We start from the raw sequence: 72089 nt of genomic DNA, 5'->3' as shown, positions 1-72089 counted from the left end.
TTGGCTGCGTTATGTAGCTCTTTCTTCCAACATCTCCTTCTGATGGAGAAAGGAAACGTCTAAGACTCAAGAAGTAACTAAATATGACAAGGTTCAGAAAGCTTTCTGAAAGTTTCAAGATTTCCAAAGCCACTCCCTCAGGTTATATACGCAGTAATTGGTGATGAGAGGATACCTTGTTTCCCTCTGAACAAGCTGTTTGGAGAGAACCAGGGGTGGAGCATTCATTGAAGAGTCACCCATATTAAGATAAGCTTTTTCTATGATATAGGTGCTTTTGAGCCATACCTGTTCCTGCAAGCAACCTCTAAAATCATTCCTTTGTAAGTAATAGCAATAAACTTTCTAAGACACACGAAGCAAAACAAAAATAATTTATTGTGTTTGCCATGTAGGGTCAATAAACTTTTGTTAATATCTTCCCAGGAAAAGTAAAAAAATAAGTAAGGCTTCTCACCATACAATGACGATGCTACTTACCCAGGAACTGCTGTGTTGAATAACAAAACAGTCATACTCAGAACCAGTAGCTCTATTGACAACAGAGCATCGAGGGCCACATCTAAAGTCAACACCCCTTGCTATTTTTCCATGTGAACCCTTCGGTCGGCCCTCTGCAACACGTTTATAGTATTTATCATCCTAAATTGCTCCTCTTTTCTCTACTTACTAATTTAGATATTATTTATAAGAAATCAATGTTGTTACACTGAGCAATAGGATTATGTGTATGTATAATGATTTTTTTTTCATGCAGTCAAGCTCTAAAAAGGAAAATAAAAATCTTCAAAAGTTCAAACTGAAGCATAATCAGATCACTTAAAGTGTTTTCAATTGAAATCTGCTCTGAAAAGGCTCTTGTCTTAGTGGAAAATAGCCATCTTGTCTTGACCAATGTGACCCATATAGTTCCTGGACACCATGGTTTCTCATATTGATACATAGGCACTGAACTGGTTTTGGGGGTGCTCAGTGTGTTCATGTGCTGAGTTTTGTGCCCTGAAATCTAGAATTGGGTTGCAGTCCAGACAGGGGCATTGTCATGTACAATGATTAATGTTGTATAAACTTTGCTCCCCAATTATCTCTGATTGGTCAAAAAAAAAAAAAGCTGATGGCTTGTTAGCTGAGGCAGAAAACAAGGAAGCAGGTGTTCTAACAGGTGAATTCTGGGAAAGAGTGAGAGGCAGATTTACTCCAGCATCCTGCAAACAATGACCATACATGGAGAGGACCTAGAGCCTCTGTTCAGAGGAAGACCATAGGCTGCTCAGTTTCTAAGTGGGTCTCCTAGTAAGGTATACAGGGGCTGTCTCTGACATGAACTTCCTAGGGGGGTGCAGCTTGGTCAGGCCACAGAGGAAAATGATGCAGCCAGCCTTGATGAGACCTAACAGGCTATGGTCAGATAGAAGGGGAAGAGGTCCTCCTGTATCAGGGGACTGGGAAAGGGGCATAGGGGAGGAAAAGGAAGGGTGTGTGGGACTAGTAGGAAGGGGGGTGCTGCAGTGGGGATACAAAGTGAATAAATTGTAATTAATAAATAACTAAAATGTTAAAAAGAAAAAAGAAAGAAAAGTGGATCAGTGTTCTAGATATATATTAATAATCAAATATTTCAGATTAGCAAGAGGCAGTAGGTTATATACCAGTGAAAGATAAAATAATAGCATTAGAATATAAAACAGTATAATTTGTATAATTATGTTTAATAAAACTTAACTCATTAAATTTAAATATATAACAATTAATGGCTATCAGAAAACTTTAGTGATAGCCACAGTATATGTGAAATAGCACATATTTGAAAGTTTTAATTGTATTAAAGAGTGTTGTAAGGCCAATATGTGAATTTAATTATGGGCCTCCCAGCAACCTCTGAGATAAGCCGCAGTAGCTCATCATCCGTAAAGCTTCCAGAAGAGCCTGGAATCGGTGTAATTAAGAGCCAACCATTAAAGCAGGAAGGCGGAGGCACATACCTTTAATCCCAGGACTCAGGAGGCAGAGTAAGAAAATCTCTGAGTTCAAGGCCAGCCTGATCTACAGAGCGAGTTCTAGGACAGCCAGAGCAGCAAAATAAACCCTGTCTTGATAAAACAAAGAAACAAACTAAAACAATCAACAACAACAAAAAGAAAGAAAAGGAAACAACCATTATAGAGTGTAACTCAAACATGTGCAGTGAACTTATGCTGTTCTCAGGAAAGTGACAAAAATGATGGATCATCATGATGGAAGTGGAAAAAGCTGGCCCCACATGACAATTTTTTTTTATCATATATGGAAACTTAGAGCAACAATAACAATAGGGCAGCAAAAATAAAACAGCAGGTTTGGAAACGTTAAATAGGACTGCCTTGGAAACAGGTGAAGCAGAATGTAGGAAGGCCAAGAGAGAGTAACAGAGGAGGTAATTATAATTAAAATGCATTACATACAGTTATAGAAATGCCATAGTTTACCTTGGGCATATAATATGTTTTTTTTTTAATGAAACATCACCCCTGCAACTAAATGCAAATTTAACCAAATGCAGCAATTTAAGAATCAATGGGGAAGTAGCAGTAAAGAGATTTCTCAGTGGCTAGGGACAATGTCTGCTCTTTCAGAAGGCCCAGATTTAATTCCCTGCACCTTTATGACCTCTCACAACTGACTGTGGCCACAGTTCCAGGAGACCCAACAACCCTCTTTTGTCTTCTTGAGGTACCAGACACAAACAAGATGCAAGCATACATGCAAGCAAAATACCACATACAAAATAATAAAATAATTAAAATATATTTTAATAAAAAGACTTTACGGATTATAGGAACAGAAGAAAAGAAAGTGGATAAATAATTCAAGAATAAGAAGTATCCCGAAAAAAGTATTTGAAAAAAATGATGAGTCATAAAAAATGTTGTATTACAGTTTTTTTTGTGTGTGTGTGTTTATTAGATATAGATTGAGTTGAATTTTAGATAAGCAGCAAATAGAAAATATATATCACAAGTAAAGTGTGTGGGAGTTGACAAATTTAACCATTACAACAATGAAGTGATCATTAGCATATAGCATCTTTACCTTAAAAGTCTCTTGATTATTGGTCTGGAGAGACTGATTAACAGTTAAGGGTGTACTCACAACCATATGTCAGTGTAGTTCAAGGGCAATCTGACAGTTCAGTTCTCCTTCGGATGGCACCTCTGCCCAGGTGAGCACTCCCACCTACTACCCACGTACAACTAAAAATAAAATAAATCTTTAAAAAGCATTTGTTGATCAAGCTGGAATGTAAAACCCTTAATAATAAAGAAGCTTGCTTTGTATTCCTCAAAATCCCTTTACAACACATCCACTTTTTTTCATAGATCACTTTCTTTTTCTTTTAATTAAACTTTTATTTTTCTTTTAATTACAGTTTATTCACTTTGTATCCCAGCTGTAGCCCACTCCCTCACTTGCTCCCAATCCCACCCTCTTTCCCTTATTTCCTCCCATTCCCCTCTCCAAGTCCACTGAGAGAGGAGTTCCTACTCCCATTTCATCTGACTCTAGTATTTGGGTTCTTATCAGGACTGGCTGCATTGTCCTCTTCTGTGGCCTGGCAAGGCTACTCCCCACTTGGGTGCGGGGTGGTCAAAGAGCCCGACACTGAGTTCATGTCACAGATAGTCCCTGTTCCACTTATTTACTAGGGAACCCTCTTGGATACTGAGTGGCCATGGGCTACATCTGAGCAGGGGTTCTAGGTGATTTCCATGAATGGTCCTTGGTTGGAGTATTAGTCTCAGAAAAGCCCCCTGGGCCCAGATATTTTGGTTCTGTTGCTCTCCTTGTGGAGCTCCTGACCTCTCCATCTCCCACTATCTCTCCCTTCTTTCATAGTATTCCCTGCACTCTGTCCAAAGTTTGGTTAAAAGTCTCAGCATCTGCTTTGATACACTGCTGGGTAGAGTATTTCAGAGGTCCTCTGTGGTAGGCTCAGGTCTTGTTTCCTGTTTTCTCCTTCTTCCAATGTCCATCTTGTTTGTCTTTCTGAATGAGGGTTGATCATCTTACCAGGGCCCTCCTTCTTGCTTAGCTTCTTTAGGTGTACAGATTTTAGTATGTTTATCCTGTACTATAGGTTTAGGATCTACTTATAAGTGAGAATATACCATGTGTGTATTTCTGCTTCTGGGATACATCATTCAGGATGATTTTTTTCTAGATCCATTTGCCTGCAAATTTCATGATTTCCTTGTTTTTAATTGCTGAGTGGTATAGAGCTAAACAGAGAATTCTCTGTAGAAGTAGAATGGCAGAGAAACATTAAAAAATGCTCAGCGTCCTTAGTCATCAGAGAGATGTAAATAAAAACAACCCTGAGATTTCACCTTACACCAATCAGAATGGCTAAGTTCAAAAACTCAAGTGACGATACATGCTGGAGAGAATGTGGAGAAAGGAGAACCCTCCTCTGTTACTGGTGGGATTGTAAACTTGTACAGCCACTTTGGAAATCAATCTGGTGCTTTCTCAGACAATTAGGAATAGTGCTAACTCAAGTTCCAGCTATACCACTTGTAGTCATATATCAAAAACATGCTCAAGTACACAACAAGGACATTTGTTCAACTATGTTTGTAGCAGCTTTACTCATAAAAGCCCGAAGCTGGAGACAACCCAGATGTCCCTCAACTGAGGAATGCATACAGAAATTGTGGTTCATTTACACAATGGAATAGATCACTTTCTTTTTAAGACTTATTTCTTATTGATACAGTATTCTGCCTTCATGTGTGCCTGTGTATCAGAAGAGGACACCAGATCTTACTATAGATGGTTATGAGCCACCATGTGGGTTGATGGGAATTGAACTCAGGACCTATGGAAGAGCACCCAGTATTCTTAACCTCTGAGCCATCTCTCTAGCCCCCATAGATCACTTTTTGTGTGTAATTAAAGTCACAAGAGTGTCAGAGAATTACAAATATTGCTTTCAAGTCTTCTTTTTATTAGTAATTGTTTTAGTAATTCTCGCATCCTTTCATCATTGGCGGAAGCTGCACTGCCCTGTGCCTGTCACTCATTGCCCGGTGGTCCCTGTCAGTATGCCTAACACTCTCTTCGGGAGCCTGAAGCATAATGCATGCCCATGTCTATGCATTCTTAGCATGGAGGATGCAGTGCCATACAGAGTCTGTTTTTCAATTCTGCCATGTTTGAGTTCTCACAGATATTATAGTAGCACATAAACTGCATCGTTGTTGTATTTCTATTCTTATTCAACATCATGATTTCTTTGCTGTTTAAAAGGTTTTGTTAACATGCATACAAAGACAAATAATGTACTTTATACTAGAAAATCTGCCCATTTAGTAACATGTAAAAGACTCTGGTATAAATTACAAAGGGATAATTTTATAATTGATTACTAAATAATTACTTATGTTATTGTTTCTCATATATCTACTTTGACATAATATTAATTCTCACATGAATGTCAAAATTGAATGTATTTTTTTCTTTTTGTTTACTTGTAAATTTGCAATTTTTCTTTAACAGAAGGCTCTTATAAGTGTCAAAGCTACCTGACCTTATATCTGTCCGTCTAGTTACAGAAATAGTTCAGTGGTAGAACTAAAAATACAGTTTGGGGATATTATCAAGAGTTTTAAATCTCTTCTCAACTTCCAGTTATCACATTTGCCTTGAGAAGAACTATAACTGTTCAAGACAAAGCATGGCATGTACCATTCATAGCACAGATGCCAGCCTGCCTCTGATGTCCCTCTCCATAACACAAAACAGTAATGTTTTGTATTTGGTTCCTAGAAGTTACTGAAATGGCTATTTGTAGAACTGCTTTTGATTTCTTTTTCTGACAAGGACCAGAACAGCAGCAGTGTGTCCTTACCATCAGCATCACTGTCAGGCAGAGCAGAGTGCCAGCAGTGAGCAGTCTGCTCAGGCCTCTCTTGGCACCAGTTATTGCGGTGCTGACAGCTTCTTGGCTCACTGATCATGTTTAGCACTCCATACAGTCCAGACCCTGAGGGCTTAAATGGGTTGCATCTACATTTTGATCTGTTTTAGCATTAAGTAAAATTATGAATGCACAAAACCATTGAACAAAGGTTCTATAAATCTTGATATGAAAAAGTAATATATTGCTTAATGTAAAAATAGTGTCCCATTGGTAGCTGAAGAGATAACACCTCCATATATGTGCTTTCTCAGTAGATGAGCAACGGTGTAGAAGATGCTATAGGTGATTAAATGCAACTGCAGGACTTATCTCAGACAGGTCTATGCCCACATCAAATGTATGATTACCGGTATTTTTATAAATGAGAGGATTAAGTGGATGGCAAGCTTATCTGACTTTGAATCAATGTTTGAGACATACAATTCCATTTTCTCCCCAGCTTTGCTCTTTCTTAGGAAGCTCATAACAGAATAGGGTTTACAAAGCATTGACAGGTCAAGGGATACTGACCATGAATCAATTTACAAGGATTCACAATTGATGGAGTGAACTTGGATGCCAATTCTTTAAACTGTGTTTCTTTCCTGCCAGGAGTCTCAGGCTTTGTTGATGGAAAGTCAAATGTGAGGTTGTTTGTTGGACAATATTCCAAGCTCTTACACAACAGAATCAGCATCAACTCTTCAATCTTGAAGAAACTAGGACTCCTTAAAGTGAGGGGTATACACTTGGGTAACTTCTTGTTTGTTTGTTTCTGAGACTAATATTGTGCTTTTGTCTACATGCAACAGTCCTTGATACATATCCAACTGATTTCATTTCATAGCCTTCTGTTTACTTTTGGAATGTTGCTTTATTTTTTTTTAAAGATTATTCAAGCTTAATTTAAATTCTCATTCAGATGACTCTTTTATTTCTCTTCTCTCAGAAATGATCTCTTATTGGTATCCTTCCATGAAATCAGTGTTTCTTATGGCACCATATTTTAGAAATTTGAATTTCTTGGCTGGCAGATTTGTTTTCTCTTCTCACTTGCTTTCTTCATATTGTATCTGTGTTTGCTTTTCTGAGCACCTCACAAGTCACAGGTGAGAACCACTTCACATATTTCTGGTTATCTAATGATTTAAAGACATATATGTAAGTAATGCACTCTCATAGCTAGAATATGAATTATCTCACTTTCTAGCTGATATGCCTAGAGAATAAGCTAGGAAGGAAAAGAGTACATCTCAAAAAAACATTGCAAACACAGAAAAGCAAGTCATATAGTCTGCTCTCTGATTTCTGAATGATCTGCTGCCATATATTTGAAGTAGGTGTGAACCATAGACTAAAGCTTGGAGACACTTTTACAGGGAAATGTAGCCTCTTCCCCAAAGCCTATTCCCATCATTGGGCATTAGAAACACACTGAACTTGGAACCCTCAGCGGCCACACCTAGCATGATCCCAGAAGATTTTCTGGTCAGGCATCACACAGCTATCACACCCTCCTAAAAACAAGGGAGAACAACAGAAATAAGAAACAAAACACTCATCAACAAAGCCAAGATTAACTGTCAGCCTCTAGATATACAATCTTCACAAACCCAGATGCTTAAACTCCAGCATAATCAACAATCAACAGGGCAATGTGTTTCTATTAGGCTGAGCAAGCCTACCCCAGGAGTCCATGTGAAATGCAAAATAGTTGAAGCACAAGACAAGAACCTTACAAAATCCCCTGTGAATATGATACAAGTTCTTAAAGAGGAAATAAATAAATCCCTTCAAGAAATCTCTGAAAACACAAACAAACAGTGGAAGGAAATTGATGAAGCAGTTCAAAACTGAAAATAGGAAAAGAGTCAATAAAAGAAACGAAAACTGATGGAAACTGGAAATAAAAAGTTTAGGGACTTGAACAAGAACCTCCGAAACAAGCCTCACCAAGATAACAAAAGAGATGGAAAAGAGAATATGAAGCATTAAAGACACCATCAAACAAACGGTTACCTTGGACAACATCAATGGTCTTAATTTTCCAATTAAAAGGCACAGACTCATGTCTGGATGAAAAAAATAAGATGCAGTATGTTCCTTCTGCATTCAAGGAACATACTTAAACAACAAGAATAGAATCCACCTCAATGTAAAAGGATGGAAAAAAAATGTTCCATGGAAATGGACCTATTAAGGTGGCATAGCTAGTGTAATATCTGAAAAATTAGACTTCAGACCAAAACTAGTCAGAATAGATAGGAGAGGACGCTATATACTCATCAAAGAAAAAAAAAATACACCAAGAGGACATTGATATTCCTAACATCTATGCACCAAACAGAAAAGCATCAAAGTTCACAAAGCACTACAGCTTAAATCACATATTAACCCTCACACACTAATAGCGTGAGACTTCAATACCCAGCTCTCACCAACAGACAGGTCATCTAGACAAAACTAAACAACAACAACAACAAAATGCTGAAGTGTTTAAATCAAATGGTTTTAAAAGGTGTTTACAGAATGTTTTTACCAAAACACAAACTAAACATACCTTCTCAGCACCTCGTGGAAATTTCTCCAAAACTGACTACTTACACACAAAACTAGTCTCAAAATACAAGAAATTGGAATAACAACCCTGCATCTTACCTGACCACTACAGACTAAAACTGGCTATCAACAACTCAAAGTTTACAAACTTAGGGAAACTGAACAATTCATTAGCAAATGAAAAATGGGTTAAGACAAAAAAATTACTATAGAAATTAAAGACTCTCTAGAATTTAATTAAAATGAATAACAATACACTCAAACATATAGGGCGCAATGAGGGTGGTTCTAAAAGGTAGCACTAAGTGCCTACATAAAAAATTGGGGTGATTGCATACTAGTAACTTAACAGCGCTAGAACATAAAAAAAATCACAACCCAAAGGAGTAGGTGACAAGAAATAATCAAACTCAGTTCTCAATCCACCAAATTATAAACAAGCAAAATTACAATGAATCAATGTAACAAAGAATCAATGTAACAAAGAATTGGTTCTTTGAGAAAATCAATAATATTGACAAAACCACATCCAAATTAACTAAAAGGTAATGAAGGAAGTTGCAAATTAACAAAAAATACAGATAAAAAGGGGTCATAACAAAAGAATGTAAAGAAATCCAGAGAAACATAAGGGCATACTTCAAAAACTATATTCTACCAAATTAGAAAATCTAAGCGAAATGGATAATTTTTATCAGTACAAGCCTCTTATCAATGTTAAATCAAGACCACCAAACAATTTAAACAGAGTCATCGCCCTTAATAAAAATAAAAGCAGTAATTAAGTCTACCACCTAAAAACAAAACAAAACAAAAAAAAAACCAAACAAACAAAAAAAAGAAAACAAGGGCCAGATGGTTTTAGCTCAAAACTCTACCAGACTTTGAAAGAAGACTTAATGCTAATACTCCCCAAATTATTTAAGAAGATAAAATAAGGAACAATGACCGATGTTTTTAATGAGGCCATAGTCACCCTGATAACTAAGCCTCACAAAGACCCAACAGGGAGAATTACAGACTAACATCTTCTAGGAACTGTAAGGTTTCATCTAAAATCTCCTACACCTTCCAGACTGGCCAAGATCAATAAAACAAATGACAGCTCATGCTGGTTAGGATGTGTAGTAAAGGAAAACAATCTTTCATTACTTGAGGGACTGCGAAGTTGCACAGCTACTATGGAAATCATTGTAGCCATAATTCAGAAAGTTGGGAATTGGTCTACCTCACCATCCAGCTGAATCACTTTGGACATGTACCCAAAGAACATTTCATCCTAACAAAGAACACTTGCTCAGCTGTGTTTGCTGAAGCGTTATTCATAATAGCTAGACACTGGAAACAGCCTAGATGTTGCTTAACAGAAGCGTGGATAATGAAAATATGTTTCCGCAATGGAATATTACTCATCCATTAAAAATAAACTAAAATCATGATACTCACAGGAAAAATGTAAGAACTATATAAAACCATACTGAGTGTGTCAAAGTCCCTGCCTGCTGTAAGGCGTGTCTGCCATACCCTGACCTCCACCTAAAGGTGTGGTTTCTCTACCAGAGCTCCTTGACTATGTAACCAGCTTTCTTGGTTCTGTTTCCCCCTTTTCCACCTTTGCTGCCCCTTGCCCCCATTCCTGCCTTCTCTCTCCCTTTCCCCCCACCAACTCAGCTCACGCTCCGCTTCCCTCCCCCCCGCTGCTCCTAATAAACCTGCATTTATATAATATAGCTTAATCTCTCCATTCGCTCGTTCTATTTTATTTATTTAATCATCTGGTACCTATGACTTAGGGGAAGTTGAGTCCCACAAGCTGGACTTCCTGGGACCATGCTCTTTACCTCGTAGTTCTTTGCTAATCATCTTCAAAGGCCAAAAGAAGTTCACTACCCAGCCAAGCTAAGCAGGCAACATGGGAACCAACCACTTACCTCCTTTGACCTCCCTGTCAGCCTGAGGCAACTTTGGATTCAGTAAGTGCCCCGCCCCTCAGCTACTGCCAAGAGGTATCAGGTGCCTCTATAGGGATTCATGCCCTGCCCCACTCTCTCTCTTCTGTGAAGATGTCCCCAGAGAAGAGGAGTCCGACCAGAACAAAGCCAGGCTTCATTTCGAGGTCATCTCAGATTTCAAGGACATCTGTTTGTGGATTAACCTCACCAAAATTGCCAATCCCGGAATATTGAATTGGGACACCACTTCCATACTTTTGGGATTCTGGCAAATAATAGGAAAATGAGTGCTTCTGGGTATAAAATTAATCCCCTGATACCTCTTGGGTGTCTGCGGAGATTATCTAATCTCTCCAGGATTTGGGGGGAAGCATGTTTTCGCCCCTCCCCCTCCTCCAATTCCTGGGGCTGTCTCCATACATGACTCTAGGTTCCCCTTTTCCCATCCTGATTCTTCCCCACACCCATGCAAGATCTAGGCAGATGGAGACAGCAGCAGGATAGATGGTACATTGGTACATCACTGGAGATGCAGATTTAAATATCCCTTTGGGCAGAGTGCAGGGGATCTTATAAAAGAAGGGGGAGATAGAAATACCTGGAGGGGACAGGAGTTACACAAGGAGAGCAACAGTACCAAAAAAAAATCTGGCCACAGAGGTCTTTTCTGAGATTGATACTCCAACCAAGGACCATTCATAGAGATAACCTAGAACCCCTGCACAGATGTAGCCCATGGCAGCTCCATGTCCAAGGGGATACCCTAGTAAGGGGAACAGTGGCTGGCTCTTTGATCATCTCTCTCTGAGCAGGGAGCAGCCTTACTAGGCCATGGAAGAAGACAAAGCAGCCAGTCCTGATGAGACCTGATAGGCTAGGGTCAGAGGGAAGGGGAGGAGAACCTTCCCTATCAGTGAATTTGGGGAGGAGCAGCGTGGGAGGAGATGAGGGAGGGAGGGCAGGATTGGGAAGGGATGGAGGAGGGAGCTACAGCTGAGATACAAAGTGAATAAACTGTAATTAATAAAAAATAAATTAATTAAAATTATATAAAAATAAATAAATATCCATCTGTGGCACTTAAAACACTTAGCTCATCATTATGTTGGGTTTGGGTAAAGGGGGTAGGGCCATGGCTTTGTTGCTACCTGTTAAGCTTTTGCTATTCAGTCTGTAAAGATGCAGTGGGACCAGCAGAATTGCCAGTTTGTGAACTGTATCTAAGACTGAAAAATTTCCTTTGATACTAGCTCAGAAATATTTTTTCAGTCATGCTAAACAAACAAAGAAAAAACTAATCTTTACCTAGTCTCCTCTTTTATGTTTTCAAGGTTAAGCCTAGGATGGGTATCTATACAATAAAAGTTTGTTTTGCTCAGCTCTACTTAATAGATCATAGTCCTCAAAAACATCAGAAAATCTACAGAATATTACATTTAAATGCTTAATAAAAATGCTTAATGTGACAGAGCCCCCAGCTTCTAGTGGTGACCCCAAGGCCTCCAGGAAGATTTGGGTACAATAACATGACTCCACCTGGACACTGTGAGACTGGGCAGCAATGCTTCACCTTGCCTGCTGCTAAGGTCCTGCCTGAACTGTGGACAAATGTGACACCAGGAGAGCCTAAACAAATAAGGTTAGTCATTCTCCCAAATTCTTCTTCCATGGAATGGCCTCTCAGATTTGCTGTGCTCAGCACCTGAAGACTGATGCTGTCAGGCTGCCCTAGGATTTGTGCCCACAAGCACCACTAATATCAACAGGAGCCTAATGGGAAGACAGTCTGGATAATGGGTAAGCTTCTGTCATTATTAATCAGGCTTCACCTGCCTTCTCAAAAATGTACGGTTTATGTAAAGTCTGAGCTTCTGATGAAATATTTGAAGGTCTAAGATGGTGTTTTAAGGTTGGTAATAATAAAGTAATTTTAAGTATATAAAACTCTTCCCCCACTGTACTACTATTGTCTTAATACTGTTCAGAGCTTTGACATTAATCAGAATTTAAATTGTCTCCATGCTAATTTGTATCTTTCTGTAGGCTTCAGGAGATCTGCTTGCATCCACAGGTCATACTCCAGGTAAGTACTGCCAATCAACAGCCTGTTTCTGAGCCTATCTATTCCTGAAAGTGGGATTCCTCCCCTGGTTCAACTTTGGGGGCTCCCAACATTCTACCTTAGTACTTCTTGGGAAGCTGCAAGCCTCACAGCCAGAAGGGTGACAAATTAAGTGAAGTAAAGAATGAAAATCGAGTCAGTATCACCTTTGTAGGCACTGGTCAAAACTTTAGAGTTTGACCTCATGGCTTATTATTCTTACAAATTTAAGCACAGTAAAATTTTGGGGAAAGATTTTCATGTGACAATTATCTCAACTAAGCTTTAGGCACAGTGATATAGAAACTCCCTACCAAAGTAACAAAGCACCTGTGGCCTTTACAATAAGAATGAGTTCTACTGGCTGGTAAACAGTGCTCAGGGCAAGGGACTAAGGAATAAAGATTTGTAATAAGCATAAGCATAGATTCTATTTGGAAGGTACAAAATACATGGGACTTCTTTCATAAAAATGGGTTCTATTCATAGGGAGACAAAGGTCAGAATTAGGGCCTAAACAATGCTCAGGATTTGAGGGGGAGGGGAATCAGGAAGGCTGGCTCCATAGAATAGCAAAAACATCCACAGACTGTCATATCCACTCCAACATTGCAGGTGACTCAGTCATTCTCTCTCTCTGTCTTTTCGAAGGAAATAGTTTCCTGTGTCCAATAAGCCTGGCTCTTCCTACAATAAGCTATGCCTCCTACAAGTACCCTTAATCAAGAGACCCTCATTTCTCTCACTCATGGGCACTACCTAAAGCTATGTACCTCACTTTTTCACTTTGATCTGTGCCGTACACCATTGTTGCAAGTGCTTCCAAGACTGTCTCTGATATGAATGCAGTCTGTGTGTGCTCAGATCATTTCTTCTACAGGAGTCTAATTCTTTTAAATTTCCCATTCTCTCTCAATTGCTTTTATCTCCTTACTTAAGATTGAAATTGTACTTTTATAAAGGAGACTTTTGAGTTGAAGCTGTATGTTTCACTAACAGATATTAAATATACAAAATAGTAAGTTTTATACATTGCTATATAGAGATGTATTTAAACTATATTCAACCTCTGGCTTACCTTAAATTATGTAACTTATAATGGTGCCCTTCTCTTCCTCACTAAATCTCCCATTTACATTCACACTTTTTAGAAAAATTTGAATAGTATGTATAAAGAAAATATGCTTCTTTTTCTCTTAATTGGTCTTGTTTCTTTTAACTTCATCAACTCCACTACTAATTATCAAACTTCATCTTTCACATTTCATCTTTTTAAAGGTCCCTATACTTATTCCATGACTTCCTGTTGGGAACAGAGTAACCATAAAAATGGATGGTTATGAATGTCTATTGTAGGATGATTTTGATTCCTCTGGGTACACAGACGAGACTGGTGTATCTGGGTCATACAATAATTCTTCTTTAAGCTTTTTGAGGACCATCTACACTGACTTCAAAAATGGTCTGGCAAATTTACATACACACCAGTGATGCAAAAGGGTCGTTTTCCCCTTCATCCTCAGCAATATCTATTGTTCTTGGTTTATGATAGTTATTCCAGATAAATAAAATCTCAGTGTAGTTTTGATTTGCACATTACAGTGGTTCAAGATGCTAAGCACTTTTTATATATTCATTGGTTACTTGTGTTTCTTCATGAAAGGAGTTTCTGTCACATTAATTTACCCATATACTAATTGTGTTCTTCGTTCTTATTATTGTTAATATATTTTTATATGTTTAGGATATTAATATATTGGTGGATGAATTTATGGAAAATAATTTTCCCTATTTTGAAGATGATCCCTTCACTGTGGTGTCTGTTTTGCTGAGCAGAGGCTTTTAAATTTTATGTAATCTCATTTGCCAATTATTTTTAATTAAAAAGCAATTTAAATTTAAATGTAATTATATCATTCCTTCCCTTCCATTGTCTCTTCTCAGGCCCTGTCAAGTTTCTGCTCTCTAATTCTTCCCATGCCCTTACTTTCAATCTGATAGCCTCTTCTTCCATAATTATATTTCTAAATACATATATAGATTTATATCCATGTACAAATATAAAAATACAACTGCTGGGTCATTTTGTGGTTTGTGTGTGTATGGTTTCCAGGCTGACCACTTTGCATTAGACAAACATTTAGGAGGTTCATTCCTGTGAGAGGCTGACACTCTTCAGCAGTCATCAGATACTCTAAGTGACTTCTAAAACCCAAAACTATGGGAGTTTTGCCTTTGGCTTCAACTCATTTTTAAAGTAAACTCCTATTTCTGAAAACACCTCAGGCTTAGGATTTGGTCGACATCTAACCTGAATACTTTTGTCTTGTGATCAGGCTTCCATTGTATCAGAAAAATTCAATGAAAGCTGATAAGTGAGGGAAGCTAATAATACTCTTATCCAGCTATGACTCCTATGAACCACACCAATGATCAGCATGGTAATATATCTATAATTGTGGGATAAGAGCCACTCCCATGTTGGTGGTAACCAATCAATAGCTATCTAATTGGAGTAAGGGCCTCTAAACAGGAAGTAAAATATGACTAGTGCTAGAAATCTAGCCAGCTTCCTGGGACTAATGAGGTCAGATATCTTAAAAGAGGATCTACTACTGCCATTTTGCTAGACCTGCAGAACTTCCTACATTCTAAATCTTGTCTTTTTACCCACTGAGAAGTGTAGATGCCATCTGTTAACATTTAGGTAATTCAGCTTGCCTTGCCCTCATGGACCTAGCAATTGCTTACCTCAGGATCTGCTTCCACAACCAGGTGCTGCATGTGTGTGCAGCAGAATAGTAAAACTGCTGCCATCCCAGCTTTCTTTCTGCTTCTAGCGGTGGTCTCTCTTTTTCTTCCCCACTCCTTCTCTGCTCCCCCACTCCCAACCCCACCCCTCATGGATCCCTGCTGCCTCTACCTTTTCCCAGGTTCTCAATCCTTTCCCTTCCCCCAATAAACTCCCTTTATACCAGATCTCTTGCGCAGTGTAATTTCTCAGGGGTGCACCTTGGCATGGGCCTACCAAAGTACCCCCCCACAACATTATATTTTATAATACCATACCTTATCAAAGACATTTGTTTATAGCAAATGGAGATGATCACTAAAAATCCACAACTGTCCTCCATGCAGAGATCAACGGATCATGGGAGATCTGCTGCAATGGATACATTTACAGCCCTACATCTGTTGCTCAGGAAATACCATAAAAGAGAGGGCAGAGTCATTGTAAAAGCAAGATACCAGGAAATCTTCTGTGGAACAGTCTTTCTTGGAAATGGCTTCATAAACAAGATTTGAACAATGACAATATCAAAAAGACCTGTTAAGGCTGAAGGGGAAAGGGAATCCTATTTCTCAGTGTTTGCTATTATATCTTGGACTATTGGAAACTTATTCAAAAGCCATTGACTATTCATCATGAAGGGTTTTCTGGTTTTTCCTTAGTAGTTTCAAAGCTTACATTAAGCTCATTGAATCATTTAAGTTGAATTTCGCTCAGTATGAAAAACAGTACATATGCTTATGAGTTTTGTACAGTATAAGAAAGTGTGTGAGTTTCCTGATTTTTGTTTTGTTTTTGTTTGTTTGTTTATATTTTGGTTTGTTTGGATTTTTTGTTTGTTAGTTTACCTGATTGTTTGGTTTCTAAAGAGAGGGAGAAAGGAAGAACCTAAAGCTGGGTAGCTGTGGAAGTGAGGAGGATCTAGAAGGACTTGGAAGAGGGAGAAAGCATGAAAAGAATTCATATAATATATAAAAAATGTTCAATTAAAAAAAAGAAATAGGAATCTAGTTTATTTTAATTGTGAATATGCAGTTTTCCTAGAGCCACTAATTGATATTTATGGTCTTTTCTTAACCACATGGTTTTGATATCTTTGTCAAAAGTCATGTGACCATTGTAGTGTGGATTTTTCTGAAATTAGATATTGTGATAACTTAATTATTGCTTTGGTTGTCCACAACCGAATGAATGAATAAACTAAATGAATTAATGTTCATGAATTAAAAAAGGATGCTTTTCAATTGCCAAAGCCAGATTCATTTCTAATTGCTAGAACAATTCTGTATTCTAAAAAAATAAATTTTAGAGTACATTTTTAAAATTAATCAGCCTTCTAAAAACTAGGTCTATAAGCTGAAACAAGTACTACCAAGCTGTAGTTTATCTAGTTATGTTAATTACCTGGATCTTCGTAGGTCTTGGGGGTACTCTTCTCAAAATCACAAATTTTGTACCTTTACTGCATGGAGCGAGATTCTTTTTGAGTATAAAGCCACCAAAAAGGCAGTTTGTGCATGTACATTTGTACTAGCCCACACTTTTGTATATTTACTATTAAAATCAGCTAATTAGCATAAATGGAGAATTGAAGACTTGCTTGCTTATGTGTTAATGAGGACTAGAGATTTCAGTGGGGTTTTCTAGCTTAAGTCGAGGTTAACATGCCTTGTTGCCAAGTCTACTTGGGAATATGACCTGCCACAGTGCCATCACCTCACATCTGCTCGATGCTGACAATAACCCATTTTGGGGCTAAGCATCCTGACAAACAGCACTTTCTTGTGATTTATTTTTGGCATATCTTCAACTATTCATGAGTACTGCCAGAAAAAGTATCATTTGTTTCTACAGGAATTCTTATAATAGAAATCAATTATTTCTTTTTGGTATGGTTATCGTGTGTGGATATAAAGTAATGGAGATAGGAACTGTGCAAAAAAAATACTCATATATTAACTAAATGCTATTGTAAAATACTAACCATAAGTCCATAGTGTTCTGTTCAAATCATCAGACAATAAAAGCTCAGAAGAGTTACCTTAAAAAGACAAGGTTACAAAATATTATGCATGACTGTGTATTATATACAAAGTTATAATTACTATTATAAGCAAACAGTAATTGCTTCATTTCTCTTCATTTAATCTTGAATAACAAAAGAGATCCAGGTTCTATTTTGCTAATAATTACTAATGTGAACCTTAAATCTAGGCTCTTCTTTCCTAGATTAATTTTTTTGTTAGTTTTTTTCTTGACAGTTTCTCACATATATATGAAACATGTTACCCACCCACCCTTAATTCTCCTATTTCCCCTGTCTACCCCCACACTTCCAAAAAGTTCTCTAAATCTGGATATTTATACCCATAAATAAAATCTACTCTCACCCATAAACAGAGAAGTCTGGCAAAGAACAAGCAAAAACCTCAACTCTCTGAATTAACCAGTTCAGTTGTACTCCTTTTGTTAAGTCAGGAGTAAGAAACCTCTTTATAATACGTGAAGGCAAAGTAATTTACAGTTTACTGTATAAAATGTGAGTGTATAGATGTATGTTTTCTTTCTTTAAAAGTCTGTAATAATCCTTTTGGAAACTCAAGACAACTGAAGAATTCAGTCATATAGCATAAAGTTTCTTAAAAGTCGGATTGAATTATTTTTCTCAACAAATTATCCTCCATAATTACGTATATCTTTGGCTCAACTTTTGGAATTATGCACGGGAAACTGTTTCTCTTGTGTTTGTTATTTTATTATTTTTTATGCGTACCTGTCTGTGTAGATACACCCGCACATGCATTTGGGTGTCCGTGGGTGCCAGAAGAGGGAATCAGATTCCTTGCTACAGGAGTTACCAGTGGCTATGAGACACCAGAAACTGATGCTGGGATGCTACTCTTGCAAAGAGCCATGGCTCCTAGAAGCCTAACCCTGGTCTCCTACAAAAGCAGTAAGTGCCCTTGGCCTCTAAACCGTATCTATAGCTGTGAAATTTAAGTCTGTTGATATATTTTTCTATGTATGTGCATGTGTCTGTCTGTGTTAAATATACACATGAATGTGGTTATCTGTGGAAACTAGAAGGGGGTAGATCTCTTTGAGCTGGAGTTGGAAGTGGTTGTGGGCCACTATGCATGAGTACTGGGAATAGAACTATGTTCTTCTGCATGACATTCAATTGTTCTGAATATTGGAGCGATCTCTCCAGTTCCTATGCAAATATTTAAATTAAGATATTATCCTAAAATGTGACAAAATGTAAACGATATGCAAACCATTGTTAGACTGTATTCTTTAGGGGGAATAGTGGTAAGAAAAAGGAATCTTGACTTTTTCAGTCAGCTGTGCTGTATTTATTGAGACCATCTTTCATCTGCAGTTAGCTGAAGTCACATATGTGGAAAATGTAGACCTGAAATTCTAACTCTATACACAAATCCACACCCTAAATATACTACATAAGAATGGACACCTCTCTACACTCAGAGGAGTTCCTACTATAGCTACTCCAGGTACCAGTACTTGATGTAGTTGGTGGTTTTAGCAGCCCAGTATGACCTGCTTCAAATGGGCAGTACTGTGCTTCTGAAGGTAGAACAGAGAAGAGGTGAGCAATGGGGTTCAATTACTAAGAGGCTCCCCTACTTATAACAGGATTATAGTTCTTAAGATGGAAATGTTATACTATACAGAAGAGTAGGGTGGAGAGAGGGAGACTCAGGATTAGTATATGGAAGAAGCCAGTTGACAGTAAGACTGGGGAATCTTTTCCAGAATTACAAGTAAGGCACAGAGCACTCTGAAATAAAAACAAAACCAAAACCAAAACATGGCTCTTCAAATGAAGAAAAGATGTGTGCTGTGTAAATGACTCATTAAGGGTCAAGACTACGAATGCTCGAGGCATTTGTGCTTCTAACCTTCCCCCTCTCAATGGCCAGTATTAATCTTTGGAAACTTTTTTTTAATGTTCTGTTTGTATTTCTACCATTATGAATGAGCCCCTGGTCCAATTCTTTGTTTCAAAGAAACACATGGAAGTTTTTGAAAGTGTCCTCTGAATTCTAACACAACACCTATAATAAATCAGAAAAGTATTAAATATATCTAATCCACAGCAGTCCCTCACTCAGCTGCACAGCCATGTGACATATCAGGTGCTAATCCTCATGATAGCATGGCTGACTAGGACCCTTCAGGTATCCAGAATCCACAAAAAGTATCATGGGATTGTATTCCCATAGCTCAAGAAACATGAAAATTCAAATCTGGTAATACAGTTGTATCCTTCTAACACTGCAAAAATACAGTCAAACCATAGCAAACCAAAGACCATCTATATTGTGATTCTACCCCATAGCTATACTATGGATGGAAACAACTTTAAGAGTTAATAATGAAATGTCCAAAAAAGTATAGAAAGGTGTAAATTTTGAGTTGTGATGACTTTTGTTTTAAGGTAAAAAATTGAAGCAGGTCATGCTGGTGTAAATCCATAATCTCAACACCAGGAGGCAGAGACAGAAGAATGAGTTCAAGGCCAGCCTGGGCCAGCTATGATGATTCTGTCTCAAAACAAAAAGGAGAAAAAACTCAGTGGTAGATCTCTTGCCTAGTTTGTGTGATCCTTCATTCAGTTGCCAGTCCCACAAAAATGAACAAAAATTATAATAAAAAATAAACTAAAACAAAATAAAAATAAAACTATAGTTTTACATAAACTTAATGGTTTTTATGGGTTCCTTTATGCTTCTTTTTTTTGTTGTTGTTTTAGAATTTCATTCATGTGTTTAAAGCAGTTTGATCAAATTCTCTGCATTCCTTCCACTCCAAACCTTTCACTAGCCTCGCATTACTCATCCCAGCCAACTTCATGTGTGCATTCTACAAACACACCAAGTCCACATTTCACTATCTACACATGCATGGGTATAAAGATGACTTCAGCAGCATGTCTAATCCAACCACGTTCTGCATCCCTGAAGAAAACAGACTCCCTTACATCCCACCCTAACAGTCACAATCTGTGCTAGGATGTTGGCTAGTTTGACCTTGTGCAGATCTTGCATGTATAGTCACAGCTAAACATATATGTGCAATGGCCCTGCCATGTCCAGAAGCAATGTTTTACGGCTGTCATCTACAGCCCCTGTACTTGTAACTATTCTTTCCTGAGAAATATCTTATAGATATTCTAGAATTTAAATACTACTCAGTTCAGTATGCAGGAACAGCAGTATCTAACATACTACAGTCAATTTATAAGATGAAGGTAGTGGCACATACTGATTGTCCCAGAATTTTGAGGGCAGAGTAAGAGGTTCACCACAAATTCAAGGCCAACCAGGTCTACATAGTGAGTTCTAGGCCAGACCTGGCTGCACTCTATCTCAAACAAACAAATATTCTAATTACATATATTGATTGACATGATGGAACTATTCAATATGATGTGTGATAATGATGTTTATGGAAGATTACAGAAAGGGAAGGGCCTGTGAATATACACATTTACTGTGGGGAATTTTCTAAAACTTTTTAAAATATAAAATTGTGCTCCTGAAGTATATATAATTCCCATTCCAATGACAAATACTGGGTAGCTGAGATGGTTAGTGTTACTGTCAACTCGACGGGCCCTGTAGATTCTAACCACCTGGGAAATGGGCTCTCAGCACAGTTATGGAGGAATATCTTAATTGGGTATGAAGCCCTGCCTACTGTGATGGAAATAATTTCCTGGTCAGGGGATACTGGACTCTATAAAGTGGAAAAGGGAAGTGAACACCATTTTGCATTTATCCCTCTCTGCCTCCTGATTGTGGATGTGTTGTAATCAGCCGCTTTAAGGTCTTACTACCTTGGCTTTCCCTCCACAATGGACTATACTTTGAGCTGTGACTTAAACATTTTCTTCCTTAATTTTTTTTCTGCAACAATAAATTTAATACCCATTTCATACAAAATGTCTTATTGTTCAAGCCCGCCCCACGACATTATTATTCAGTTATAGAAATGCATGTTTTATTTCCTGGATTGTGGTGCTCACTTGCTTCTTTGCCCATTGCAATCACTTCTTTATGAGGGCACTCTGCATTGTAGACCTGGGGATTCTCATTTGCCAAGAGCAGCCAGGTAAGAACAATGCTCGTTTTCAGAGATAAGAACTTAAGATTTGTTTAGAGAATAAACCTTCCAGGTCTCCAGAGAGAGGTAAAGTAGACAGAAGTCACTGAGGGGTGGTAAACTAAGCATGCCAGAACCTGGACCTTGCTATAGATGAAGCCTTTATTATACTGTCTAATGTCTCACATACAAAATCAAAACAAACAAACAAAAAGTCAAACAAAAAATCCAAAACAATAACAAAGCCAAAACAATTTCTTTCACTTATAATTAAAATTATTCATACTGACACTACATTAAAAAGCATTCCCTCAATTATCTTTATGTGGGTACTCCAATCTATTGTCTGTGGATCCATGAGAGACAGTTTGTTTAGAGCATGGTTCTGACTTAAGAATTTAGGGTGTAAATAGGAATTTATCATTCTTAGAAAACATTCAATAGTACTGTCATGTATCTGAACTTTAACATATCAGAACAAAAACTTGGAAAAATAATTAAGATATTATATATTTCAGGGAATCATGCCAATATCAATGCTAATGCAAGACATGGACATTAGGCTTCCCTACATTCTCCTTTACCTGCAAGTGTACACCTATGGAGTAATATCTAACTAACCCAAATATAATAGATAGAGTCATTGACTACTCTTTCAAGATATCTTCCTGCTTTCTCAGTAGTTCTTAGTTGGCTTTGGCTAACACTGAGCACCAGTGCACACTAACAAATGATCATTGAAATTAATGACTTCATATTGTACTCGCTTCAGGACAGCTGTTCCAGAATCTTCTAATGTGAACTTATTATACTTCTTGCTGCTGAGGCTGACGTGGCCTGTGCCATTGCACCATCTGCTCAGCTCTCGCTCACCAGCATCTGCTGTTCTTGCCTTGGCACCATCTGCTGGCCATCTCCATCCCCATCTGCACTGCTCAGTGATACTGCTGAAATTACAACACATTTAACCTCCTCCTCATCAGAGGGATTCCTGTGTCCTGAGCCATTCCTCCTTTTAGATTCAGGAAAGACCTTTGTGGAATATCTGTAAGGTTTGCTTTAAGAATCCCTTTATTCTTATGAACACAGATTTCATAGTATTCATGGTTTATAAAAACTAGAGAGGACTCTCTATGATTGGCTTTAGTAAGATGCATCAAAAAACACTTTGTATTCAGACAATGTCTTGCCTTTCAAAATAGTTTTACATACAGAAAAAGTAGAACAAATGCATGTGAATTTCAGCAACATTATATATATAAACATGTCTGATGTTTGTATGTTTGTCATTTAATTATTGACCCCATATAATGTGAAAAATACTAAGCTTACAACACATTGTTAATCCAGATTTGGTGGTAAACAGGTAAAGGAATGATTGAAATCAAAGACTTACAATCATTTGTTAAAAGTCTGTATTTAAAGGTTTACCCTGCTACCCATTTTCTTTATTTACATATGTTAATGAATGCTTCTTTTACTGAAAAAGGGATCTGATATATTGCAGAAGTTAAAAGAAAAAAAAAGGCTTTAAGTTCAGCAAAATCAAAGATAGGACAATGAAAAATCAAGAAAAAAAACACCATCACCACCACCACCACCACAACAAAATGAGAATGAATTGTGTGACAGTCATTACACACAGGATCAGTATAATCAATTTCTACTTTCCATCTTTCTAGAAACCATGCCAAGACTCATCTCTTCCCTCACACCTTTTCTGTAGTCAGAATGAGGGGAAACTTCCAACAGCTTTTACTAGAAGTATTTGGAATGTTCAAAGGGAAAAAGAATCATGGTTTTCATATAGATCTAATCTACACTTTTATCACATGTTCATGTAAAAAAGAATGTAGATTTAATAGATTCACACTTTTATTGGAAGGATTGTTGAAAGTAGAGAAAAGAACCATTTTAGTAAAGAGTAAAGAGAAGAAAGCTGTTTGAGCTCAGTTATACCACAGCAGGGCACTAAAAGATGCGGTAAAGAATGTAAAGTGTAAGGTAGCCCCGAAGGAGAAAGATGCACACGGTATATACTCACTTATGATATTTAGCCATATAGTATCAGATACATCCATAGAATGCTTACTATATATAGTACTACTCATAGTAGCCAGAAATAGAATGAGCCTAGATGCCCATCATCAAAGAATATATATAAGCAGATATGAACATACATACCTATAGATGTACAGAAGAATGAATTTATATTCTTTATTGTTAAAATATGAATGTAACCTGAGATCATTATATTAAGTGAAATAAGCAAAAATGAAAGACAATAGTAGCATAGGTTTTCTATAATTTATGTGTCACAGAGTTGTAATAGATACATAAGCCACTTTAATTTATGAATGAAATAGGATGGAGGCTAGAAAAAGGAAGGACACTGAAAGGGGAGAGAGTAAATGTGAGAAAAGTGATTGTGAAGGTGTTATTGCGATTAAAACATATGATAAAGTAGAAAAAAAGTCTTCACTAACGAAACACAATGTATAATGAATACACACTAATAAAACAAAAATCAATAAGTAAATAAAATGTAGGGGTTGAAAAGATGGCTTACTATTAAGGGCACTTACTATTTTTCCAGAGGACCAGAGTACAATTCCCAGCACCCATATTGCTAGAAACTCACATACGGTAACTCACAGATGCAGATGAGTCCACCTTCAAGTGATACAAACTTTCTTATGGTATCTGCGGACATCCACAAACATATGCACTTTCGGACACATGAAACTACATATAAGTAAAAAATAAAAATAAGTCTTAAAAGAATTTCATGGGCAGGGGAGCAAGAGGGTAAGTTAGAGGAAGGGGTGCAGGGAGTAAAACTAGCAATAACGACATTTCAAAAAGTCATATGGAAAACGACTACTATAGCAACTTTCTTATATATGTATATGTATACACACACACACACACAGACACAAAGAATTGAAAATGGAGTTTACCCTGAACAGTATTGCCTCTTATAGACACTGCAGGATAATAAATGAAAGACCTAGGGCTAGAACAAGGTTAACTTAAGCACTCTCCTGGAAGCTTAACCTCTCCTGGTTAGCTTTTTCTAGTAGTAGAATGTTCTGTGCATCATTTTGGAGAAGTCATATTGAACAAACTCCTCATAACCTATCTTTTGCCCATACTTTAGAGCATCTCCCAACTCTCATCAGAGAAGCTGTTGTTTTGGTTTTTGCTTTGTTTTTGTTTTTGCTTTTTTGCAGTAAATGACGATTAACATGAAGAACCACAATCAGTCAAGGAGTAGGAAAGAAGAACGTGCAGAATGTTCAGCCCTAAACAGGACATCCATAGCATACTCCTTACCCCTCAAGTCTCAGGAATCATAAGAGGGGTAGAAAGAGAATAAGAGGCAGGAGTGGTCAGTGACTAGAAGGAAACTGTTTCCTGGAAGAAGGAAGATTCAAATATGAATTCACACCCGTGGAGACAGTATCCATGAGACCTGTGCAAGCCCAAGCGAGACAAAATCCCAGCATGAAGAAGGGAGGTGAACCTACAGTCACATCCTTAGTTTGGAAGCAACTAGTGATTTATTGCTGTTGGAACACAGAATCCGTTTTTCCTGAAGGCTTCATGCCCTAGTGGGTTGACTTTCTCCAATGAAGGCCACAATGAAGAATATGAACAGTATCATCTGTCTTTGATGATTTTAATTGAAAGACAGAGACAGAGAGAGAAAAAGAGTGTGAGAGAGGGAATATCTTGGAAGCAATGGTGGCTTGAATATAATCAAAACACATTAGACAAAATTCTCAAAAAACATAAGACAGAAATAAACCTAGAATATACCCATGCATTTTGAAATTGATTTAAACTTATTATGTATTATACTGACATGATTGGCTATTGAGTATAGTTGCCATCTACTGGATTTCCAGATATTTAAGTTCTAGAACATGCAATTTGACAAAGACACATGGATAGTAATAGAAGCAGGTGCAGTTTATTAAAAACATTCTTTAGGATAAATGTGAGCTAGAACTGGGAAGACAGTTGCATACTCAAAGGCAAAACAAAGGATGGGGCTTTCATAGACCACCTTGCACCAGTTTTCTCAATCACCTCTGTGTAATGTAGGAAGGCCTGGGGTGTCCAGGCTTTCTTTCTGCCAACTAGTCTCTTTCATATGCTAATTTTGTAGTTCTTCAGAGATTAACCTTCACCTCCAGAATCTTTTACATAACTAAGAAAAAAGGAGCAGAAACTTATCACGATTTCAAAATATTACTTTACTGATTAGTTTTATTTCCCTTAACCAAGCAGATAAGAGCACTTTCAACAGCTGTCTAATCTCTTTACCCAGGAGAATTGTTTTAACTGAGTTCATGCCACTTTTTGAAAACATTATTGACCCTGGGAGGAAAATTTAAATTGTGATGTTGATAATATTATGTTGAAAGCCTTGGTTAGGATCACAGCTCTAACGTAAGAGCTGTACCATGTTAGAGCAAATATTAATTATTTCCTGAAGGACAATGAGGTTGTAGTTATAGAATTTAAGGTTCTAATGTCCCATGCCCTCATTAGTTTCCTAGATGAATGACAATGATCTAAATCTGCTTGTGCTTTCCCTTTACTTTGACATTGAAGGAAATCAAAGTAGCAATATTCTCCAATAGTTTCTGTGAAGACATGATAAATAAATGTATGTGAAGCTCAAAAATCACACTGTGCCTTTATATTTCATTAGATAGTTATCAGTTAATGTTATTTTTAATTTCTGTATATCATATAATCAGGTAAGATGACTTTTTGTTATTAAAGACAATTCAATAAAGTGATTTTCCATACTAAAAATAATAAAGAAAGAAAGAAAGTAATTTTTTAGGATTCTTGTAACATCCTGGTATTATGGCACATATGCCCTTATGCAGTTTCTGAAGTACTTGGTCAAATCATGGCCAACTTTTATAGTCAGTACATAGGAGCATATGGCTATATACTTTATCATTTCAAACTCATTAAGCACATTACAAATTATCCTGTTCTTGGATTACTTGCTCAGGAATATATAGAAGACATACATTAAGTCTCTCTATGTATGTAACTGTTAAGAAGTAAATCTTTTTTTTTCCCCCGAAGTTGCTTACACCTTTATTTCAGTCTTCCAAATGCTGCAGATATTTAAAAAAAAAAAAAAACATTTTAAATGTTACATGATTTTATTTATGCACATGTGCATGTCTTGGTATATATATATATATATATATATATAAAATACCATTTGCATGCTGGGGACTGAGGAGACCAAAAGAGGACATGAGGTCTCTAGGATCTGAAGTTACGGTGGCCATTAAATATGTGCTCTGGGAACAGAACTTAGGCCATTTGGAAGAGCAGCAAGCACTATTAGTCACTGAGCCATCTCTCCAAACTCTTAAAAGGTGCTAAAAAACAAAACAAACAAAAAACAAAAACAGACACACTAAATCAGTTAGAAGAAAAAGTGGAGAACAGCCTAGAACTCATTGGCACAGGAGACAACTTCTAAATTGGACACCTACAGCACAGGCTCTAAGATCATCAATAAATGGGACCTCATGAAACTGAAAAGCTTCTGTAAAGCAAAAGACACTGTTGTCAGAATAAAATGACAGCCTACAGACTAAGACTGGTTAATATCCAGAATATATAAAGAACTAAAGAAGTTAAAAAGCAAAAAGATCAAGTATTCCAATTAAAATAATGGGGTACAGAGCTAAACAGAGAATTCTCTGTAGACGAATACAGAATGGCAGAGAAACAAAGAAATGTTCAACGTCTTTAGCTATCAGGGAGATGCAAATCAAAATGACCCTGAGATTTCACCTTACAGGCATCAGAATGGCTAAGATAAAAAAAAAAAACTCAAGTGAAAATACATGCTGGAGAGTATGTGGACAAAGGAGAACCCTCCTTCATTGCTGGAGAAAATGCAAACTTGTACAACCACTTTGGAAATCAATCTGGTGTTTTCTCAGACAATTAGTAATAGCACTTCCTAGAGATCCAGCTATACCATTCCTAGGCATATATCCAAAATATGCTCAAGTATACAACAAGGACATGTATTCAACCATGTTTGTAGCAGCTTTATTGGTAATATCCAGAACCAGGAAACAACCCAGATGTCCCTCACTGGAGGAATGGATGCAGAAATTGTGGTACATTTACACAATGCATAGTATTCAACAATTAACAAGAAGGAAATCATGAAATATGCAAGCAAATGGTGGGATCTAGAAAAGATCATCCTGAGTGAGGTATCCCAGAAGCAAAAAGACACACATGGTATATACTCACTTATAAGTGGATACAAGACCTATAGTATAGGATAAACATACTAAAATTGATACAACTAAAGAAGCTAAACAAGAAGGAGGACCCTGGGTAAGACGATCAATCCTCATTTAGAAAGATAAATGGGATGGACATTGAAAGAAGGAGAAAACAGGAAACAGGACTGGAGCCTACCACAGAGAGCCTCTGAAACGCTCTACCCTGTAGGGCATCAAAGCAGATGCTGAGACTCATAACCAAACTTTGGGCATAGTGCAGGGAATCTGATAAAAGAAGGGGGCGTTAGTAAGACCTGGAGAGGAAAGGAGCTCCACAAGAAGAGCAACAGAACCAAAATATCTGGACACAGGGGGCTTTTCTGAGACTGATACAAACCAAGGACCATTCATGGATATAACCTAGAACCCCTGCTCATATGTAGCCCATAGCATCTCAGTGTCCTAGTAAGGGGATCAGAGACTGTCTGTGACATGAACTCAGTGGCTGGCTCTTTGACCACCCCCCTGAGGGAGGAGCAGCCTTGCCAGGCACAGAGGAGGACATTGTAGCCAGTCCTGATAAAACCTGATAAGCTATGGTCAGATGGAAGGGGAGGTGGACCTCACCTATCAGTGGACTTAGACAGGAGCATGGGAGGTGATGAGGGGGGGAGAGTGAGATTTGGAGGGAATGAGGAAGGTGGCCACAGCTGGGATACAAAGCGAATAAAATGTAGTAAAAAAATGAAAATAAAAAATAATTAAATAATTTATCATAACAGATATGTTTGCAAACTACAATGCTCTTCAGTATTTAGGAAGACAATCAGGAAAATACAAAAAGCTCCCCATGGAAAGACAAAAGGCAGCACTCCAATCATTAATGAATCAAGTTGGATACAAAACAAAAAGATGATAAATATCTTTGACCTCTACTGACATTTGATGAAACACCACACTAAACTCTGAATCACTAACACCCAGAAACTGTTGAGTATGCTTATTGTTTTAAACTCTTAAGACTTTTGGTTTTTTTTTGTTTCAGGAATAGGCAGAAAACACAACTTTACAACTTAAATAGAAAGATGGGTGTACATTAAAATGATTATAAAAATTATAAATTATAAAATAATAGTCATGAATTCTATGCATTCTATTAGAATTAAATTATAAAAATGACTCACATTATTCTTTCTGTAGGAGATGTTTATATATGATACAGTGAAATTTTTACGTGGTTGAAACCAACTTCATCAGCTAGGAAGACTTTGGAACATAAGCAGAAATTTTCTGACTGGTAGTTGATTCCCAATAAACTCTCCTAAGGAAGAGTTCAACCAGGGAAAGAAGAAGACAAGAGACAAGGTTATCTCATCATGTGGAAACAGAGCATGAGAATGAGGCCATGGAGAGAACAACCTGAAAAAACAGAAAACAAAGCAAGCACACAGAACATGTTTTATTATCTTTTTAAGGATTATAATTTAATTACAACATTTTCCCCTTCCCTTTTCCTCCCTCCAAATACTCCCATATACCCTTTCATACTCTCAAATTCATGTTCCCTTTTTTTCACTAAATTCCTAACTATAACTTGTTCAGTCTGTATAATGCTATCTCTCTGCATACTTTTAGGGCTGACTATGTGGCACTGGAAAAGCCAATTGGTGTACTCTTTCCTAGGAAGGCCATTTTTCCCACTCCAAGACTTCCTCAGTTGTCCATACTTCTTTGGGTAGACCAGCAGCCTTGTGGACTCTTCTCTGTCAAGTTTGACATGCTCATCAGTGTCATCCTTACTCAGTTCATGTTTGGGATGACATGTTGCCAAGACCTTAGAGATGTGGCTTCTGGTATTACTAGGAGACAGAAATTTATACCGAATACTTTGATCCTCTGGCTCTCAGAATGTTTCCAGACACGCTTCCACAAATTCTCTGAACATTGGGTATGAAACTGAGCTCTACAAGTTCATACTTAGATTGGTTGGGTTCTCTTTAATGGTCTCTGTCTGTTTCAAAAAGAGTTTTCCTTGGTAAGGGGTGAGACTCCACTTATCCAGGAGTATAAGAACAAGTATTTATTGGTAATTCTTAAGGATTATGCTGGTGTAGTAAATTAGTGTTGTAGATTCTCTTCCAATAACCGTGACTTGACTATATCTGAGTAGTTAGCTAGGTTTTCAGTATCAGGCATCTAACTTGACTCAAGAGAAACATTTCCTATGCACATATGAGCATGAGAGCATCCCCAAAGAAGATGGTAACAGTGTTAAATCCTGCACTAGGAGTTTTTTCAGCTTGAATGTATGTAATTATTTTGAAAAAAAAGCATGCAACTTTCTTTTATTGTACTTAGCACATGGATGCTGGGTCTTATTTCATTGTGTATTATACATTTATGCTCACTAAATTTTTAGTAGCTGATTTCTAAGTGAATGACTCATTTCAAAGTTTCTTTTAAATGCATTCATTTTAATGAACAGGATGTGTTCACAAACACATTAGCCTTTATTTATCTCCCAAGGGTTTTTTGGGATAGCTCCAATTTAAAATACTCTATCATGTTGTTACATCATATGTTGTACCAATGTGTCTTGATTCTTTGTTTCAAGAGAAAAGTTACTGTAGATCATTTCCTACTATGCTAAAAAGCTTAAGCAGAAAGAGAACAATTTATGAAAATAGGAGGGAGATGAGCAGAAGCAGCCAACTGGCACCACGTTTGGGGCTTGCATGCAAATCAAGTTACTCTGTGCTTTCCAACACTTTCCAAATTCTTTTGAAACCATATTTAAAGCTGGATAGCAACTCTATATGAAGTCATCAGTGATACAAAAACAGACAGCACTGTGTTGGGTAGAGCAATGCCAGGGATTGACAGGACCAACAGATAAAACCAAAGCAATTAAGTTTCCACAAACAGTTGACTTAGTGTTGAATCAACACTCTTCTTTGTAAACAGCAGTGTAGCAGGAAATAAATGACAATCATACATTTCCAATACATAAACCAGGCTGGTTTAGTGAAGAAACAAAATTCTTTTCCAATTTTCTTCTTACAACATGGACAAATGAATGCCTTACTACTCTGTACTTTATTCTGGGAATCAAGCAAAGTTCCTTGTCTACAAAGGTTTAAACAATTTTTAGATAACTTTTGGTACTTTATCAACTTAATATCATTCCTCCAAATTCTTCTGGCTACAGGTTAGCAAGTTTTGAGGGGTACTTAGTTTTCATTTCTTGCAGCCTGTTTTTCAGGAGATCATCACAAATTCTTTATCAAAACCAGACAACTCTGTTTTACAAGCCTCAGTATTTCTAACTTTTATTTAACTCCCATGTGAGTACCAACAACAAAATAAGTCATTATTGCCTACTTTTTTATTTTTTTTCCTTACGGATACTCAAGTCACCTTTCTCTAAAAAAAAAAAAAAGAAAGAAAACAATGAAAAATGTCTTATTTAATGTTTTCTTAATCTACAATGAAAAAAATATATCAGAGAGCCATGGAGAAAAAAATTTTATACAATTTTATGCAAAAAATATGTATGGATAGATATATTTTATATATCAATAAGTATGAAAAATTATAGATATACAGAATAGGTATAGATGATAGATAGATGAAAAGAAGAGATAGATATTATCATATAACCATTATTCTACTGTGGACGTACATTTTCAACATGTCTCTGATTTTAATCATATACATTCAAAATTATGCATGGGCAAAAGAAGGTAAATAAGAGAAGCTCCTTAAAATTCACTTGAGAACACAGTTTTGTTTTATCCAAGAACCAGCTCAAACAACTCCTGACCCCTTACTTTGATGCTTCTGGAATAATAAGTGAAATTAAAAGCAACTACAAGATAAAAAAAAATTAGTCCTAGAGTGAGTTTTCTATTTTCATATATGCTTTCTGTCTATTGTCATGAATTGTTATTGTTCACTTAAAAAAATCTCTGTTTACATCTTACCCTCAAAACTCAAGAAACTTCTGGATATTTAGTTTTACTCTAACATTTATTACAAACCTACTTAATATTTCTAGAATTCTCAAGGCAGTTTATCTCCATATACCTCTGATTGTTTCTCAGAATCCTGTCTTCTTGTAGATGTATTTTTTTTTGTTTTTATGTTTATTTTTCTGTAATCACTGAGATCTCTATGAGAGTGGACAAGCTTTCTTTGCATTCTTAGAACCTTTCAACCTGCCTGGAATGTCATCTCATAAATGCACTGCAAGCACTATACAACAGGAACTAAAGAAAAAAATCCTCTGTAGATTTCACAGTCTGTGTGTTTGTTTATTATAAGCAGCTAAACATGCAGAAAATGATATATTTAATATTAAGATTTTAATAAAAGACTGGAGAAATGACTCAGTAGGTAATGTCCCTGCCATACACACCTTAGGGCCAGAGTTCAATCTGATGCTCAGCACTGAAATCAAAAGCTAAGACTGCTGCCACATTCTTTTAATATTTTTACTAGGCATATGGGGACAGGAAGACTCCTAGGATTTGCTGGCCAGGTAGTATAGACTAATCTTAGCAACAGAGATCAACTTAAAAAATGCTATGTTAATCCTAGCCTATCAGGTCTCATCAGGACTGTATGCATTGTCTTCCTCTGTGACCTGGTAAGCCTGTCCCTCAGAGATCATCTTAAAAAATGATGTACTGATCCTAGCCTATCAGGTCTCATCAGGACTATCTGCATTGTCTTCCTCTATGGTCTGGTAAGGCTGTCCTCCCTGAGGAGGAGGTGATAAAAAAGTCAGCTACCTATAAGTGAACTGGGGAAGGGTCATGGGAGTAGAAAAGGGAAGGAGGGTGGGATTGGGACAGGAAAAGGGAGGGGAGCTACAGCTGGGATACCAAGTGAATAAATTGTAATAAATAAAATTTTAAAATGAAAGAAAAAAAACAAAGGTATATAAAGAAAAAGAAGGAAAAAAATACTATCCAGCCAATGGAAATGTAACTTTTTAACAAACTGAGATGGTATATATTTCACCAGGAATCATTTTGTCTCTTAATGGGCTGAGCAATTGAGGAAGGCATTCTACACTGACCAATTGCCTGTGACCTCCACACACTTGTAAGTATAAGTACACACAGTGTGAACACAACTATATACACACATGAACATATGTATTCATACCACATAAAAACCACACGTCAATAAATGTTTATTTTGAGTTAGAGAATGATATAAAACTGACAATCTATTATCATCTTCTTTACCACTACTAAACCTTTCAGTAATCTTACTATTCCATTGTGATTCTATGGAGCCCTGAAGCTAAATTTCACAGGGTAATAATTTAACTCTGATAAAGTCTCTTGGTGATGTTGTCTAAGTCATCGTATGTTATAGAAATGTGCCCATGATTATGATTTGTAATCTGCAGACTATAGCTTTGTTCTGAACATGCTGTATTCATAAAGCACTTGTGCTGCTGTTCCTTGATCTGCTGAAGTCATTCCCCTTGTACTGACTGCCTCATTGAGCAGATCTTTGTGAAATCATTTAAAGCATTAGTACACAGTGCACAGAAAGACCTGGTTCTTATCAGCACACAGTTTTAAGAGCTTTGTGGACTTGGGTAAGTTATATGCCATATTTCAGTCCATTTAATTGTAAAGGAAATGTTTACGTAAAAATTCAGCAGCGTTGTTATAAAATAGATCACATACAAAGTCTCCAATGTTAGTTAGAAGTGAAGGTCCATCATTTCTACAATCTGAGCAGGATTTATGATAAATACATTCTGTACCAGATAATGTTACTTGTTGAGTTCATTCTTATAAACTGCTGGAGTAAATTCTGTTAGTCCCAATTTGTGCATCTTTATTTACATTTTAAATTTTACACATTTATATAGTTTATGTTGAGTGTATTCCCCTCAGACCGCCATTCCTTTCTCTTTCCCCCTTAATCTCTTTTGTCACAATAGGCAGTTTCATTTCTATTTGTATGTCATATATTTTGTATGTCATTTTGTGTACATATTTTATATCAAGGAATCACAAACAAGAGAAAATGTGTGACATTTTTTATAAGATTGTCCTAACTCACTTAATATGATTATCTCTAGTTGTTTCTGCTCTCATGTAAAAGACATGACAATGTTCATCTTTATGGCTGAACAGGATTTCATTATATGGTTTCTTTCTATATCTGTGTAGAGAAACATCACATTTTAACCATTCCTCCTCTGTTTGATTTTTTTGTTCTTGTTTTGTTGTTGTTGTTTTTATTTATTTATTTACTTGATTTTTTTGAGACTGGGTTTCACTATGTAGCCTTGGCTGTTTTGGACTCACTTTGTAGACCAGGCTGGTCTCAAACTCACAGCGATTTCCTTGAGTTCTGGGATTAAAGGCATGCATCGCCACACCTCAGCTCCTCTGTTATTTGTTAGAGAGCTAAATTGGTTCCATAATAGAGCTTTTGTGAATAATGTTGGGACGAACACTGATTTGCAGATCTCTATGAGATGTATTGACTTGAAGATCTTTGGGTAAATACCTAGGAGTGGTATTGTTGTTTCATATGGGAAACTTCTTGTTGGATTTTTGAGAACCCTCCACACTGATTTCCAGAGAGACTGGACTATTTTGCACTCTCTGTATCAGTGTAAAGCTTCTAACTATAGGCTACTGGAGTCTGGATACCTTTTATTTCATCTGAATCTGTTTGAAGCCGCAGTCAAAATACACAGCTAGCAGAAGAGAATTACACTCCAAGGGGTAGAAGTCCTCACATCTTCTACATCTACAATTTACCTTGGGCAATGAGAAGGTATTGTGCGGATGATAGAATAAACATTTTTACTTTACATAAGCAAAGCAACCTGCAAAAGAAATTGTGGACCTGGAGGAAGACAGCTATTTTTATCTGTTCAAATTCCTTTTTTCAGCTCTTCTAGTTTCCAGTCTTTGATCTTTCTTCAGGGCTTCAGTGTCTTCATGAGAGACCTGCTATTCTGAAAAAAAAATCACATGTGTCCCAGCTTTCCTCACCAGTGTTTCTTCTCTGCTGCTTTCTCCTTTCTCATCCTCCTTGTGATTGCTCTATCCTTCCTACTTACATTTCCCATTGTGTGTGCTATTCTTCTGTGCATTGCTTTAGGACAATCTTGCCTTCATTATATATTCCATACTCTCTGTACGTACATGCTTGTTGTTTTGTGAACACTGGTACATAACATAATGAAATAAATTTAATACAAAAATTAAAAATGGAAAAGTAAAAAAGAATTTATTTCAAAATTTATGACTACACATAATTAGTTAATATCAAAAAGTATGGATTTATGTCAAGCAAATGTAATCTGCAATAATTCATGCAGTATCCACTTTTAAATATACAGCATGTAAAATGTAGTTTTTGTTTAATATGTGAGATAGAGTTCTAATTCATTACATTTTATTAGGTATTCTAGTGAATTTTCCTTATTTGATTTCATTTCAGCCTTTGTCACAAATCAGATGATAATATGTTTAAATTTATTTTTGTATCCTATAATATTCCAATGATCATTTTTTTTTCTAAACTTATGAGAGCAATGCTCTTGATGGCTAACAGTGCAAGTTTCCAAGCTTTGGTATTCTTCTTCTTTTTTTTTTTTTTTTTTTTTTTTTTATCAAAGCTGGATCAGTCTCCAGAAGAAAAACACTGTCATGATTTATCTTTTCAGATAAACAGAAATTTACCAAAAACTCATGTACATGGAGACCCACAAACACACCATTTGCTATAATAAGTGAAAATAATACTAGACATCCAATTTTTAACCTTTTGCTAAACAAGTCATACAACTTAAAATGGAACACCTATACCGTATATTCCCCATGTAAAGCTTAAAGATTATTGACAAAGAGAGCAAAATAATTATAATATTCAGGGACATTGTCTATGTGAACATTGTTTTCTGGACAAACTATGAATATTGTAGATATGAGCTTATAGGGATTGAGACAGAATGGACAAGCTGAAGGTACTAGCAGCAAGTTAATGCCAGAAAAAATTCCATCATGGAGAAGGGAAGTGGGCATGAATCCACTCATTGCTGAGGAACTATTGGCACATGAAAGCTTCTGGAAGAGGGAGAGGCAGTTTTTTTTTTTTTTTAAGGTATGATCCCTTGTCGCTTGATCACACTTTAATGGATGATCCCATATTGACGAGTATATGACACCCACAAATTGTACATTATAGGGTTAAAATGCAAACAAAGAAATCAAATAAAAACTAAGACATAAAGTTGATTTTTTTTTTGAAAGGAAAAGGATGGGTTTGGAATGGAAAAGATGGAAATGATAGAATACATTGTATGAAATTCTCAAATAACTAATGAAATGAGAAAAGATAGTTTAAAAATAGGCTACAAACTAATAAAAACTGTGGCATATTTTGAAAAATTATTGAGAACATACAGATAAATCTCAGAACCCAATAAAAAAAGTGTATTAAAGTAATTATAACAGCAGATAAAATATTTAGTAAAGAGTACACAAAAGACGGTACCTGTGTCTGGTAAAACATAAAAATATACTCAATATTGTTACTGTTGGGACAAATATCAGTGTAATAAAAGTGTAATGAAAAAAAATATTATGTACAAACAAGAACAAATAGTGGGTGAGGACAAGAAGCATGGATTATTTTATAAAAGGCATGCATTTATTAAAAATTAACTACTCTGGAAAATCATTTGTTAATATCTAACAAAAGTATTTATATAACCCAATAGTTATGCTCTAAGTTATACAGTACACCTCCCTAAAGGAATATAAATAGTTTGTACCAAACGATGGATAAAATATTCATATGAACTTTTACTAAAAATCTCAACTAAAAAAAAATCAAAGTATCTGTGAATGATAAAACAGATACATTATGTATTAGACATATAGTGGACTGCTACATAGCTATTGACAAGGGCAAACTTCTTCATATGCACCATGAATGATTCAGATAGGCACAGTAGTAGAGAAGCCAGCACTGAAATAGCCATATGTCTACTCTAGACAGGTTAAGAATTGATCAAAACAATGCATTCCCATGAAGATCAGAGTGCTGTTTTATTTGGGAGCTGTAGGCACAATCGGGCAAGAGGAACCTATCTGGGAAGAGGGAAGACTCAATGTGACTGTTGGTGGTTATAGAAGTGAAACAGGTATACATGTATGTACAAAGTGATCAAGCTGGACTCCTGTGTTTTTACTGCCTCTCTGTAGTCTGCTGAAAGTGGGGGTTAACATATTTGCCAAGGCAAAGAAGAGTTAATGTGGAAAATAAGCTTTGGGCAGAGTTTGTTCTTACTGGTTATTCGGTCAAGGCAAGGAAGAGCTTGTTCTTCATTAAAGTTGATTACCGAAGGTTATGGTCTAACAATTTCTAGATGGGAAAGTGTTCCCCAATGCTTGCCAGGGGCACTGTTTGATCCTCCTCAGCCTTTTCCCAAATTCTTGATCTTTCCTCCCACTAAATATTAAATTTTAATTGTTCATGGTCTGTTCGTCAAAGCTTAAGGTTATGAAAAAAAGTTTGTATAGTCAGTTTTTCAAGTGTGGAGTATTATCTGTTTTTAAAAGAATATTGCCCGAAATCTTCACATTTTGAATAAAAACAAGTGTGTTCAGAAGAAAATGGTGAGTTTATTATCCTTTATGTCTGTTTTAGCTGAGTTCAGAAAACTAGTTAACATCTCGGGTCAACTTTGTTTTTAGATTTTCAGGCTGTGGTTAATGGAGAATCATGGAACGTTCACTAGATGCTTCGCTCTGGTCAGTCCACGGGAAGCATCACGTCCCAGTAGCCTACTGAACAGGCTCAGACTGGAGGCACGAGGCCTCTAACCTGAGACCATTTCTCCTAGCCTGATTCAGCTTCTGAGTCATGTGCTCCAATCCCCACCTTTATGCCAGCATCATTGCTGATGCCATGCTTTGCTTCCAGCTGAAACCTCAGGCTCTTGCCTGCTACTTTTCACTCCTTTACTCCACCCTTTGCCTCCTGATTTTGAGTTGTGACTATCAGCACAACCCAAGAGAGTCACAGTCTGTAATCTCATATTCTCGTATCTAGACTAACTGCAATCCTGTCAAGAGTCCATGGATAACCTTTTGATCGTAAAATCCTTAATGCAATCATGATGATTATGTATTAAATATTATTTTCTTGCCTTGTCTTGGTGGCTGTAAGTGCTGTTTGAACTTTAAGGAACCTAAGGAGATCCCCTACTTTCTTTGTACTTTTCCATTCTCTAAGGACATTAACCTGAATGGACATCTCCTATCTGTCCACAGCCTCAAAGTCAAAGCTTTGGAATTTGAGGATTCTCTCTTGGCAGATTTCCTCCTTTCAGTTCAGCCACCCTAATCTGTGTTAAAGCAAAGTTCTTGGTATGAGATAAATGTGCTATAGTAATCATAATTCTACCAGAAACCAGTTGTCACATGATCATTTTTCCAAGGTCAGAATAAAAATTTTGTGGTTTGTCTATTTTTGACAGATAAGTGACAGGCATATATTATCATGTTCTATCCTTTATGTGTGTCATATAAAACAAATATTTTTCATCTATTTGTGACAGATATCTCTATCTAAAATGTTTGCATGAACATATACACACGCATAATCACTTTTTATGCGATAATATGTTTTTACAATGCTGTCTCTTATTACTAATTAAAGACAATTTATAGAATATAATATGCTTTCACATTTAGGATATGAGACAACTTAGCAGATTGTAGCATTCTGTGCTAGAATCTGCCCATCTGGGTTAGATGTCAGTTAAAGATTTTGGCTGTTTCTTTTGGTTCAGGGTGCTTCTCTTATTTCAGTGGATGTATTCATAATTTTCAGTAGACTCTCAGTTCTAGTAAAGTTGTGGTGATATTTTCACCTATTCAACTATTTTTCTTGGCACCAGGCTCCATCTCCAGTCTCTTTCTGTGGGCTGGGTAATGTCTGCAGCAGCAGTCACTATCCCCTAGTACATTCTGATAATAGACTAGCAGGTAACTGAAGGAGACACTTGTTAAGTACTGATTGTTTAAGGAATAACCTGTATGTTATCAAGTTAGTTATTATTTTTTTGTGTGTGTGATGAGTAGAAGAGAAAGAATAGGTAAACAGTCTCAGTGAGAATAGTGATTAAAGTTGGATTGCTAGATGGGAAGCAGAGGAAAGGGCCATACATGGGAATGGGATTAATAGAAGGAAGGGAAAAAAAACAGGGTGGATATGTAGGGATTTGACCTAATGACAAACTGAAAGGAGGTGAGAAAGGTATGTATTAGATATCACAAACTAAGTCTGGCTCTAGGCTTTAGGAATATAACAGTAAGAAGGCCATGGGGAAAGGGAAACAAAACAGAAAAAACGAAAGAAAGAAAGAAAGAAAGAAAGAAAGAAAGAAAGAAAGAAAGAAAGAAAGAAAGAAAGAAAGAAAGAAAGAAAGAAAGAGCTAGAGTGAGAATGAGAGTAAGAGAGTGAAACAGTAAAGAGGTAAACAGCACAAGACAGTGTTGGCCTACTTCACTGACCCACTGTCCTATAAGAAACAGCTTTTTGGAGCAGAGCTGGACAGAACTATAAGATAATAAAATGACTAGCTTGAATGTTGTTTACTTCTTGGCAGACCTGTCACATTGTTTCACTGTCCTCGTCTGGAATATCCTCTGAGCTGGTTGTTACTGGCCCTACTCTTGTCTTGTGGGCTCCAGCTGCCTTCTGTGTGATAATTATTGGACATGGTCGCTTGGGAGGATGTGAGAAACATTTGCAAAAATGAGGATGAAGGGAATGGAGTTGATGAAGAAGGCAGAACAAAGTCAGATGATTTATTTTCTGAAGCATCCCTCCTGCTAAAGGTGGGCGTGGGACATCTGAGGGCATTGATAGGTCAACCACGTGGGTATGGAAATAAGCATGAATATTCTTGTTTAATATTTAACCCTTCAAAAACTAAGTTGCTTTTCTTTTTTGTTCTTTTTTTCCTTTTTAATTTTTTTTTTACAATTTATTTATTTTATAACCTGATTGTAGCCCCCTCCCTCATTTCCTCCCGGTTCCATCCTACCTCCCTCATCCCCCATCTCCTTCCCCCAGCCCACTGAAAGGGGAAGTTCTCCTCCTCTGCCGTCTGACTTTAGTTTATCAAGTTTCATTAGGACTGCTTGGATCCTCTTCCCTCTGTAGCTTGGCAAGTCTGCATCACCAGGGGAAAGTGATCAAAGAGCAGGCAACTAAGTTCATGACACAGGCAGCTACTGCTCCACTTACTCTGGAATCCACACGGAGACTGAGCTGCCTACCAGTTTCATATGAACAATGGGTCTAGGTGCTTTCTACAAATGGTCCTCGATTAGTGAATCAGTCCCTGCAGGGCTCAGATTATTTTTTTTAATATTTATTTATTTATTATTTATTTATACAGCATTGTACCTGCATGTCTGCCTGCGCACCAGAATTAGGCACCAGATCTCACTTTAAATGGTTGTGAGCCACCACGTGGTTGCTGGGAATTGAACTCAAGACCTATGGAAGAACAGCCAGTGTTCTTAACCTCTGAGCCATCTCTTCAGCCCAGGGCTCAGATTATATAGCTTTATTGATCTCCTTGTGGAGCTCCTGTCCCCTCCATGTCTTATCCCCAACCCCACTTCTTTCATAAGACTCCCTGCACTCCACACAAAGTGCCTGTGAGTTTCAGCATCTGCTCCTCTGTTGGGTGGAGCCTTTCAGAGGACGTCTATGATAGGCTTCCCTCCTGTCCCCTCTCTTCCACTGCTTCTGGTGTCTATGCTGTTTGCCATTCTGAATGAGATTTAAGCATCTTCCCAAGGGTCTTCTTTGTTGTTTAGCCTCTTTAGGTCTGTAGGTTTTAGTATGGTTATCTTATATTATACGGTTAATATTTGTTTATAAGTGAGTACATTTTGGGAATAGCACTGCCTCAAGATCGGTTATACCACTCCTGGGCATATACCCAAAAGATGTCCCACCATTCAACATGGATATTTGGTCAACTATGTTCACAGCAGCTTTATTTCTAATAGCCAGAATCTGGAAACAACCTAGATGTCCCTCAGTGGAGGAATGGATACAGAAAGTGTGCTATATTACACAATGGAAAACTACTCAGCAATTAAAAACAAGGGAATCATGACATTTGCAGGCAAATGGATGGAACTAGAAAAGATCATTCTGAGTGAAGTAACCCAGAACCAGAAAAGTTAAGTTGCTTTACAAAATTAGAAATTTCCATAAAAGATAATTCCTAGGTTCACAAAAATAAGCATAACAGATTGTTAGGGGAAAAAAGTGCCATACCATTTAACAAGCTTATACTCATTATTAAAATTAAGTACCTGTAATAGATAAGAACAATGATCCATTAGTATTGATTTGGATACTGCACAAAGATGATTGCTCATTGCAAAGTAATAGAAATGTTCAGAAATCACATACATACATTAATAGAAACAGGATCAACTCCCTTCTCTGTACTCTTGCAAGTAAGGCATGGCTGATGGAGTCTATTTTGAACTATGTTTCTGATGTTATCTCTTGACCTTTTCTATTACAGTTATGTACCTTTTGGATTAATTTAAGCTAATGAAGAAAATATAAGATAAATTCTTTTAGCTTTAGTCACTTGGTTAGCAACTTAAATGCCATCATCTATTACCTTAATCCTCTATCAACACATGATGCACATACTCATACTCTGGAAATTAAGAAGTTTAAGTTGGAGGGGGGAAGAAAAGGAGGGAAAAGGGGCTCCACAAGAAGACCAACAGAGCCAAGTAACCAGAACCTGGACTCGGAAGTGGAGGGGGGTGTGGTAAGACTGAAGCACCAACCAATGACCATGCATGGACTGGAACAAAGCCCCCTTATGCATATGTACCCTAAAGGCAGCGTGGTCTTCATGTGGGTCTGCTAGAAAGGGGACAGGGCTGTCTTTGACATGGTCTCTGTTGTATACTTTTTGATCACTTCCCCCTGGTGGGCCTGCCTTGCCAAGGCGACGAGAAAGAGGAAGTGCTCAGTCCTGATGCAACTAGATGTGCTGAAATAGGTTAGTGGTGAGAGCTCCCCCTTTTTGAGGGCTAAAGGAAGGGAGATATGGTGATAGGGAGGGAGGGGAGGAACCAGGCAGAGAGAAAAGAGAGGGCTATGATTGGGATGTAAAGTGAATAACTAAGTAAACATTTTTTTTAAAGTTTACATTTATGAACTCAATGGCTGGCTCTTTGACCTCCCTCCCCACCCAAGGGAGGAGCAGCCCTGCTATGCCACAGAGGAGGACTTTGCAGCCAGTCCTGAAGATACCTGATAAGCTAGGGTCAGATGAAAGGGGAGGAAGTCCTCCCCTATCAGTGGACTTGGAAAGGAGCAGGGCGAAGACGAGGGAGGGAAGGTGAGATTGGGAGAGAATGAGGGAGCAGGATATAGCTGGGATACAAAGTTAATAAACTGTAACTAATATTTAAAAAAATGAAAATTTAATTAAAAAAAAAGTCCATATCAGTCTCAATGTGAATTGCCTCATGAAAGAAGCAGAGGCTATCTCTGGCAAGAACTCAGTGGCCAGCTCTTTGATCACCTCCCTGTGGGAAGACAGCCTTGCTAGGCCACAGAGGAAGACAATGCAGCCAGTCCTGATGAAACCTGATAGGCTAGGGTCAGATAGTAGGGGAGGAGATCCTCCTGTATCAGTGGACTAGGGAAAGGGCATAGGGGGAGAAGAGGAAGGGAGCATGGGACTCAGAGGAGATGATAAGGGAGGGGGCTACAGCCCAGATACAAAGTGAATAAATTGTAACAAATAATAACTAAAAAGAAAAAATCATGTTAAATAGAAGTCCATATCAATTGAATCATCTGTATATTATTTTCAGAGTCCCTTTAGCTAAAGTATAATATACTTTATTTTCATGTCCTATTTAATAAAAAAAATAAAAGAAAGAAAAGAAAACAAAGTAAAAGTAGTTTAAGGTGTCTTAGAAAATACTGTTGTACACATTGTATGTAATCTAAATTCTGTTTTTTTTTTTTTTTTCAGGAATGGCAGTAAAAATCTTCTTGTTATGGTTTGTTGGTGCTGCTATTGCTGCTGTCCCTGTACCGTCTCTGCCTTCCAGAGTATGTGCAGATTGCATGCTACAGAACTTTATTTTATACAAGAATAACAAACAACCCTGTGATGAAATGATTTCATGTGCACTGCTCTGAGAAGGCTGTATCTGTTACTTCCTGTCTTCACTTAATAATGTTGCTAAACAAGTCCTGTTCTTATACAGCAGAAGCAAGGATGGAACCAAAGAATAGGAATAAGCCATCAAGTTTAGATGACTAGAATTGATGGGGCTCCAAGTTCAACTTTCACTTTAACCCCTTGTTTCTAAACAATCAGAAAAATAAATAAACAAAAGGATGAAGGCTACAAAAGAAAGAGAGAAAGGAAAGGAGCAATGGAGGGAGAAAAATAATGAAAGCACAGACAAGTACTTCTCTACAATTTACCCATGTGTTTTTAAGACTAACAGAAGCAAATAGACTAACAAACACGGTTATTATTGCTTTTCCTCCCAGCTAACCGTGTCCTCAATTACATTACACCATTTATGATTTTAAGAATGTTATACATAAAAATTAAATATGAAATTGAAAGGTACAACTACAGAGATGTGTGAGAGAATCAGCAATGGAATCAATATATGATTCTGGATCTGTTCGCTCATAAAAATAAAACCTTTGGTCTAATGATATACTTCAGAGTTACAACACTTCTCTTTTATGTGTATGTCCAGAGTTCAATCCCTAGGACCACAAAAAGTTGGCAATGGCAGAGATGATGATGGTGTTAATAATAATGATTACTTCAATAATCACAGAACAAAAACAACATCCTCAGTGGTATAATAGATGAACTGTCTTAACAGTTTGTGACCAGTGATCATAAACAGTTTGTGATCTTTAGCAACTAAAATAGGACAAGAAAAACAACATGCTCCTTAATATAGTTTACCTAATTGTATAATGAATTAAAATCACTCATTCTGTTATAGAGCTAGACTGTGTGTGTGTGTGTGTGTGTGTGTGTGTGTGTATCATCAGACAAAGGGATATGTTGAAAGTGGTAAAACTTCACATAATATTATTTTTGAGAAATTGCTGTCATCAACTGCTGGAGCCATGGATTGGTATGACTATGGTATCCCTTCCGCCATGATGTCCATGACCCAAAGATCTTCTAGGATGCAGATTATTGAAGGCTTATAGAAGGCTTCTTCTTTCTTTCCTCTGATTCTCTGCTTATTTTTCTCTCCTTTTGTGGAGGGACATCTCCCAACCAAAACCAGAGCTCACACCAAGTACAGTATGCATTGCTAAGTGACAACAACAAAAAAAAGCAGGTAGTTAGAAGCCCATGTTCACCTTCATGATCTGGTACTCTAGGTTACTACAAACCAATTCTGGAATAATCGTGAAAGAAAGTATCTGCCCTACCAGAGTCCAGAGCAAAATTCATAAGGACGTAAGACCCCAGGGCCTTCCAGGCACATATGTGAATATTAGATGATTGCATTAATTAGAGAAATCTGGGTGTACAAGAAAATTTGCTTTAGGACACGAGATTTTAATAAGACTAAATGAAACTGAATATCAGGAAAAAAGGGCACAATTTTACTGTTTTGTCACAGAGGTTGTAAATGTTTGAGGATGAGCAGAGAGGCAAATGTAATCTGTTTCCTTAAAATAAAGTGTTCAGAGGAGGAAGGAGTCTGTCAAAGGAGTTTGTGGATTCTTGGGAGTCTCAAAACTTTTCTTTGATGTAGATCAGAGCTGATTGCAATGAGAGAAATAAAGCAGCCTGTTGGCATAGCCCCGAGAAAGGAAGTAGTGTCTGTAGAGTTCTGGATTCCGTGGGAATGCCTTCTCTTGAACCCAGTGACCTCTGTTTTGTCACGAAAACATTCTTGATGCTGACCATTCTTAAATGTATGTCAACAGTCCTGCGGTAGCCAAGGAAGAAACATACCCTTCTCAAATTGCACAACCTATTTTTGATAATGGATAAAAGAAGTGCATGTGTTATAAATGACATATATAATAAGACAGCCTTTATGATGACTAATGCTGACATAGACTGTTTATAAATCATTTTCCTCTTACTCAGTTACAAAATAAAATTTATACTTTAAAAAAAAAAGAGTCGCACATTCTAAGATGAAATCTGAGTTTGAATTTGCCTTGAGCTTTTCAATGCATGCACTTTTAGACACTGCAGTTTTTAGATACTAACGAAAAATAAGACTGGAAGGTGAAAAGAACAGTTGGTCACACTCTCAAAATACATTATTTTTTTATTTTTTTTTTAAATTTTATTTTTTTCTTATCAGTTACATTTTATTAACTCTGTATCCCAGCCGTGTCCCGATCCCTCATTCCCTCCCAGTCCCTCCCTCCCTCCATCATCTCCACCATGCCCCTTTCCAAGTCCACTGATAGGGGGAGGGGACCTCCTCCCCATTCATCCAATCCTGTTTTATCAGTTATCTTCAGGACTGGCTGCTAAGCCCTCCTCTGTGGCCTAACAGGACTGCTCCTCCCTTGGGGGGTGGGGAGGTCAAAGAGCCAGTCATTGAGTTCCTGTTAGAAATAGTCCTTGTTCCCCTCACTATGGGAAACCAATTGGTTACTGAGCTACCACAGGCTACATCTGAGCAGAGGTTCTAGGTTATATCCATACATGGTCCTTGGTTGAATGTCAGTCTCAGAAAAGACCCTGTGCCCAGATATATTTGGTCCTTATGGAGCTCCTATCCTTTCCCCATCAAACTAACTCTCCTTCTTTCATATATTTCCCTGTACTCTGCTGAAGGTTTGGTCATGAGTCTTTGTATCTGCTTTGAAAACACTGCTAGTTAGAGTCAGATGCACTCAGTAGACTCCTGTCATATGTTCAATGCACATCTAATCTGTCTTTCTAAATGAGGATTGATCATCTTAAGTCATGAAATTTGCAGGCAAATGGTGGAATCTAGAAAAGATCATTCTGAGTGAAATATCCCAGAAGGAGAGAGACAAATATGGTATATACTCACTTATATAGACCTATAAGATATGATTAACATAATGAAATCTATACACCTAAAAAAGATAATCAAAATACATTCTTAAGTTTAGTTATTACACATGCATACACACACACACACACACACACACACACACACAAACACTTTGAGAAGTACTCAAGTGCACATGGTTCATTTGTGGAGTACACGTACTGCTTTCAGTAGCTGTATAGAGAATGAGCCAAAGCAGATAGTCAGTCAGTGAACAAGAAATGTCAAGCCATGGCCACTGTGATTCCTATTGTCCAATAACAAGAACTTTTACTTGACCCTCTGAATCAGAAATTTGAAAATCTCTAAGAATAGCATAATTTATGTAGCATAATTTATGTAGCATAATTTATTCAACACGAGAATTTAGAAATCCTTAAAACTTACATAGTAATGATTCCTGAATACTGAACATATTGACTGTTCATTATAGGTTCTAATTTCACATTGCCTGTAGATCTACAGGGAATATAGATCATGGGACTGGTGCCACTTTAAGAGAAGTGATACTAATCAATACATTTCTGGTAGCATCACAAAGTGCATAGAGCCCTCTATAAGAAGCTGGTCACTGAACTGCAAAGAGACCAACAAGAAGAAATTGTGAACACACACAATGCCTTCAGGAGAAAAGTGTCCCCACCAGCCAAGAACATGCTGAAAATGGTAAGTATAAAGAACAGCATCAGCAGTGATGTTGGGGACACTGGTGGTATTTCCTTCCTTGGAAGTTAGTCCTATGAATTGTTAGCATAGTCCTATGCTAATTATCTGGCCATCACAACAAATCTATGATGTAAAAGCAGCAGCAACTGAGTCCAAGAGGATGTAAATAACATTCCCATATATAAGATAGAGCAACAATTCTGACTCAGCTCAAAAATCACCCTTAGGTGCCTTCAGACTTGTGACATGCAATGGGAACCAAGATATCAAAACTAAGCAAATAAGCAAACATTGAAAAATCTAGGGGGGAGTTGAGGGATGGGGCTTCAATCAGAATATATAATGAATCAAATGTGAAGAAAACAATCTTAAAAAATTAAAAAAGATTTATCTTTAGTTTTATAGCCAACCACTGTTATGTAATCCATCCTATCAAAGAAAGGGATTAAAAAAAAAAGAGAGAGAGAGAGATTCCTTAGCTTTACATCCTCCATGGCTGAGAAAGCACAAGATTTGGGGCATTACAGAGGCCAAATCTGGACTATTTCTGCTAAGTAGGAAGATAAACCTTTAGCGCACATGTCTCAGAGTTCTAATGGGAATGATATTATTTTGTTATTGTTTGACTTAGTGAAAAGAGAATCTCCTTACTACACAGTGGATGCAGAAAGTTTAGTGCTTGGAGAGGAAATTGAATTGCTATGTAACTGATAAAAAACTTTCCTTACAAGCGTAATTCCACTTAGGACTTGAGATAGTTTTTAATTACAAAAGTTACAAAGAAAGGTCATGGGTATAAAATATGATAGTTCCCCTCAAATGGATCAGGGTCAATAACATTTTCAGCTACTATCCCAGACAGTAAATATAAATTGTTGAGGCCATGTGGCCTCTGAGACAATGCTCATCTGTGTCAGGGCACTATAAAAGTAGTTGCAGATGAAGTGTAAGTAAATGAGCATGCCTGTATCCCAATAAAACTTTCTATGTATCAGCAAGAAAATTTGAGTTTCATGTAAAAAAAAAATCTAGTAGTGAATTTCATTGAGGTGAGGTCTAAAAAATTTAGAGAGCACAAGAACTGGTGGTTTCATTATGAGACAAATACAGGAACCTTAGCCAGCATCCTTGCGAGGGCTCAGGACAGCGAAAGTGATGAAGTGCAGATACAATGCAGGCCATAGAGCAGTAGTTTTCAACCTGTGGATCTTAGCGTTTTGAGGGTCACATATCGGATATCCTCTATTCTAGATATTTACATGATGATTTATACCAGCAGCATAATTATGGTTATGAAGTAGCAACAGAATAATTTTGTGCTTGGGGTCACCACAAGGTGAGGAACTGTGTTAAAGAGTCATAGCATTCATAAGGTTGAGAAACACTGTCCTAGAGGTTAATCTTAATTGACAGTATCCTCTTGTAATGATGGAGAAGAAGCAACAAGAGAAAAGAAAAAAAGTAGTTTTTGAAAATTGGTCTCTGAACCACCTAAAAAATTAACAGTATTTATTATTTGATAAACAATTTTTAAAAGTATCACTTGTCATGGGTATCCATGTTTGTATTACTGTTAATAAATGTGCTTTGGCTAATCATAGTGGTTCATAGCTAAATCACAGCATTCACATAGATTTCCAGGCTGAGGCAGGAGGATCATTGTGTGCTCAAATCCAACTTAGGCTACATGGTGAGCTCCAGAAAAATTCTTACAATTTTTAAAATTAATGTAATTCTCCAGTTTAATTTTCTCTATTTTAAAGTCTTTAAAATATGATATATTTTTTTTCAAACTTCTTAACGCAAGAGGAACATACTCAGGGACCCCTATCTTAATTATCTTTAAAAATTTTTTATATCATTATTATTATAATTTATTACAATTTATTAAATTTGTATTTTGGCTGTGTCTGCCTCCCTTGTTTCATCCCAATCTCACTCTCCCTCCCTCTTCTTCTCCTATGCCCCTCCCTTAATCCACTGATAGGTGAGGTCTTCCCCCCCCCTTCCATTTGACCCTAGCCTATCAGGTCTCATCAGGACTGGTTGCATTTTCTTCCTCTGTGACCTGGCAAGGTTGCACCCCAATAATAGCCAATCTTCTTCCTGCCAGATGAACAAATAGTTGCAGCTGGGAAGGCCTCTTGATTGAGAAGTCTTATTACAGACAGAATGTAATTTTTGGTCTTCTCAGTTTCCTCAGATAGACACATGTATGAAAAAGTAATCTTTGTTTCTTGAGAAATGTGAAAACAATAACAACGTTTTGAACTTTGTAAGTCAACCAGAAGAGTAATTATATAAAGGAACCACGAGATGGCAGCAGACACACACACAACAGTTTTCTTTTCACTCCATGCTAAAGAGTAATGCCATCAATGCTAATGTTGCCAAAGTTAAGACCAGTGAACTTTGTGTGTTCTAAAAGTTTGCTCATAACACCACGCTGAAACACAAAAGCAGAGGAAACTGAGTTCAAAAAGTTGTAATTGTTCTTAAAACAAGTAAATTCTATTATAGTAGTTGACAGTGTGTCACGTAGGTTGTGAACAGATTCTGAGGCTTCTGGACAGAGGATTGTCAGGATATCACAGCTACTCCCGTCTAGTTGTGTCTAAGCTGTATATAGTGAAATGCTTCAACTCAGCACACAAACCCTTGTCCCACCCACATGGAGAACTCAGGGCACAGTTCTGAGTTGAAATTCTCATTTGTGTGATCCTTAAAAGCGTTTAAAACTCTTTTTCTCTTCTCTCACACAGTAAAATATACCATTGTCCGTTTTTAGTTCCTGTATGGAAGAGTAGGAAGAATTACAGTTAGTAACAAATTCTCGTGACACTAACTGCTCCCTCCTTTGCTTTGTTCAGCATTTAAGGCAGAGATAAGTGACGCTGCTTGAAGTCACAGATGTCATTTATTTGCTGAGTGCATATTGTGAGAGTCAGAACATCACGGCTTTACTGTGAGGATCACCACATTGAGTTTGTTGAGCAAAGCTTCTAGAATAACTTAGGTATCATCTTTACAGAAACTGGGACTCAAGGATCTAACACGACCTGCCTGGGAATTTTCTTGTTTTGCTTCCCTGTTGGTGTGATACCAGGAACATGTGGAAGAAAGGGTTTAGTTGGACTACAGTTCTAGATCATAATACATCAATGAGCAAAGGCAAGGCAAGGACTGAAGCAGAGAGCATGGGCACACACCTCTTACTGGCTTACTCTTCATGGCTTCCCTCAGACTGCTTTCTTATACCACCCCAAATCTGATCCAATCATTAATCAAGAAAATGCCCCCAAACCCATGCTCCCAGGCCAACATGATGGATGTAGTTCCTCGGGCGAGCTCCTCCCAGGTGACTCTTGCTTGTATCAAGTTGACAGAAAACTGACCAGCACAGAGGTAAAAAAAAACAAAACAAAACAAAACAAAAAAAAAAAAACCAGCAACAACAACAACAACAAAACAAAACAAAACAAAAAAACTGGCAAACTGTTGGGTTAGTTTTCTGACACTAATCTGTCTTCTTGAGAAGTCTTTACTTAAATCCTAAGGAACAAACTCTGCTCTGAATGTTATAAGCTGATTTTGAATTTGTTATTTCTTGAGAAACTAAAGTGGGTTACACATTTATCTCCTTTATGTTTGTGCTAGAATGCTTAGGGAAAATGTAATTACATAAAAATTCAGCTTCCAAAAGAAAAGGTGTTACAAGTCCTGTAGGTTTATTTATTTATTTTTTTAAACAACATTAAGCAAGTATCTTAGGTTGAGAATGCTAATTTCATGGTGTTCCTGGATTTTCTTTCCTTGCCTTGTAGAGTTGGAGTCTAGCTGCTGCAGAAAATGCTAGGATCTTGGCGAGGTATTGTGACAAGGCAGAGAGTGACCCGCTTGAGAGGAGACTTGACAGTATGTGTGTCTTTATTACTCAACTTCTCTGAAGCAGTTTTTCTAACGTGAATGAAATGCCTAAAAAGAAAAATCACTTTAAAGGGAAGTGTATTTTTTATCTTTTATAATTTTAATTTTTATTTATTCATTTTACATCCTGGTTGTAGTCCCCTCCCTCCTTTCTTCCTGGTCCCAACCTTTATCCCTGCTTCCCTATCCCCCCTCCCCTACTGCTCAGAGAAGGAAAGTCCCCTTTACCTACCCATCCCAGCATATCAAGTAGCATCAGGACTGAGTGCATCCTCTTCCACTGTGAGTAGCCTCACTATGGGAAAGGGATTGAAAAGCAGACAACAGAGTACTTGTCAGGGTCAGCCCCCATTCCCCTTTCTAGGGTACCAATATGAAGATGGAGCTGCTCATTGGCTACATCTGTGTAGGGGGCCTAGGTCCAGTCCACGTATGGTCCTTAGTCTCCAAAGGTTTTCCTAGGCCCTGGTTAGTTGGCTCTGTTGGTCTCTATGGAGATCCTGTTTCTTCTGGGTCCTTCTATCCTTCCTCCCATTCATCTACCATGCTCTACCCAATGGTTGTGGTTCTCTGCATCTGTTTCCATCAGCTCTGGTTGGAGCCACTCAGAGGACAGCTACGCTAGGCTCTTGTCTGAAAGCATAGCAGAGTATCATTAATCATGTCAGAGGTTGGCTGTGTCCCATGGGGTGATTCTCAGGTTGGACCAGGCATTGTTTGGACCTTCACTCAGTCTCTGCTCTATTTGCTCTATCATTATCCCTGCATATTTTGTAGGCAGGGTAATTTTTGTGTTGAAGCTGTTGTGAGTGGGTTGGTGTTACCCTTCCTCCACTAGGAGTTGTGTCTAATTTGAGGGTTGCCTCTTCAGTCTCCAGGACCACTGTTACTGGGAGGGAGCCTTTGCTGCAGTCACTCTCACATCTTCCTAGGAGCCTACCCTGTTGTATGCCAGAGGAGGTCTATTTTTATTTCATGGCTTCAGAAAGCACAGTGCATGGCTTTTAGCTTGAGTGATTCAGGACTGAACTGAGGCCAAATAATATGATGGAGGTTAAAATGGAGGAGGCTGCTCACCCCAATTAGAAACAAACAAACAAACAAGCATAGGATACAGAGCTGTGGAAAGTAAGTGAAAGCAGGTGTGCAAAGAGCTACTCTTGACATGAGTACCTTTAAAGACCCAACTCTGTTAGGTAGGCCATATTTCTCAAAGCTTCTACAACTCTACTCAACCTTTGGTATCCAGAGAACAAGCCTTCAAGCCTTCAAGAAATGAGTGTAGTGTATTTTAGATACAAACTACCATTAAACAAAATTTAAATGAATCAATTACATCTCAAAAAATCACGGATACAAAAAACTTGACAATAGTAAGTTAAAAGGTTCGATCTACATTGACCCTTACCTACACTTGATGGTAGACTGTAGCCTGATATTGTTTTTAATTTTTGAAATGTGGGTTTTCTTTGTTTGTGGGTCTAAGTTGTGATCAACAGGAGAGAAGAACCATGACGAGCATTATTAAAGGACTGAGTTTGTCTAGTTACCTAGGAGGCTTCCAATCAAAGTTATCTCAGGTCTCCACAATATCAGAATGGGAATTTCCTTGGCTTTGGGGCACTAGCTAAGGACTAAATTATATGTAACTGTAGGACTATCCTGATAATCAATTTTGAATGCTCAAAGGTAGGCTTGGTTTTGCCATATGACCTAAATAATTACTACCCGATTTATAGTGCATCCTACAAAATTAGGTAACAGTTTATAAAGGCCTTCTTCCAAACTAATTTTTTTTTTTCAATGCAATTTATTCAGGAACCTTGAACAATCCTCGGACCCCGGGGAAAGCCAGCCCACAGCTTAAATAGCCTCTGGGTGGCCAACCCAGGCGTGCCACTGGGGCAATGCAGATAGGTCCACATACATGGAAGCAAGCCAGATCCTCAGCCTTAGCCAAATGTGGAATTGTTCATGACAGAGAGCACTCACCATCGGGAAGGTGGAAGGCGGAAACCAGCTCCATCTTTAAGGCATAGCATTCCGCAGCTCTCTACAGTTCCCCCTTTTTGTTTTAGACGCATCAGGCAAGAGTAGAGGTCTGATCTCTGATATTAGAAATAAATTGGGACTTTGTACAGATGTTCATTTAGGTGTCATCCACCCAAAGAGCATCAGACCCGTCCGATACCTTTTTCTCAGAGGCGGGACCTGGGGCATCAACCCGCATGCAATCAGACATGCTCTTCTAATTTTTAAAAATAAAAATGCAACTTTATGTCGACAGATTATTGGAACTCTTATGCCAAGGTATTAATTAGTGCATTAGCAATGGGGGATCTTTGTATTATAGAGAAATACAGATTATTCCTCAGTACCATAACCTACCTGAAGCATGTATGAAGAATGGATCCAACATCTTTTGAGAATGTGTACACTCTTTACAACCGCTTTCAATTCCAGAGTTCAGTTATAGCTTCCAAGTGCTCATAGAGTCTTTCACCGTCATTCTTTATCTGACAGAGATTAAAATATCTGTAGTCATCATTTCAAAGCCTTTTCATCATCTGCCAATGTCAATTTCTCATCAGACTTGAGCAGCACATGCTTGTCCAACAAAAAGGAAGATTTTCAACAGATAATCAAATGAGTTTATTTCCTGTTATAAAATTATGCCTAGGTGATCATTAAAATATTTATGAGACAAAATGAGGAAAACCTTTGTATTTTATTTTTTAAAGAAATTTTATACAGTCACTTTGCTTCATTTCAGATACATTTTGTGGAGAAAATATGCATTTGGAATATTACCCCTTCTCTTGGTCAAAGGTAATTGAAAGCTGGTACAATGAGTCCAAACATTTCAAATATGGAGAATGGCCTTCAACAGATGATGACTTTGAGACTGAACACTATACTCAGGTAATCTGTATCCTTCTAGATATAAACAAGACTGGGTATATATGTCTGTAAAATATAAGTACTAGTTCTCCCCTCAGGACAAAGGAAAATGACCCATGAAATCCCAACAACCCCAGTCCTGGAATGGGACCAGTACAATGACAACACTTGACCTGCAAGGGCCAATGGGGGAAATTTCCTGTGGTCCCACCTCTTAGCTTTTTTTTTTAATTTTTCTGGAGCTGTGATATGGAATCTTACTAAAATATTGGGTAAATTTATCTAACAGCTAACTATGTTGAATGTTTTTCTTGTATCTACTGGAGAGTCAAACTTCTTGCAAAGTACAACTATCTTATGGTTAAAAAGTTCAGCACCTGATACGGTGGGGGAACAATATCAATTTTCAAACCATACCAGATCTTCTTTAATTTCTTTCAGTTAACGTGCTGATAATCTCACCTTGAACTATTTAAGGCTCCTTGCTAAACATTCTAAGTAGTTCAGTATTACTATACCTTTTAAACAGAACAATTTTCTTAATTAATTTTAGTATTCATTCCTTATTAGTGCTAGAGAAAGCTAAAGAGTGATTAATAGAAATATAAAAAGTGTTCACAGCAGAATCAAAGTGATGAGGTATGAGTAAAACCAGTTAGCCATTATAAAATTTACATTCATTTTAAATCAGGAAGCAATCAGTGGAGAACAGTAGACAAGAGATTGACTTGATGTGATTAAGAATAATGACGTGGACTCAATGGCCTGCTCTTTGACCTCCCCCCCAACACCCGAGGGAAAATCAGCCCTGCTAGGCCACAAAGGAGGACTTTGCAGGAAGATACCTGATAAGCTAGGGTCAGATGAAAGGAGAAGAGGTCATCTCTTATTAATGGACTTGGAAAGGGGTAGGGAGAAGATGAGGGAGGGAGGGTGAGATTGGGAAGGAATGAAGGAGCAAGATACTGCTGGAATACAAAGTTAATAAATTGTACCTAATATTAAAACAATAAAACTTTAATTAAAAAAGAATTTAAATGTTTGTGAAACTGGGAACATTAAAACAGACTAATACAAAATATCATGAGCACATATCATAAGAACTGATTTTCCACTGAATTGGACAACTATAAAAGAAATAAGTGAAACAATTCAATTCTCATTATCCACAAAAATAAATATGTGCTGTGGTGCATTGAATGAGCTGTCTCCATATTCTTGCACACATGAGTATGTTGTCCCTTGTTTTGGTATATTTTGCAGAGGTTTAGGAGGTATAGCCTTGCTGGAGGAAGTATGTCACTGCATACAGGCTTTGATAGTTTAAAGACCTATGCGTTTCCCAGTCAGCTTTTTCTGCTTTCTGCATGAGATTAGAGATGTGGGCCCTCAGTCTCCGCTCCAGTCATCATGTCTGCTGTTGGATGTCTTGTTTCCCCACTCTGATGAACTCTTATCATTCTGGAACCATAAGTTTCCTTGATCATGATGTTTTTTCATAGCAATAGAATAGTAACTGATACACAGATTGCCACCAGAATTGTGAGATATTGCTATTACAGACCTGCACATGTGTTACTTTTTTAAAGAATGTAAAAGGCATTTAATTGAAGATGCTTTCCATGTATAAATTAAATTCTAACTTCTGTCTGTTTTTTTTTTAAACAATTATCTCTGTTGTTCTTCTCAGAAATACAGGGCAATGTATGTACTGTTATGTTTCTATATTCCTTATATATTTTAATAAAATAACCACAAGGAGTCTAAGGAACTTGAGACTGTGATAAATTAGAGGTAAAATAAATAATCATGATCTAATCTTTATTTTTATTTCTATGTGAACAAATTAATGGAAAAAAGAATGTACCTGCTGAAATATTATCCCTTGATAAGATAAAAGAATAAGAATAGAATATTCACCCTTTCAAATGCTTTCTATTTTGTAGAGCTATGAGAATAATTTTTTAAAGTGATGTGTTGCATAAGATCATTTCAAATTACATTTTGATATGTTGATATTTTAAACAAAGCATGCTTTCAAATCATCATTTTATATTATACCCAAATAATAATTATAAAAATATAATGACACAAAAAAAGAATTTTAAATGATCATTTGCCTACCATATAAAGTCTTAAGTTAATTTTGAAGAAAAAAACTTAAATCTCTAAGTGTAAAGTAGCAAAATGTATACTGGAAGAAAGACTATTTAAATATTTAAAGTGGAAAACATTAGGAAATAGGTATTAGCCACAAAGCAGAAGCCTCAGAAGCATTTATTGATGAGTCTCATAACTTATACAGTAAAGTAAATCCTAGTTTAATTGATGTTAAAAGTTCCTAAATACATAACACAAAATGATCAGTCATGGATGTACGTACAGAATTATTAAATAAGCATCAGTTAATAATATTTTCTTTCTACATTAATAATGAACATAAATAGAACATAAATATACCAAGAATGCAAGATGCCTTAATACTTAAAAATTTAATTATGTGAATTCTGATGCCAGAGGATAGAAGACATTGACAGAATGAGAACCTAAGAAAGTAAAACCCAAATCATTATATGTTAACCCCAGCCTTATAACGCAATCATACCAAACAACTCTATCCCTTTCTTCAATCATAAAGACCTCAGCTCCTTCTGTCTTGTGCAGCAATTTTTCCATCAACTTCAATGCTCCTTTTCTCATTTGCCAAAAGCATTCACTTCCATGGCATACCAAACAAATTTATGAAAAATGAATTCTGTTTGCTAAGGTCAAGGGAAGTGTAGGGAAAACACACACACACACACAGGCACACACACACATATTTAAGAATAAACAATTAAGAGGCCATATTTTTTTAAAAAAAGTGGGAAAAGTGTATAAGAGGGCTAGGAGAAAGAATAGGAAAGTCAGAGATGCTGTCATTATATTATAATCTCAAAAGCTAAAGAAATAATTTAAAAAATATTTTGTACTTGCTTCCATTTTATGAGGAAAAGCACTATCATTATTGTAGAACTATGTGAATATATATAGTAATATGATCACAGAACTATTTCATAAAATAAACATTTTTTCACATTATTTATGTTTTTCCTTGGATATGGGCTGAATGAATAAATGGATGAATTACACCCACTTACTAGTAATCAATATAAGTGCAAATATGATAAAATAGATATTCTAACCTATTTTTCTTGTAATTTTTCTAAGTATATGTTCTATAACATTCTGAGTTCAACAAAATTTCATAAGGCAAATATACATTTGTGAGAAAGAATGAAAAGAGAAACTTGCAAACATTGGGTTCCACCAGCCTATGTCTGCACAGTGGGTGGAGCCAAAGATCTTGAGAAAACACATCTTTATTTGCCATGGATAACTAAATGTTGCATGCTGTGCAGGGAGACTGAAGACTGACACCCAAGGAAAACTTCCCTCTGTGAAGAGAAAGTATTACTTTACAATAACAGCCACAACAAACCACTATGGCCACCAACAGCAAAAAGTAAAGAAACTTGAGTAAAGAGTCCAGTGCTGGCTGAGGGAAATCCTAGCCAGGATCCTACAGAGGTCACAGAAGATAATGAGCCCTACTGAATTTGCCCTCACCTCCTCTTCCAATTTCTTATATTTTTAATAATTTTAATATTTAACCCTCACTATACATGTACATGTACAGAGTACTGTTATTATACCCATCTTACAGATGAGAAACTGAAGTTCTAACCAAGAGATTGCTAAACAACAACAACAACAACACACACACACACACAAAACAAACAAAAACATCACCCATCTTAGAAGTTCAGAGATAGAATTTAAACTTGACTCACTTGCATTGAAAGCCATTTGAATGCTTGACCAGTAAGAAAACATCTTTCAGCCAGGCATGGTGATGCATACCTGTAATCCTAGCACTCAGGGAGACAGAGGCAAGAGTATCTCTGTGAATTTGAAGCTAGCCTGTTCTACAGAGCGAGTCCAGGACAGACAAGGCTGTTAGTATATGGCAGCCTGCTTCTGAGTTGCCTAGCAACCTATGATGCCATCGTTTGTAACCCTCCAGGTAGCCACACCTGCAGTCTTCTTTACGATTCTCCTTAAAAAGTTTTCATTATGAGTCTTAGAATCTGCTTTGAAACACTGCTAGGTAGAGTCTTTCAGATGCCTTCTGCGGTAGACTCCTGTCATACGTCCAATGCACATCCCATTTGTCTTTCTAACTTTGGCAGAGTGCAGGGAATCATAGGAAAGAAGGGGAGTTAGTATGACGTGGAAAGGATAGGAGCTCCCAAACGACCAAATATATCAGGGCACAGGGGTCTTTTTTGAGACTGACACTCCACCAAGGGTATAACCTAGAACCTCTGCTCGGATGTAGCCCGTGGTAGCTCAGTAACCAATTGGTTTCCCATAGTAAGGGGAACAGGGACTATTTCTGATAGGAACTCAGTGGCAGGTTCTTTGACCTCCCTATCCCCCAAGAAAGAAGCAGCCCTGCTAGGCCACAGAGGAGGATTTTGCAACCAGTCCTGAAGATACCTGATAAAACAGGGTCGGATGAAAGGGGAGGAGGTCCTCCCCAATCAGTGGACTTGGAAAGGGGCTGGGAGGAGATGAGGGAGGAAGGGTGGGATTGGGAGGGAATAAGGGAGCAGGATACAGCTGGGATACAGAGTTAATAAAATGTAACTAATAATAAAAAAATAAAATTAAATTTAAAAAAGGTTCAACCCTCCAGTTTGTCTCTCTCTCGCTGTCTTGCCCTCTCCCCTTTCTCTCAGGGCATCCCTTCTTTTCCCCCATCATGTCTCATTCTCTCCTTCTCTCTCTCTTCATCTCCATCTAATAAACCTCTTTCATATAAAATCTGCTATGGGCGTCATCAATTTCATTGGTCCTAACAAAGGATAACCAGAGAAACACTGTCTCAAAAAATAAACAATTAAAATTATCCAACACTTTTTGCTTTTTGTTTTGAGTCTTAAACAATCTTTATCATGTTAGCTTAGCTTCTTCACCACATAGGTTTGATGTGGAGAGAATGAGCAGAGTGGATGGCACTGCTCCTGGTTTTTGGTGGGAATGAATATAACAGGTTCCAGTAAGATGGCCTAAACACCTGAGTTTTTCATATGTCTGCCTTCTGGGTAAGTCATGCTGAATGCAAACTAAAGACTTTTTTAAGATTAATTTTTATGTATGTGTGTTTCTGTGTCTGTGTGTATGTGCTCAAGTGTGCCCACAAGAGTAATAAAGAAGGCCTTGGATATCCTGAGTCTGGATTTAGAGATGGTTGTGGGCAGTCCAGGTAGATGTTGGAATCAAAATCATATCCTCTAAAAAAAGCAGCCATTTCTTGTAACTGCTGATACATTGCTCAACCCCTGCAAGCTTCCATTGAATCAAAATAATGTGGATGATGTTGTAGTCATTTAGGGAGCATGCAAAACTGTAATAATGCCATTTCTTATCATTACAGATGGTCTGGGCCTCTTCCTACCTAATTGGTTGTGAAGTTGCATCATGTCGCAGACAAAATGCAGCTACATATCTCTATGTGTGTCACTATTGTCACGAGTATGTAATGTCAATTTATTATTCCTTCTAAATGCATTATCCTCCTAAAAATTGTCTAATGTTTCAAGTATTATAAGTGAATGTTGTTTTTCTCCAGGTAAGTCATTAGTAAAATGTCATTATGCACCCTGAACCCTTCATTTTTTATCTTGTTTTTACTAAATAAGTCAATAAGAGATATAAGCATTCAGAAAATTTATAGGTGATCTTACAATTGTGTCATTCAGTGGAAAGTATTATCACACAGGGAAGTGAATTTGAACTGAATTTGATTGCAGCATCGATTAAAAACTGTTCAAGTAAGTGCTGTTTTTTTTGTGCTCAGCTTTCTAGTTCCAGTGTTGACTTATGCATTTCTTTTAGAAATGAAATCCATGTGCCACTGGAGAGATGGCTTAGCGATTAAGAGAACTTGTTGCTCTTGCAAAGGACAAGAATTATTTCCAGGACCCAAAAACAATAGTCTCAGGATTGCCATAACTCTAGGTTCAGGAGATTCTATGACACCCCCCAGCCTCCACTGACACCTACACACATGTGTACATACATACACACATACATACATACACACAAATACATACATACATAACTTACATATATACATTACATACATACAAGCATTATATATATATACACACACACAGTACAAACACAAAAATAAAATGACTCATTTTTTTAGAATAAATAACAATTATGTATTCTAAATGCTGTCATCCCAGGTACTAGTAACAAATTCTAGGCAGAGAATGGCAGAGAAGCTCTTAAAGAAATGTTCAACGTCCTTAGTCATCAGGGAAATGCAAATTAAAACAATCCTGAGATTTCAATTTGCACCTATCAGAATGGCTAAGATTAATAACTCAAGTGACAACACATGCTGGAGAGGATGTCGAGAAAGGGGAACCCTCCTCCGCTGCTGGTGGGAATGTAAACTTATACAACCACTTTGGAAATCCATCTGGTGCTTTCTCAAACAATTGGGAATAATGCTTCCTCAAGATCCAGCTATACCACTGCTAGGTATATATCAAAAAGACGTGCAAGTATACAACAAAGACATTTGCACAACCATGTTTGCAGCAGCTTTGTTTTAATAGCCAGAAGCTGGAAACAGCCCACATGAACCTCAGTTGAGGAATGGATACAGAAATTGTGATACATCTACCCAATGGAATATTACTCAATGATAAAAAACAAGGAAATCATGAAATTTGCAGGTAAATGGTGGGAACTGGAAAAGATCATCCTGAGTGAGCTATCCCAGAAGCAGAAAGACACACATGATATATACGCACTCATAAGTGGATACTAGACATATAATATAGGATAAACATACTAAAATCTGTACACGTAAGAAAACTAATCAGGAAGGAGGACTCTGGCTAAGATGCTCAATCCCCATTCAGAAAGGCAAAGAGGATGGACAGTGGAGGAGGGAGAAAACAGGGAACAGGACAGGAGCCTACCACAGAGGGCCTCTAAAAGGCTCTACTTTACAGGGTATCGAGGCAGATGCTGAGACTTATAGCCAAACTTTGGGCAGAGTGCTGGGAATTTTATGAAAGAAATGGGAGATAGTAAGACCTGGAGAGGACAGGAGCTCTAAAAGTCAGACAGCGACAGACCCTAAAAGTCTGGGCACAGGGGTCTTTTCTGAAACTGATACTCCAGCCAAGGACCACTCATGGAGATGGCCTGGAACCCCTGCACAGAGGTGGACTACGACAATTCAGTATCCAAGTGGCCTCCATAGTAATGGGGACAGGGACTGTCTCTGACATGAACTGATTGACCTACTTTTTGATCACCTTCCCCTGAAGGGTGGGGGGGAGCAGCCTTACTCAGGCCACAGAAGAGGACAATGCAGCCACTCCTGATGAGACCTGATAGACTAGGGTCAGAGGGAAGAGGAGGAGGACCTCCCTTTTCAGTGGACTTGGAGACGGACATGGGCAGGGAAGAGGAAAGGTGGGATTGGGAGGGGAAGAGGGATCGAGGTTCAGGGGGGAAACAAAGTGAATAAACTGTAATTAATAAAAATAAAATAATTTTAAAAATTTTGTAAAAAATGGACCATATATAGATTTTAAATAGGGCTTACTGAACTGTGGCATATTCATAGATTATAAAGTATTTCTAGAACATGTTTAAGTGAACACCTGTATTCACTGTGCCTTCCTGTAACTTTAAATGTGGTAATACTTAAGAAGTGAATGTTATTTAAATAACTTTTAGATGTTGACAGGCAAATATTCTTCGCATTTTCTGAAATTTCAAATATTTTACATCGATGGATTTTCTTCTGTGCTCTTCCCCACACCCAATACTTTATTTAGTCTTATCCCTGCTTATGTGCTTTTGTGTTTTATATAGTGTATGTTCATCATTGCTGTAAAAGGAGATTAAAATGACCCAATGCAAATGAATTTTGACCAACACTTTCTTAAGATCTATGAAGATTAAATAAATAAACAAATAAATATTATACTAAAGCCCCATGCTCTGGACTTAACAGTACAAATGTTCTGAGTCCTGTTAATACAGGAATGTTAAGAGATAGGGCACAATGACTACAAGCCCTTCAACAGAATTGTTAGTGGTGGAATGCAAAAACAATATTTATATCAATAAATCTGGGTCATATATCCAATACAAATATTAGCTCTGTTTGTTCACAAATCTGCCTAAACAATATACCTTTTGAATTGGCTGTTGACAGTGAACATAAGTGAATAAATATTTTCCAGTGATAGTTTTTTATTATACCTTTACTTCTTTTCTGTTTAAAGGGGAAATTATCCTGACATGCTAAATAAGCCTTATAAGGAAGGCTCACCATGTGAAGATTGTCCAGATCACTGTGAAGATGGACTGTGCAGTGAGTGGCTTTTTTTTGTTTAATTTGGGTTGCTTGAAGTTAGCATATTGATATGAGGACCACATATCATTTACTTTTAGCATTAATCTACATTCTATATTTCTACAATTTTCATCTCAATATTACTTCCAAGATATTTCTAAATCATTTCTCCTTCCCTCTCCGTCATTCCCAGGGTAAGCAAATTCTTTGACTTTACTACTGGAAGGGGGATTAGAATATCTAGGTATGAAAACTCAATTTTCCATCCAAAGTTTAAAAGTATGAATTAAAGCCAACCTAGGTAAAATCTTAACATAAGTGTGTTGTGGTTAAATTAAAGGTATGGGCTAATAGTGTTTATTATTAGCATTATAATTATTATGGCAGATAACCTAACCTGCTATTACATTCAATAAAAGACACAGACACCTGATAGATTTTAGAATAGCCTTATTTTACCTGGGGCATGGCAGATAGTACCTCCTAAGTTATCTTTATCTTTCAAGCTCCATGCCATCTGCTTTAATAATTTCCACCTAGGCTACTTCCCATCCATAATTCCATAAATACATTTTTATTCTCTTGTCTGGGCTACTTTCCTCCATCTATGAGCTCCTCTCCACTCTAATTCAGTATGGTCCCCTGCATCTTTCCTCTTCCTATACCTCTCTCTTTCTCTCAAGTTCCTCCTCTCTTCAAAGCCTTCAAACTTTGGCCATACCTACCCCATTCAGCCCTGCCCAGGTTTAGGCCTTTTAATCAGCAAATCAGGAATAAGCGAGGAACATTCCTTTCATCACATGGTCACAGGAGCTAGTTCAACATCATTATAACAGTACGCATGGCATGCCAGAGCAGTAACCAGTTCTCAAGGAAATGAAATCAGCCTTTGAAAACATAATTTTACCCTCCTCCAATGTATGTGTGATTGCTGTTCCTAGACAGTTCCTGGGATACTTTATTGCTGACCACAAGTTATGCACACTCCTTTCAGATTGCTAGTCTCTCCAAAATACCTGCTGCCCTACAACCCTCAATTTGCCTGAATACATATTAGTGTGGAATTTTTGTAAAGTGAACATCATTTCTTCTATATAAGATCAAGAACTCTCTGATAGAGGGTTCCATAAAAGTTTACTCTTCAATGCTTAAGTAAATTCTGACTTTTGCCTAAAAACACATAAAAGTTGCATCTGTGGGAGTTAAGGTCATATTCTGACAGGTGAATATGTGTTTTTGTGTTCAGGGTAATCATATCTGCTTTAATTTTTTTCAAACATTTGTCATTTTGGAGCACTGTTCAAAATCTCATCTTTTAAAAGTAGCAGTATGTTATTATTATATATAAACACTAATTACATAATTGCCATCCTCACTTCTAACTGGTTCTTAGAACCCATTGATCAATGTGTCCCTCCACCCTAAAGGTGATAGCCTCTTTTGAGGGGTATTATTGTTGAATTATGTGTGAACATAAATATGTAATTACAACATGCTAAGACCTTTTTTTTTGTGTGTGTGCTTGTTTTTGAGGTTGATCACTCTGCATTGGACAATCAGTAATGGTTCTCATCTCTGGGAGAGGCTAATTTTCTTTCTCAGAGTAGTCATTAGCTCTTTGTCTTGGGGTGGACCCCTGAAATGACATTTTATAAATGGTAATTCAATAGCACAGATTTATTCTAAATTTATTCTTGTATTTGTGTTTCACCTACAATGGTTTATCATTTTCACAATAAAGATATGACTACCTTGAGTGAATTAACTCCAGTGTGATTTTTTAGTGTATTATTAATATTAATTTCTGTTTCAGATTTTTGCTAGTGCATACACCAGTGTTCCAGATTGTAAATGCTGCTTTGATATACTGCAACCATTCTGAACTAAATTATGTTTTCTTAATTTTGGCAGAATATCTGTCCTTTTCTATGTATGTAACCATGTCATTTGCAGACAATGATAATTCAGCTACCCATTTTTCAATTTAGAAAAGCCATTAATTTAATTATATTTTCTCACTACTCCAGCTAGGATTTCTGCCACTGTGTTGAATAAAAGTCATGACAGTGAGCATACTTCTGTTGCTTCAAATCTTAGATCAAAATTATGACATTCAGCATGATGTCAGCTACTGGCTCATTAGAAGTGGCTTTGTTATAAGAAAGGGTTACTTCTTTCTATCTATGATTCACTCAGTGTTTCCATCATGAGAGAAAACTGGACAAAGATGCCACAAACACAAGATAGAGAGACGGCAGCCATTCTTACAATCAGTGCTGGGAAAGTTGGATGCTCACATGTAAAATAATGAAGTTAGATCCACATCTAACATCCTGCACAAAACAACCCCAAATAGGTCAAAAACATTGATGTGAACCTTGAAACACTGAAATTGCTAAGAGAAAGCATACATAGTACATAAACTCCAAGAGATAGCTGTGGGGAAGGACTTTGAGCCTTGGTTTTCATTCATTTACAAATTAAGATCAACAGTTGACAAATGAAACCTCATAGAACTAACTAATTTCTATGCAGCAAATGATACAATAGAATGATTTCAATCATTATGGGATCATCACAGATACCTCACAAAATCAATCCAATAAAAAGGAAGCTAAGAAACTGAGAGAGAATTTGTTTGTCATTTGTACATCTGATAGAGAATAAATACTCAGAATACACAAAGAACACAAGAAACAAGAGCATAGAAAACAAATGACTCAATTAAAAATAGACTATAGAGCTCAACAGAGAATTCTCAAAATTAGAAAAAAAAGTGGGCAAGAAATATCTTTTGAGTATTTAAACATCCTTAGAAATTAAGAAAATCCTAAATAAGAGGTACACTGTGATTTTATCTGACCACATTTGGAACTTTTAAGATGAAGAATATAAGTAGTAACACTTAATGGAGGAGGGGGCAATGGGAAATCTCATTGTTGGTAGAAATGGAAAGTAGTGTAGTCAATGTGGAAATCAATGTGGAGAAGTCTCAAAAACTTAAAGTAGGTTTACCTTGACATCCAGTTATACCACAAAGCATGTGCTTAAAGGAGTTGACATTCTTCTCCACATATACTTACTCAGCAGTGGTCATTGCGACTGTGTTCACAGTAACGAGGAAATGAGCACAGCATGAATGGACTTCAACAGATGAATGGGTAATGAAACTATGACATCTATACACAGAGTGGAACTGTGTTCTTCTGGAAAAACATGAAATAAAAAAACTCTTCAGGGAAATAGATGAAACTGGAAAATAATGTATTGAGTGACAGAACCCAGGATTAGAAAACAAATGCCACATGTTCTTTCCTAGGGTCTTGGCTCCAAATTTTTGGATGTTAATATATAACTGGGAGTAACTTTCAGCAAGTAGGAAAGTAATATTAAACACTTTTGTGGAGCTGGGAGTTCTAGAAGAGGGAATAATAGTACACAGGTACTCTAAAATGCAACATGGGAAAAATAGGAAGGAGGCTACAACTGGGGATAAAAGCAGAAGGGAAGGGAGAAGGAGGAATGAGGGATATGTAACACTAAGCATATTCAGAAATACCATTAGGAACTTATATATCATTTAAAAATATATATGTAGTTTTAAAATGTTATTCAACATGGGATTATAATGTTTCCCCCAAAGTTCCTCTCCAAATCATAGACCATCTAACAAAACCCTAGTGCCAGGCAGGAGAACCCTCCCTTCCAATTGCTGGTCAGGTGAATATAAGAGAATATGAGACTCCTTGAACAATAAAGGCCGTCGCCACTGCCCTTGGTTGCCAGCCAGAACTTGCAGGTAAGATCCTGTCTCTGAAGACAGTACAGAGGTGGAATACAGGACTCAGAGGACTCAAGCTTGAACTGACCTGGAAGCCTCCTGCCTGTGGACCACCTCTCATACCTTGGGAAAGTGTCATGTAAGCTGCCAAGAGACAAAGGAAATCAATAGTTCCCCTGTGGTGCTGTAAATCCTGCAAACTATAACAAAGACCAGTGTGACAAGATATCCCCAAGCATTGAAGTAGACAACAGCTATCTGGTGGGACTAAGGATCCTCTAAGTAGGAATAAATTCATGCATAATATTGTAAAAGTGCCAACTCCCATAGATTTTGAAGCCACAGGCCCTAAAAGAGAACCTATTACTGTTACTTTCCTAACCCAGAATAATTTCTAACTGGATTTTAAACATGAATCTTCCTTTTGAAATATAAGTTTAGCTCTCCCTCCCCATGTAAGAAGTCTCTTTTTTGCAAGAAATGAAGATTACTACAGAAACTCATAACTGATCAAAATGCAGAGACTAACTTTGGGTGAGCAACTCCATTTGATACAACTACAGCACACTCCTTACAACCAGAACTAAGAAAACATTACAGAGGAGGAAGCCATGAAACTGTAAGAGCCATGGAGCAGGACATGTGCTCTGAGATCTTCAAGGGAAGCTACACACCCATGGGATACCAACAATAAGGTCACCTAAACACATTGTCAACACCAGCTGACATTCATGTCAATATGGATGTCAAAATCTGACATCCTAGATAAAGAGCAACAGGCAATTACTGATTGCCTAAAAATGAAAAATCAGATTTCTTCATGGAATGAGCTCCTCGACAGGTCATCCAAGCATTGACACAGATATAATATTTAAATAAGAGATCATTAGGGGTCTTTTCTGAGACTGATACTCCAATCAAGGACCATTCATGGATATAACCTAGAACCCCTTCTCAGCTGTACCCCTTGGCAGATCAGTATCCAAGTGTGTACCATAGTAAGGGTAACAGAGACTGTCTCTGACATGAACTCAGTGGCTGGCTCTTTGACTGCCACTCTAGGAAGTAGGAGTAGCCTTGCCAGGACACAGAGGAGGACAATGCAGCCAGTTCGGATGGGATCTGGTAAGCTAGGGTCAGATGAAAAGAGAGGAGGACCTCACCTATCCATAGACTTGGAGAGGGGCATAGGAGGAGTTGAGGGAGGAAAGGTAGGATAGGAAGGGGAGAAGGGAAGGGGTTACAGGTGGGATACAAAGTGAATAAACTGTAATTAATATAAGATATAAAAATTTAAAAAAGAGATCATCAGTTAAAGGAACAAACTTTGGGATTAGATGAGGAAGAGTGAAAATGATGTAAATACAGTACTCATGAATGAAATTCTAAATACTTAAATTTTAAATTTAAAAATTTTAAATTAAATTTTAAATTCTAAATACTTAAGTTTTGACTTAAACTATTATACAATGTAATTCATACCAAATTATAAAACTAATACTAGTAAAGAGATTTTTCTATTACTTTATCATCCATTGGTTATTTATAACTAAGTTGTATAATTTCCATGATTTCCAAAGCATTTTTTTGGTTTCTTATTTCTAGTTTTATTGAATAGTTCCAATATTTTAAAATTGTTATGACATGAATGGTAGCTTATCATATGATTTATGCTTGAGGGTTTTCCATATGCTGATAAAAAGATTGTGTGCTATGTACTTGTTCCTTGGAATATTCTATAGATTTTGTTAAGTTTGTTTAGTCTACTTCATAAATTGACTCTTCTGTTTCTTGATTTTCTTTATGGACAAAAAGGTCTTTTGATGAATGTGGGCTGCTAAAGTCCTCTAGCATTACTTCCTGGAAACTTACTAACATTTGGTTTATATATTTAGAAGCTTTTATGCATATGTACTTAAATTTTCAATTATTTCACTCTCTTAATGTTTATCATTATGTACTGACCTTTTTTTATTTTACTGGATTTAACATTACTCTTGATTTTTTCTGATTATTGATACGCCATATCTTAATCCATCTTCATACTTTCTACGTATCCTCAGAGATTTTTTGCAAGCAACATATATTTGTCTTATTTTTTGTCAATCATTTACTACATCTTTTAAATGGAAAATGAAATCAATTCTTACATTCAAAGTCATAAATGATAGATATAGCATTTCTTTCTCATTCCATTGGTTTTTCACAAATAATTTATATAATTTCTATACTTCCATGATTTCTACATATTTCCATAATTCCATAATCTTATAGCATTTGAAATATTTTTGTTATTATGAAGCTCATTTTCTCAACCATGTTCATAGCATCTTTATTCATACTAGCCAGGATCTGGAAACAACCCAGATGTCTTTCAACTTAGAAATAATGGATACAGATATTGTAGCACATTTACACAAAGGAATACTACTCAGAAATTAAAAACAAGGAAACCTTGAAATTTGCAGGCAAATGGTGGGAACTAGAAAAGATCATCCTGAGTGAAGTATCCCAGAAGCAGAAAGACACATATGCTTTATGCTCACTTATAAGTGGATATTAGACATATAATAGAGGATAAACATATTAAAATATGTATACATAAAGAAACTAAGCAAGAAGGAGGATTCTGGGTAAGATGATCAGTCCTTATTCAGAAAGGCCAATGGGATGGACATTGGAAGAGGAAGAAAACAGGGAACAGGACAGGAACCTACCACAGAGGGCCTCTGAAAGACTCTACAGAGCAGGGTATCAAAGCAGATGCTGAGACTCGTAGCCAAACTTTGGGCAGAGTGCAGGAAGTCTTCTGAAAGAAAGGAAAGATGAAAGACCTGGAGGGGACAGGAGCTCCACAAGAAGAGCCACAGAGCCAAAAAATCTGGGCACAGGGTCTTTTCTGAAACTGATACTCCAACCAAGGACCATGTATGGAGATAACCTAGAACCCCTGCACAGATGTAGCCCATAGCATCTTAGTATCCAAGTATATCCTAGTAAGGTGAACAGGTACTTTCTCTGACATGGACTTGGTGGCTGGCTCTTTGATCACCTCCCCCCAGCGGGGAGCAGCCTTACCAGGCCACAGAGGAAGACAATGCAGCCAGTCCTGATAAGACCTGATAGGATAGGGAAAGATGGAAGGGGAGGACTACTGCCCTTATCAGTGGACTTGGGGAGGGGCAAATGAGAAGAAGAGAGAGAGAGGGTGGGATTAGTAGGAGATGAAAAAGGAAGCTACAGCTGGGATACAAAGTGAACAAATTGTAATTATTTAAAAAAATAGTGAATGACATCATTTTGTACATCAGAGGGCTGGTGGAGAAAGATTATGACAACTTGGCTAACAAAGGACTGGAGGCTCAATTCATGAGCAGTGATACAAAGGTTGGCTGGGCTTTTTCTGTTTCTGAATTTCTCTGTTTTGAGTTCCATAAAGGGTTTCAAGTCTGCAACCTGGAATTAATTCTCTTTCTTTCTCACAAGCAGAAAGATTTCTCTTTATGCTGTATTTCTTTATGTTGAGTAAGTAGTTATGATGCCAGTTCTTTCACTAATTTGAAATTATTTTCCTATTATACAATAAAAACAATTACTGAGAACTCTCAGCTGATTAATGTATTGTGAGGATGGTTTCATTCTCCATTGGACGTGACATGTCCTTGGAGAGACTTGATTGGATGGCTTCTTTTGCTTCCTCTTAAGATTACCTCTGTCCTTCAATAATACATTTAATACAAATTTTTAAAAAGGCTGAAACTTTAATGCATTAAAGTATGTTTTATTGTTATGACATTATCATTCTCAAAATAACAGAAGAATTGAAAAGATTATTCATCTCCAGTCTGTTGAGGTATAGTGTCAACAATTAAAAAACTGAGATTGAATAAATTTTCTTTATATCATGAAAATAATTTTGTCTTTTACCTCAGAAGGATCTGATTCAGTGCATCAATTATTTTACATTCAGACCTATCAGCTTACATTAATCAAATTAATCCTGTATCATATAGAATGTTTATCTTTTTCTCTTAGGAAGATAATGTCTTTTTCAATGGTTGTGTCTGTTTTAAGCACAATGTTATGTACTGTTATATTTTTTTCAGCTAACCCTTGCCTTTATTATGATGAATACAACAACTGTGACAAACAAATTAGACTTACTGGATGCTCACATCCATCAGTTCTGCAATTCTGCAAGGCTTCTTGTCTGTGTAAAACTGAAATAAAATAACTGGCTATTGTTGACTACTGTGCTGTGAAGATAAAGGATGACTTCTGGATCACTTATTTCACCTTAATGTAGTGTAAGATCGCCTGCTGATTTTACTTGTTATTTTTTATATATATATAGTATGCTCAAGAACCTAAGTTTTAATCACTATTTATAAATATCAATATAGTTTCATCAAGATGATGTTCTTCATTTCCTGATCTATCCTGTAATAACACAGTTTTAAGCTTCCTTGTTTTAATGAAAAGACAAATAAAATGCTCGCCTCAAATTTGATACATGTGGTTTGTGGTGTGAAGGTCAATATAACCCAAATAAAGACTGAGTCCTTTATCTGTGACTTGTGGTAAAGTGGAGTCCTATAGTTGACCCCTTTTTCCTAATGTCCTCGTTTCCCCCATGATCATGATATTTTTTCTGTTTCACTTTTCCATTTTCATTCTATTTTAAATCAATCATTGAAAGTATTCACTAAACAAAGAAGAGTCAGGCCTCAACTTAAAGTGTAGATACTGCCCAACTAAGAGTGCTTTAAATGCCTTACTGATTTTTTTTTTTTTTTTTTGTCTCCTCATGCATGTTTTTGAAGAGGGAAAAATGAAAGCTAGTCTATCTTTTGGTACCATTTCCCTTCACCCTTACTTCCCCAGTGTCCTCTTATTCTCTACCATCACGTGAGCATAACATCCCCAGTTTGTTTGTGAACATGTGGGCTTCTAACACTACAACTGAATGAATATAACACCATGCTGACAAATTCTTTGAAATACCTAATCCCGTTAATTGGCCTTATTAAATTACTACACTAGAAAAACTGTATTGCACATTGTTCTGTACACAGTTTTAATCAAGGAAAACTGAAAGCGGGATGTAACTGTTTGTCTTTCCACCCATGCCACAGTTCCCAAAATGACTCTGAAACTTTATTTTTTTTATGAATAAATGCCTAGACCATAAACTTTGACTTGTTCCCTGAATAGCTCATAACATTTTACCCATTTATTCTATTCTAAGTGTGCCTCATGGCTGCTTACGTACACAAAAGATTCTCTTTACAATGAAACACAATATATGATGATGGAGGGATGTGTTCTTCATATAGTCACTTATTTAATTCACACACTTTGCCAGTTTCCAATGTAATATATAAAAGTTTGTGGTCTGAATATCAAAGGAATGTTGCAAGAAGCATAACTACATACCAAGTCCAACATTTAGTATTTTCTTTTTCTGTGGGATGTTTTTTGACTGAATTTAATTTTATTTTTTTAATTAAATTTTTATTTCTTATATTAATTACAGTTTATTTACTTTGTATCCCAGCTGTAGCTCACTCTCTTATTCCCTCCCAATCCCACCCTCCCTCTCTCCTCCCTGCTGCTCTCTAACTCCACTGATAGGCTAGGTCCTCCTCTCCTTCTATCTGACCCTAGCTTATCAGGTCTCACCAGGACTGGCTGCAATGTCCTCCTCTATGGCCTAGCTAGACTGTTTCTCCCATGGGGGTTTGGGAGGTCAAAGAGCCAGCCACTGAGTTCATATCAGAGACTGTCCCTTTTCCTCTTACTAGGGAATCCACTTGGATACTGAGCTGCCTTGGGCTTCATCTGAGCAGTGGTTCTAGGTTATATCCATGCATGGTCTTTGGTTGGAGAAACAGTCTCAGACAAGCCCCTGTGCCCAGATATATTTGGTCCTTGTGGAGTTCCTGTCATCTCCAGGTCTTATTAACTCCCTCTTCTTTCACAGGATTCCTGGCATCTGCCCAAAGTTTGGCCATGATTCTCATCATTTGCTTTGATACACTGCGAGGTAGAGTCTTTCAGAGGCCCTCTATAGTAGGCTCCTGTCCTGCTTCTCATTTTCTCCTACTTCCAATGTGCATCCCATTTGTCTTTCTGAGTAAGGATTGATCATCTTTCCCCAGGACCTCCTTGTTTAGCTTCATTTAGGTGTACAGACTTTCAGATGTTTATCCTATCTTACAGTTTTTTTCTTGTTCCCACCATGTTTCTTGAAATTTCATGATTTCCTTGTTTTTAATTGCTGAGTAGTATTCCATTGTGTAAATGTACCACAGTTTCTGTATCCATTCCTCCATTGAGGGAATTCTGTTTCCAGGTTCTGACTATTATGAATAAAGCTGCTATGAACGTGGTTGAACAAATGTCTTTGTTGTATACTTGAGCATCTTTTGGATATATGCCTAGGAG

The 72089-nt window shown here is 37.1% G+C and overlaps 1 protein-coding gene across 1 annotated transcript; it reads left to right on the top strand.

Moving 5' to 3' along the window:
- The first annotated feature begins 42862 nt into the window (after positions 1 to 42862).
- On the top strand, positions 42863 to 69876 carry Crisp1 (cysteine rich secretory protein 1). Its single transcript, XM_021655421.1, has 7 exons — positions 42863 to 42940; positions 46459 to 46593; positions 50418 to 50508; positions 53294 to 53442; positions 58904 to 59001; positions 61791 to 61879; positions 69749 to 69876. The coding sequence occupies exons 1-7, from the start codon at positions 42863 to 42865 to the stop codon at positions 69874 to 69876; spliced, it is 768 nt and encodes a 255-aa protein (XP_021511096.1).
- The last annotated feature ends 2213 nt before the right edge of the window (positions 69877 to 72089 follow it).

The sequence above is a fragment of the Meriones unguiculatus genome, chromosome 16 (assembly GCF_030254825.1).
Source record: "Meriones unguiculatus strain TT.TT164.6M chromosome 16, Bangor_MerUng_6.1, whole genome shotgun sequence".
NCBI classification, from domain to species: Eukaryota; Metazoa; Chordata; class Mammalia; order Rodentia; family Muridae; genus Meriones; species Meriones unguiculatus.
The sequence above is the reverse complement of the archived record's forward strand: the minus strand, read 5'-3'. Positions and strand labels throughout refer to the sequence as shown.

Bases quoted from the DNA above. Each gene is read 5' to 3' on its own strand.
- Crisp1 (XM_021655421.1), top strand. From the start codon at position 42,863: ATGGCAGTAAAAATCTTCTTGTTATGGTTTGTTGGTGCTGCTATTGCT. The intron at 42,941-46,458 runs GTATGTGCAGAT...CATTTCTGGTAG, and splicing joins TACCGTCTCTGCCTTCCAGA to CATCACAAAGTGCATAGAGC. The intron at 50,509-53,293 runs GTATGTGTGTCT...GCTTCATTTCAG, and splicing joins GCTTGAGAGGAGACTTGACA to ATACATTTTGTGGAGAAAAT.